Consider the following 72,089-nt stretch of genomic DNA (forward strand, 5'->3'; position numbering starts at 1 on the left):
ATTTGATTATTTTTTTAAGCTCTTTGTCTTCTGTATTATTACACTAGACAGTTAAATAAGTAAAAACAGAGCTAACCAGAGCTAACCGCTAATCAGAGCTAGGTCGTTGCCAACCGAGCCTTCAGTTCTGCGTGCCTGTATCCATTAACTGCATGTATGGACTCAAGCAAAACCGAGATCCCCAGCCCACCAAACTGCACCCCTCGATATCCTGTCCATAAATATTACAAACAGCAAAACCCTTCATTTTATTAAAATGGCTGTAAAAGTTTTAAACTTCAACTCAGAATTGTTTGAATGACAGAGATCAGCTCAAGGTACCGTTGTGTCAAGCGTCGACTATCGGCCGAACCCTCCTTTCCAGCACCTTGGAGTAGACTTTACCAGGGAGGCTAAGTTGATGCTTTCTCTGGTCCCCTTTTTAAAAAGTGCAGACTGATTTGCTCCCAGACTCCACGCAATGTTGAAGAGGCGTGTCATCAAATCGAGACCAAATTTCTGACGGATCTCAGCCTTTGCGATTACTTCCGCCTGGGGAAATCCCCGTTATCCTCCAGCTCTGCCTTTTAACATCCTCAGTGGAGGTCAACAGTGTCCCATATTATCTTGGATGGTTCCCCTTCCCCCTCCTGAAATGCGAACAGTTAAAACACTTTTCAGCCCTAATACTGTCCCAATACAATTTAGTTTTCCTGGTCAAGCCAAGGGTTTGTTTTTATTAATCAGTACTTCAATAAAATTCAGTGACAAATTTAACCCGAAAGGTTCAATTACATTTTTTCAATTACATTTTATTTATAGTATCAAATCATAAAAGAGTTATCTCAAGACACTTTACAGATAGAGTAGGTCTAGACCACACTCTATAATTTCCAAAGCCACAACAATTACAGTAATTCCCTTATGTTAAGATATAATGTATATATATTTTTAAACTGAACTATCTAAATGATATTAAGGCATAAAGCGGCATACTGTTAATATCTACACAGATAAGGTATTTTGGTTAGGAAACCTGCATTATTAGTAAAACCAAGTATCATTTTGATTTTAATTGTGGATAGACCCCCTGTCTCAATACACACTTGCATTAGGAGGCGTGGCATGTCACTCACAAAATGGCCACATCGCTCCAATAAACAGCGTTGGCCAATGCTGCATCTACGCATGTATATCCATGTGTGATAGGTATCCAAAACTATACAATTACATCAGGGCAAGCCTATGTGTAACCATGTGATACCTTAGTCGATCGATCATTTAATAACATACCTGGCAGTCTTGGAAGAGCTCCTCTTGATGTTCCCCAAGGTAATCAATTAGGAAACAGACAACAGCATCTCTCTTTTTCTTAACACATTGGGACTGTAAATAGATGCATTTCAGTGACTAAACGTATTTCTGAAAATTCTTTGCACTTTTTGTGAAACAACAACAACTATACCTCATTTACAGTGTTCAGGAGATGATGCATCCTGGTACCAGCAGCTCCTCTTTTGGCCCGCATCAACTGCAGAAGACGTGGTGTGTCCTCATCAAGCTTCAGCATGAACTTCTGTTCCAGGGAAATTGTTGTTATACGTCGGAACTCCTCTTTGATCTAGGAAAGGAGTAAAGGAACATTCTCATTTCACACAACTTTCTCAATGATAGTCACCCATTCTAAAATACCTAAAACTAAGTGTATGTAGACAAATGACAAGAACTTGTTGAAAAAAAAAACCCCAAAAAATAACAAAACATTCTTACTTGAGCCTCACTGAATAATCCAGGCTGGGCTGAGGGTCACCACCTCCATTCTTCGCATTGAAAAGGTTTTGGACATTTTCTCTCGGACTATATTTGCGTTGTTCTTTTTTTTCGTTTCTTCAACTAACTCAAGTCTCTCTTTCTCCAAAGTGTCCTCATTTTCTCCAACAGGTTGAGGAGGAAGATAATTCACCTCTGCTTTCTTTGGCCTTTTAAAATTTTTGGCTGGAGCTGCATCGCTTATTTGCTTCCTCTTTAATGTTTTTACTTCTATTTCAGGATAGGCATATTTTCGTGACTTCAGCTTGGCACGGTAGTTTTGCATCTTGTACTTGAGGTGTTGCTGCCAACCATACATCCCTGCAAAGGACCCAGGCTCCTTAAGGCATGGAAACTTCTCAACAAGGGCTTCAGCCACTGAGCAAATTTGCTGACTTGAAGGGTAGGCGGAGTAAGAGAATATGGCTTTTGCAAGGTCTCGCATTATTGCCGATTGAACACTGGCATCATGGAAGTGTGTTCCAGTGGCAAGATATGTCGTGTTTGCCTCTGCGAGGATAAGTTCAACATCGCGGGAAAACTTTGGGACTTGAAACGGGACTGGCCATGGAGCAGAGCGGCATGACGCAGGGAGAAGACTGGTGTCTTGTGAGCTGGATGATGCAGAGTCATCCACAGCATTGGTGTCTACTTCACTATTATCTGCAGGGTAGCTGTCTGCTGAACTCAGGGTAGAGGACAGACCTGATTCATCTAGTGGAAACAGGTCAAGGGTGACCAAAGGCTCTTTTCTTAAAATTTTCACAGTGGCCTTGTCGTACATGTCGGCCATTGAGGTGACAGTGAAAAACTGGTTCCCAAAATATTTGTCCTCGTATAATAATCCAAAGTCCCCATGTAATTGGAATGTTTCAACGATTATTGAAACAAGATCTTTCACCGTATTTGGAATGCCGCATGGAAGATTTATTTTTCGTATATCATGTTCTTCAATAATGACTCGCAGGGGTATGCATCTGTCATTTCTGCATGCTGAATGACTTCAATCTTGGCTGTGGGCTCTACTTTGAAGCTTCTCAAGTGCTCATGGTACCATCCACTCAGCAACTTAAGAACGAAGACAGGGCTTTCACGTGCAATGATTATTTGGAGTATTTCTCCAAAGTCAGACAATCCTCCTGTTGATCCAAAAGGCAACAAAATTCCAACACAATAGTCGGTGCTAAATATGGTAACCTTGTTTGTCATGTTAAAGACCAATGCCCTGGGAAACTTCCTTGCAATTGATTCTTTAATGCTGTCTGTTAGAACTTCCACGGACACCTGGGTCATTCTAGAAATCAATAATGTTGGCATTTGAACGTTGGCATCATGAGTGTGGTATGCAATCATTAATTGGTGTTTTCTTGCCATTGTCATTAGAATGTTTCTGAAAGACCCAGTCTGCCTCACAATCCTTTTAAAGAATCTGTGTTTGGCTTCAAAACGCATGGTCCAGAGAGCCACAAGCGGTCCAAAAGCAGTTGCAAGCCATGGATAATGTTCAAGGAAGTGATGTTTTGGTTTTTATTTCTCCTCTGGGAACACATCCAAATACCTGTAACGGTGTTCACTGATCTTGCTTTCCAGGTATCCTAGTGTCTCAACTGTGTGAAGGAGCCATGACAAGCTCAACAACATCTTTCAGGGTCATCAAAACTTGCCATGCTCTGTCATCTTCTGGTACTTTGTCACCAATCATAAAAGGTAACATCCGCAACAAGCACCAGTTTTCATGTGCATTTCCTCCTACACTCTTGCGTGATGCAAAACTCAGGGGAATAGCTTGAGGACAGTTTGTTTTGTCATACCACTTGTATGGAAATTGACGGATGGAACGGTTAAGCTCCTCAAGAGAAAAGTATTTCTTCTTTATAAACACATTGAGACACAGTGCCAATTCCAAAGGCACGATTCCCTCAAGCAAATCATGCAAAGCGTCAGGGGGATAACCTGATGTGACATGAAAGTAACTCAATTTGTCAGAGATGGGACACTGTCTTTTTACTCCAAAATGATGATCCTTAGATGTGTAAGACAATGCTGCTTTGACATGCTCGGTATGGTTGGACTTAGTCCGTAGAGGAAACATTCCTTCTCTAACCTCATTCTCCTGGATGTATGAACTATCTCCAATGCAAAAGCGACAAAAGTGTGAGGAAGAAAAGCTTTCAACAAATCCATCTATAGAATGTGCTCCCAGATTATCTGCAACTACGGAGAACACAGTACCCTTGACCACTTTGCCCAGACTTGGTACAAAAATACCATCATCTTCCAAGCATTTTAAATCTGTCAACAGGGGCTCCAACACTTTGGTGTATCCATATTTGTTGACATAATCTGCCTTACAAAGAATGGCTAGGTAAATGGATGTTAGAGTAGATCGCAAGGTAGCAGGGATGTTTGCAAACACCCAGTATACAGCTGTGACTTTATGCATCTTGCGGGACGTCATAAGAGGGTTACATACTTCAAAGTCATCTATGTAAAGATTGAGTGGGAGTTTAAGCTCATCTCCAGATAAAAAGCTGTTTTCTCTTAGTTAAGATCCATCATGCAATGATTTGTATCCAGAAGAAGCATCAGATTGCTTGCTATTCTGTAATATTGTGTCTTGAATGTGTCTGTTGTTTAGAAGTTGAGACAATAATGGTAGAAATGGTACATACTGAAAGTTTTTTTTCTCACCTACATCAAGTATGTACTCAACTGGCTCAGTCAGTGAGATATGTTCCTTTATAAATTGATCTCTCCTATAGTGTGTGCTTAAGGGCCCATCCACCCCTAAAGCAGCAGTGAAAGGGTTTAGCTCGCAAAGATCTTTTAGTTCTGAAATCACTGAATCTTCAAAAGTACAGCCATGCTTGCTCAAAGTGCTCAGTATAATTTCTTTAATAACTGGGCCAGATGCAGATGATGTAAGGAAGTTAAGTTCCTCTACTAGTTCATCTATGCATGTATTAGACACATTGAAAATGCATTCCAATTTAAGGAGGAGCAAACCCAGTCTGTTGATAATAGTTTTGTTCAAGTCTTTATCCTCCACAAGGATAGAGTCACAGTAGTTTTCACTTTCAACAAATTCACTTTCTTCATGTGTTTGACTTTGATTATGGAAAACAGAGGTCTTAAAGTCTTCCAGTGAATGGGGACTATGTTTCTTGCTCTTATGAATGTTGTATATATATTCGTCTTGTAATCACAACCTTTAAAAATGCAAGACACAGTTTCAAACTTTTTAAGGTGGACACCAAGGTGCTCAAAATAGTGTCTCTCTGTGTGGAAACAGTGTGAATTACACACTAAACATTTGAAGGAAAGGAGCTGGCTGGGCTCAGTTGTGTGTGAGTGATACCATGTCCTGAAGTTGCAAGGGCAATCAGAATGGGCCATGCCCATGTTGTAATCTATAGTGTTTCAATAGGTCCAACCGTTTGGATGTTGTAAAGTGACATATTTTGCACAGCCAGTTCATTTGCAATGAGGCAGCACACCCATAATATTCCTCAGTTTAGGGTCTTTGGTCAGTGTTCAGTTATGTTCAAGTACCTAAAGTTCACGTATCTTTTGTGAAAATTAGCATACCTGAATGCCTCTTAAATGTTCTTCAATGGTTTCCGTTAGGTCCACCTGTGGAAGAAAGAAAAAAATCAGAAACACAAGACATTGTTAATTGTTATTGCAATGCTAAAGCATCAGCTAAAGATTTAGGCAGGGCATGAAATCACAGCATTTTGGCTTGACACATAAGCTACATACAGCTATTTATACATGATACATAATCACAACAACAGCAGTTTACAAGTGGAGAGCAGTAGTTAAAGCTATGTACAGGACATGACAATAAGTTGGGTTACAGTTAACAGTAATAGTACAAAGATATTCTGCTTATTTCTCCTCTGCTCCAAGACAGGGCTCCTGTGCGCATTCACCTTCACTCTCTCTCTCCCTCGACTACACACACTCATAGCTACGCTACTTTTATAACAGTGGATCACAATTAATTGTGTATTTTGTTCGATTATTTTAATTGGAAAGTTAATATGAGAAAAGGTGATATGAGAAAAAGGCTAATGGTAGGTTAATTTCACCCTCTTAGGTCACGTTTTTGTCACCCCTGGAAACCAATGTGCTACTTATAACTGGCTCAAAAAAGTATGCATGACGATGAACAGAGAGGGTCGATCAATCTATGGATGGTCGTGCCGCCACTAGTGTACACCGTCGATGCAAAAATATTAAATTAATAGAAAGGGCGTACTATTTTCAGTCTCTTGCTCCAGTAGTGTCTGGCAAATCATTCCCTAGTGTCCATAATCCACTGAAATACAGCTCCGTGGAAAGTCAGTAGGGGTCTCTTTTGTTATTGCTGATGGCTGTTCAGCTCCGCAAACGTTATAGTCTGAGTGATGGCGTGACTTTACAACGTTATAATAACTACTGCTACGTGACGTGCATCTTGCAAGCAGTATTGAAAACCGATGAAGCCACCGTGTCTTAAGAAGTTTGCTGTTTTACTAGACATTTTTCAACTCACCTTATGTGGTCTTGTCTATATCTTTTTCCTCTCGCGTTTCCCTCACACAGCCGCACTCGTATCGGTCGCTCCCTCAACGCATCTGCTATTGTGGTTCTAACACTAACGTTAAACTCATAACTATCTGAATAAAAGAATGCTTCAAATCGCTGCCTTTAAAAAAATGAATTAACGTTAGAAGATAAATCTAGCGCATTGCAGATTGCCCGGTTGTTTTTGCACTGCCCTAACGGTTGAGTTCCACTTTTTTCACCCACCATTATCTAAATTTGATTGTGTCAGGCTCTGGGCGGGGCAGGACACAAAAGCAGAGCACAGATAGAGTTCAACAATACAACTGTTTATTGGAAAATGAATAATGTGGATGGGGTTCCGTCGTGGAGGGTATAGGAGCGAGTATGAGTAGGTTGGAGCTCAGCTGAAGTACAAACGGCTGGCGAGGACAGTCGGAAACAGGCTGGGGGTCCAGAGGCACGGAGGGCAAGGTAGAGGTCGGCACGAGGAGTCCAAACAGAAGATCCAGTAGGGAAAGAGTCAAAAGCAGTGACCGGTGGTGGAGGGAGAACGGCGTCTAGGAGGCAGAACAGAGACAAGATGAGGGAAAAGAAACAGGCAAAAACTACGGGAATTTAGGACTGGTAGATCGCTAAATAATGCACAGGAACGTATGTGATATTTACGTGGCTGAAACAATTATCTGGCAGGGACTGAAGGCAGACCTCTCCCTAATATAGGGAGAGTGGCAATCAGCCCCAGGTGCGTGGACTGGAACAGGTGTGGTAGATGAGTGGTGATTGCAGCAGCCTTGGTGCCGGGGTGCCTTCACTGGTCGTGGGGATTCAGGGCACTGAGGGACAAAAAGAGACTGACGGACACAAACGACACAGACACAAATGGGGCAGAGGCAAGGGTGACACACAAAAGGGAAGGGGAGACAGCTCAGGGAGGAGTGGCCCTGACAGGACCCCCTCTCCCAGGACCGCCACCGGGCGGTCCACCGGGGTCATCAGGGTGGCTGCGATGGAAATCCCGAATGACGGAGGGGTCCAGGATGTGGCGACGAGGAACCCAACTCCTCTCTTCGGGACCGTAGCCTTCCCAGTCCACCAGGTATTGGATCCCACGCCCCCGCCGCCGGGCATCCATCAGACGGCGGACGGTGTAGACGGGATCACCGTCCAGGAGGCGCGGGGCAGGAGGCCGCGGAGGTGTGGGCAACAGGGGACAGAGACGGACAGGCTTCAAACAAGAGACATGGAACACAGGGTGCACTCTGAGGGTCTGTGGCAGCTTCAGTCTCATGGTGACAGGGTTTATAACATCTTGGATGACAAAAGGGCCCAAGTACCTGGGCTGGAGTTTTCTAGATTCTGTTCTGACAGGGATGTTTTTGGAAGCCAGCCAAACCTTGTCTCCAGGGGCATAACGGGGTGCTTGGGTACGTCGTCTGTTGGCGTGTTGTTGGTACAGAGCGGAGGTCTGTAATAGCGCCCTCCGCGCACGGTGCCAGGTCCTGTGGCATCGGCGAACGTGGGCTTGTACAGATGGCACCGCCAAGTCTTTTTCAAAAGAGGGAAACAGAGGTGGTTGGTAACCAAAAAGACATTGGAACGGGGACATCCCGGAAGCAGCTGTAGGCAGGGTGTTGTGGGCGTAAGCCACCCAAGGCAGTTGCGATGACCAATGCTGTTGGTCAGTGGATATCAAGCAACGCAGGGTGGTTTCGAGTGCCTGATTGGCGCGCTCCGCCTGCCCGTTCGTCTGTGGGTGGAATCCAGAGGAGAGGCTTGCCGTGGCTCCAATGGCAAGACAGAATGACTTCCAGACGGCGGACACGAATTGAGGTCCTCTATCCGATACAACATTACTAGGGAGACCGTAACGCTGGAACACCTCACGGACCAGGATGTCCGCCGTCTCTGTAGCAGTGGGTAGTTTAGGTAGAGGTAGGTATACAGCGAATTTGGAGAAACGATCCACAATGGTAAGGATTACAGTGTTACCGTCTGATGGAGGTAAGCCGGTGATGAAGTCCAGGGCCAGGTGGGACCATGGGTGTCTGGGGATGGGTAGTGGGCGTAGGAGACCAGAACTGGGTTGATTCGGGGTCTTGTTGAGGGCACAAACAGAACAGGCAGAAACGTAAGCAGTGACGTCGTCTTTCATGGATGGCCACCAAAACCTCCTTTTAAGGAAATACAGGGTGCGTTTTATGCCAGGGTGACAGGTAAGGCGTGAGGAGTGGGCCCATTTTAAAACAGAAGATCTGACAGCAGCAGGAACGAACAAGAGGTTGGGTGGTACGTTACCAGGGTTGGGCTCGGTTTTAAGAGCCTCCATGACCTCTTTCTCTATCTCCCATGTAATGGCCCCGATGACGCACTGGCTGGAGATGATGTTGTCAGGGGAGGGGGATTCGTTATCCTCCTTCGCGTACATACGGGACAGGGCGTCTGGCTTCCCGTTCTTGGAACCTGGACGGTATGTTATAGTGAATTGAAAACGTTCAAAAAACAGAGCCCACGTGGCTTGTCTTGGGTTGAGACGTCTTGCGGTGCGCAGGTACTGGAGGTTTTTATGGTCCGTCCATATCACAAAAGGCAGCCCTGCCCCCTCCAGCCGGTGACGCCATTCCTTGAGTGCGGTTAAGACCGCTAGCAGTTCCTTGTTGCCCACATCATAGTTTCTTTCGGCCGGTAGGAGGCGCCTGGAGAGAAAAGCACATGGATGGACCTTACCATCGGTGGCGGAGCGCTGGGAGAGGACAGCTCCAAGTCCCGTATCGGATGCATCCACCTCGACGATGAATTGACGCGTGGGGTCAGGTAACGTCAACACTGGGGCTGTGGTGAAACGTTGTTTGAGGTTCTGAAAGGTCCGGTTGGCTGCAGGGGTCCAGAGGAAAGGCTGAGCAGAGGAGGTGAGCGCTGTGAGGGGAGAGGCAAGCTGACTGTAATCCCTTATAAAACGTCTGTAGAAATTAGCGAACCCCAGAAAACTCTGTAATTGTTTTCGCTTGCTAGGTGTGGGCCAGTCAAGGACGGACTGTACCTTGGCGGGATCCATGCTTACTACCCCCTTGGAAACGGTGAACCCCAGGAACGAAGTGGTGGATGTGTGGAAAGCACATTTCTCCGCCTTGACATACAGTCTGTTCTCCAAGAGACGGTCGAGGACCTGACGGACATGCTGAACGTGGGTGGAGTAGTCTGGTGAGAAAATCAATATATCATCCAGATACACGAACACGCTTCTCCCAATAAAATCCCTCAGGACGTCATTTATGAAATGTTGAAAAACTGCAGGAGCATTGGTTAATCCGAAAGGCATGACTGTATATTCAAAGTGGCCGAGGGGGGTGTTGAAACCTGTGAGCCATTCATGACCTTCCTTCATTCTGATGAGATGGTATGCATTTCGTAAGTCTAGTTTGGTAAAAATGCTCGCCCCCTATAGGGAATCAAAAGCCGTGTTCATAAGTGGTAGTGGGTACTTATTTTTGACTGTAATATCGTTAAGGCCCCGAAAATCAATACAGGGACGCAAACCCCCGTCCTTTTTTCCCCACAAAGAAAAACCCCGCCCCCAGGGGTGATGAAGATGGGCGGATTTGACCCGCTGTGAGTGCTGTCTGGATATACTCCTCTAATGCCTCCCTCTCTGGCTTAGAGATGCTATATAGTTTAGTCTTGGGAAAAGTGGCGTTGGGGATCAGGTCAATGGCACAGTCATATGGACGGTGTGGCGGCAAGGTAAGCGCCTGGTCTTTACTGAACACTTTACTGATGAAATGGTACTCTTTGGGAATAGTAGCGAGGTCTACCGGGGGTTCAGGTGTGTCTATGCGGACCTGGACATTGGGAGAGGCTGACCGTAAACACAGATTGTGACAAGGTGTACTCCATCCCGTTATCTTTCCTGAGACCCAGTCGATTTGTGGGTTGTGCCGCACTAACCAGGTATGGCCGAGGATAACTGGTGTCTGAGGGGACTGAATAACAAGGAAACTGGTATTCTCATAGTGGTTGCCTGACAACTGGAGCTTGAGGGGTTCTGTCCTAGGGGTGATATTAGACAGTAGGCGTCCATCTACCGCCCTGGCCTCTATTCTCCTCTGGAGAGGTACTGTGTTCAGCCCCATTTGCCTGGTCAAATCATAATCAATGAAACTGTCATCCGCCCCCGAATCGATTAAGGCAAGACAAGGATAGGACTGACCTTTATGGCTGATGACAGCCCGGAGAGTGGTTCGGGTCCGTGATCCGGTGGTGGCGGTGGTCTGGCTCGCAAGGGTGACCCTCATTCCCTGCAAGTCCTTCCATTTCCCGGACGTGTTGGGCAGGTGGAGATGTAATGCCCGATCTCCCCACAATAGAGGCAACGTCTCTCGTCCATCCTTCTCTTTCTTTCCTTCTCGGTCAGGCGAGATCGCCCGAGTTGCATGGGTTCGGAAACCGGCTCCGGCTCCGGTGTAATGGGGGTCCGAACAGGGATCGTGGGATGAGTGTCGCCCCCTCGGGATCGTGGCGGTGGTGGTGACTGACTCCTCCTGCTCCGTCTTTCTCTCCGTCTCTCTCTCATCCTGGTGTCGATACGCATAGACAAAGTTATTAAATCATCAAGAGTACTGGGCTCAGGGTAGGAAACCAACTCGTCTTTAATGCCTTCGTTCAAACCATTGCTGAATGCCACCAATAGTGCCTCTTGGTTCGCACCGCTCTCCGCCGCCAGTGTACGGAAAGATATGGCATATTCCGCTACACTGCGACAAGCTTGCTTTATGGAAAATAATCTTTTTGACGCATCCTGACCGTGTAAGGGGTGGTCGAACACTTTACGCATCTCTACCGTGAAGGCGGTGTAGGACTCCGTACAAGGTACCAGGGTCTCCCAAACTGCTCCTGCCCACTGTAGTGCCTCACCATCCAACAAGCTAATGACATAGGCTATTCTAGACCTCTCAGAGGCGTATGTGGCGGGTTGCTGGTCAAACACCAGTCCACACTGCAGCAAAAAGGATCGGCAGACCCCCAAATCCCCAGCATACCTGGAGGGTGCCGATACCCAGGGTTCCCGGTGTCCGTTGGATTCAGGGACTGCTGCGGCAGCAGCGGGGGGAGGGACAGGAGGGGCTGTAGGTGCAGGTGGATCGGGGTGGATTCCCAGAGCCGCTACACTGTGTGAGAGTTCCCGGAGTGTAGCCATGATCTCCTGGAGAGCGGTGTTATGGTGTCCGATCAGAACTCCCTGGTGGGTCACGGCTTCACGAAGGTCGCCTGTGCCTGCTGTGTCCATACTGGCCAGATAATTCTGTCAGGCTCTGGGCGGGGCAGGACACAAAAGCAGAGCACAGATAGAGTTCAACAATACAACTGTTTATTGGAAAATGAATAATGTGGATGGGGTTCCGTCGTGGAGGGTATAGGAGCGAGTATGAGTAGGTTGGAGCTCAGCTGAAGTACAAACGGCTGGCGAGGACAGTCGGAAACAGGCTGGGGGTCCAGAGGCACGGAGGGCAAGGTAGAGGTCGGCACGAGGAGTCCAAACAGAAGATCCAGTAGGGAAAGAGACAAAAGCAGTGACCGGCGGTGGAGGGAGAACGGCGTCTTGGAGGCAGAACAGAGACAAGATGAGGGAAAAGAAACAGGCAAAAACTACGGGAATTTAGGATTAGGACTAGACTGGTAGATCGCTAAATAATGCACAGGAACGTATGTGATATTTACGTGGCTGAAACAATTATCTGGCAGGGACTGAAGGCAGACCTCTCCCTAATATAGGGAGAGTGGCAATCAGCCCCAGGTGCGTGGACTGGAACAGGTGTGGTAGATGAGCGGTGATTGCAGCAGCCTTGGTGCCGGGGTGCCTTCACTGGTCGTGGGGATTCAGGGCACTGAGGGACAAAAAGAGACTGACGGACACAAACGACACAGACACAAAAGGGGCAGAGGCAAGGGTGACACACAAAAGGGAAGGGGAGACAGCTCAGGGAGGAGTGGCCCTGACAGATTGTAAAAATAACGTTATCTTATCTCATTAAATTAAAAACGGAGTTGGTAAGATAAAAGCTGTATTGATAACCTTTATGAAACGTTGGCCTAAAATATATTTTCCCAAGAGCAGGTCGTTGGAGTTTATCAATACTTCAAACGTTAGCTAACTAGCTAGCTAGCTACTTTATCAATTTAGGCAAAGTGACCATCTGACTAACGCCTAATTTAGCTAACATTGACGTTAGGTTGCTAACATTACCTGTGACGTTAGCTAGCTAGCAGTTAGCTTGAATTTGAGGCATAACAGGTTGTACAGCCATGACAGCAATACATGTGACACAGTTAAATACCACGACAGGTAACGTTAGTTAGTTTAAAGTAATGTAACCAACATATCTTTCATCAACTCCACAGAAACCTGTAGGTCCGCTGCAACTCTCAGTTCTTTTAACCCTTGTGTTGTCCATCGGGTCAATGTGACCCCATGCGTTATTCGCTGGTATTTCTCTCCACTGCAGCGGCTCTGGCCTTCGGGGTCAATGTGACCCCAGCCAGTATTCCATGGTATTTCTCTCCACTGCAGCGGCCCTGGCCTTCGGGGTCAATGTGACCCCATGCGTTATTCGCTGGTATTTGTCTCCACTGCAGCGGCTCTGGCCATCGGGGTCAATGTGACCCCGGCCAGTATTCCATGGTATTTCTCTCCACTGCAGCGGCCCTGGCCTTCGGGGTCAATGTGACCCCATGCGTTATTTGCTGGTATTTGTCTCCACTGCAGCGGCTCTGGGCCATCTTCGGGTCAATGTGGGGTCCAATTTGTGACCCCGGCCGGGGTCATCCGCCAGTATTTGGTATTTCTCCACTGCAGCGGCCCTGGCCTTGGGGTCAATGTGACCCCGGCCAGTATTCCATGGTATTTGTCTCCACTGCAGCGGCCCTGGCCTTCGGGGTCAATGTGACCCCGGCCAGTATTCCATGGTATTTCTCTCCACTGCAGCGGCCCTGGCCTTCGGGGTCAATGTGACCCCATGCGTTATTCGCTGGTATTCCACTGCAGCGGCCCTGGCCTCGGGGTCATGTGACCCCTGCCCTATTTGTTATTGGCCTTCGGGGTCAATGTGACCCCGTCCGTTATTCCATGGTATTTGTCTCCACTGCAGCGGCCCTGGCCTTCGGGGTCAATGTGACCCTGGCCAGTATTCCTATATTTCTCTCCACTGCAGCGGCCCTGGCCTTCTGGGGTCAATGTGACCCCAGTATTCCATGGTATTTCTCTCCACTGCAGCGGCCCTGGCCTTCGGGGTCAATGGGGTCTGGTAATGTGACCCAATGTGACCCCAGTATTCCATGGTATTTCTCCACCACTCGGGGCATGTGACCCCTGGCCCATGGGGTCAATGTGACCCTGGGCCGGGGTCACATTGACCCCGGCCAGTATTCCATGGTATTTCTCTCCACTGCAGCGGCCCTGGCCTTCGGGGTCAATGTGACCCCCGCCATTATTCCAGCGGCCCTGGTATTTTCTCCACTCCACTGCGGCCCTGGCCTTCGGGGTCAATGTGACCCCATGCGTTATTCCATGGTATTTCTCTCCACTGCAGCGGCCCTGGCCTTCGGGGTCAATGTGACCCCATGCGTTATTCCATGGTATTTCTCTCCACTGCAGCGGCCCTGGCCTTCGGGGTCAATGTGACCCCATGCGTTATTCCATGGTATTTCTCTCCACTGCAGCGGCCCTGGCCTTCGGGGTCAATGTGACCCCTGGCGGTATTCGCTGGTATTTCTCTCCACTGCAGCGGCCCTGGCCTTCGGGGTCAATGTGACCCCGGCCAGTATTCCATGGTATTTCTCTCCACTGCAGCGGCCCTGGCCTTCGGGGTCAATGTGACCCCGGCCAGTATTCCATGGTATTTCTCTCCACTGCAGCGGCCCTGGCCATCGGGGTCAATGTGACCCCACAACCCGGACCCCAGTATTCCATGGTATTTCTCTCCACTGCAGCGGCCCTGGCCTTGGGGTCAATGTGACCCCATCGTTGCCAGTATTCCATGGTATTTGTCTCCACTGCAGCGGCCCTGGCCTTCGGGGTCAATGTGACCCCGGCCAGTATTCCATGGTATTTCTCTCCACTGCAGCGGCCCTGGCCGGCCTTGGCCTCGGGGGTCAATGTGACCCCCTCGGGGTCAATGTGACCCCGTGTATTCCATGGTATTTCTCTCCACTGCAGCGGCCCTGGCCTTGGGGTCAATGTGACCCCATGCGTTATTCCATGGTATTTCTCTCCACTGAGCCCCTGGCCTTGGGGTCAATGTGACCCCCATGTATTCCATGGTATTTCTCTCCACTGCAGCGGCCCTGGCCTTCGGGGTCAATGTGACCCCATGCGTTATTCCATGGTATTTCTCTCCACTGCAGCGGCCCTGGCCTTCGGGGTCAATGTGACCCCATGCGTTATTCGCTGGTATTTCTCTCCACTGCAGCGGCCCTGGCCTTCGGGGTCAATGGGCCGTTATTCCATGGTATTTCTCTCCACTGCAGCGGCCCTGGCCTCGGGGTCAATGTGACCCCGGCCGTTATTCCATGGTATTTCTCTCCACTGCAGCGGCCCTGGCCTTCGGGGTCAATGTGACCCCGGCCAGTATTCCATGGTATTTCTCTCCACTGCAGCGGCCCTGGCCTTCGGGGTCAATGTGACCCCGGCCAGTATTCCATGGTATTTCTCTCCACTGCAGCGGCCCTGGCCGGGGTCAATGTGACCCCATGCGTTATTCCATGGTATTTGGCCGGCCCTGGCCTTGGGTCAATGTGACCCCGGGGCCGTTATTCCATGGTATTTCTCTCCACTGCAGCGGCCCTGGCCTTGGGGTCAATGTGACCCCATGCATGGTATTCCATGGTATTTCTCTCCACTGCATGTTATTCCATGGCCCTGGCCTTCGGGGTCAATGTGACCCCGGCCAGTATTCCATGGTATTTCTCTCCACTGCAGCGGCCCTGGCCTTCGGGGTCAATGTGACCCCATGCGTTATTCGCTGGTATTTCTCTCCACTGCAGCGGCCCTGGCCTTCGGGGTCAATGTGACCCCATGCGTTATTCCATGGTATTTCTCTCCACTGCAGCGGCCCTGGCCTTCGGGGTCAATGTGACCCCATGCGCCAGTATTCCATGGTATTCCATGGTATTTCTCTGACCCCTGTTATTCGCTGGCCACTGCAGCCCCTGGCCTTCGGGGTCAATGTGACCCCAGCCAGTATTCGCTGGTATTTCTCTCCACTGCAGCGGCCCTGGCCTTCGGGGTCAATGTGACCCCATGCCAGTATTCCATGGTATTTCTCTCCACTGCAGCGGCCCTGGCCTTCGGGGTCAATGTGACCCCATGCGTTATTCCATGGTATTTCTCTCCACTGCAGCGGCCCTGGCCTTCGGGGTCAATGTGACCCCATGCGTTATTCCATGGTATTTCTCTCCACTGCAGCGGCCCTGGCCTTCGGGGTCAATGTGACCCCATGCGTTATTCGCTGGTATTTCTCTCCACTGCAGCGGCCCTGGCCTTGGGGTCAATGTGACCCCGGCCAGTATTCCATGGTATTTCTCTCCACTGCAGCGGCCCTGGCCTTGGGTCAATGTGGGTCAATGTGACCCCATCGGGGTCAATTATTCCATGGTATTTCTCTCCACTGCAGCGGCCCTGGCCTTCGGGGTCAATGTGACCCCATGCGTTATTCGCTGGTATTTCTCTCCACTGCAGCGGCCCTGGCCTTCGGGGTCAATGTGACCCCAGCCAGTATTCCATGGTATTTCTCTCCACTGCAGCGGCCCTGGCCTTCGGGGTCAATGTGACCCCATGCGTTATTCGCTGGTATTTCTCTCCACTGCAGCGGCCCTGGCCTTCGGGGTCAATGTGACCCCGGCCAGTATTCCATGGTATTTCTCCACTCCACTGGCCTTCGGGGTCAATGCGTTATTCCATGGTATTTCTCCCTGGCCTGGCCTTCGGGGTCAATGTGACCCCATGGTATTTCTCTCCACTGCAGCAGCCCTGGCCTTCGGGGTCAATGTGACCCCGCCGTTATTCCATGGTATTCCATGGTATTTCTCTCCACTGCAGCGGCCCTGGCCTTCGGGGTCAATGTGACCCCGGCCAGTATTCCATGGTATTTCTCTCCACTGCAGCGGCCCTGGCCTTCGGGGTCAATGTGACCCCATGCGTTATTCCATGGTATTTCTCTCCACTGCAGCGGCCCTGGCCTTCGGGGTCAATGTGACCCCATGCGTTATTCATGGTATTTCTCTCCACTGCAGCGGCCCTGGCCTTCGGGTCAATGTGACCCCATGTTATTCCATGGTATTTCTCTCCACTGCAGCGGCCCTGGCCTTCGGGGTCAATGTGACCCCATGCGTTATTCCATGGTATTTCTCTCCACTGCAGCGGCCCTGGCCTTCGGGGTCAATGTGACCCCATGCAGTATTCCATGGTATTTCTCTCCACTGCAGCGGCCCTGGCCTTCGGGGTCAATGTGACCCCGGCCGGTATTCCATGGTATTTCTCTCCACTGCAGCGGCCCTGGCCTGGCCTTCGGGGTCAATGTGACCCCATGCGTTATTCCATGGTATTTCTCTCCACTGCAGCGGCCCTGGCCTTCGGGGTCAATGTGACCCCATGCGTTATTCCATGGTATTTCTCTCCACTGCAGCGGCCCTGGCCTTCGGGGTCAATGTGACCCCCTGGCCTCGGGGTTATTCCGCTGGTATTTCTCTCCACTGCAGCGGCCCTGGCCTTCGGGGTCAATGTGACCCCGGCCAGTATTCCATGGTATTTCTCTCCACTGCAGCGGCCCTGGCCTTCGGGGTCAATGTGACCCCATGCGTTATTCGCTGGTATTTCTCTCCACTGCAGCGGCCCTGGCCTTCAGGGTCAATGTGACCCCATGCGTTATTCCATGGTATTTCTCTCCACTGCAGCGGCCCTGGCCTTCGGGGTCAATGTGACCCCATGCGTTATTCGCTGGTATTTCTCTCCACTGCAGCGGCCCTGGCCTTGGGGTCAATGTGACCCCGGCCAGTATTCCATGGTATTTCTCTCCACTGCAGCGGCCCTGGCCTTGGGGTCAATGTGACCCCATGCGTTATTCTGGCTGGTATTTCTCTCCACTGCAGCCCTGACCCCCGTTATTCCATGGTATTTCAATGTGACCCCATCGTATTCGCTGGTATTTTCTCCACCACTGGCCTTCGGGTCAATGTGCCCTGGCCTTCCATGGGTCTCCACTGACCCCCTTCGGGGTCAATGTGACCCCGCCGTTATTCCATGGTATTTCTCTCCACTGCAGCGGCCCTGGCCTTCGGGGTCAATGTGACCCCATGCAGCGGCCCGTTATTCCAGTATTCCATGGTATTTCTCTCCACTGCAGCGGCCCTGGCCTTGGTATTTTCTCCACTGCAGCGTCCTCTGGGGGTCAATGTGACCCCATGCGTTATTCGCTGGTATTTCTCTCCACTGCAGCGGCCCTGGCCTTCGGGGTCAATGTGACCCCAGCCAGTATTCCATGGTATTTCTCTCCACTGCAGCGGCCCTGGCCTTCGGGGTCAATGTGACCCCATGTTATTCCATGGTATTTCTCTCCACTGCAGCGGCCCCCGGGTCAATGTGACCCCATGTATTCCATGGTATTTCTTCCACTGCAGCGTTATTCCATGGGTCCACTGTGCCCCCCATGACCCCGTTATTCGCTGGTATTTCTATCCACTGCAGCGGCCCTGGCCTTCGGGGTCAATGTGACCCCGGCCAGTATTCCATGGTATTTCTCTCCACTGCAGCGGCCCTGGCCTTCGGGGTCAATGTGACCCCGGCCAGTATTCCATGGTATTTCTCTCCACTGCAGCGGCCCTGGCCTTCGGGGTCAATGTGACCCCATGCGTTATTCGCTGGTATTTCTCTCCACTGCAGCGGCCCTGGCCTTCGGGGTCAATGTGGACCCCATGCAGCTATTCGGGGTCAATGTGACCCCCAGTATTCCAGTATTTCTCTCCACTGCAGCGGCCCTTTTCTCCACTATTCCATGGTATTTCTCTCCACTGCAGCGGCCCTGGCCTTCGGGGTCAATGTGACCCCATGCGTTATTCGCTGGTATTTCTCTCCACTGCAGCGGCCCTGGCCTTCGGGGTCAATGTGACCCCATGCGTTATTCGCTGGTATTTCTATCCACTGCAGCGGCCCTGGCCTTCGGGGTCAATGTGACCCCGGCCAGTATTCCATGGTATTTCTCTCCACTGCAGCGGCCCTGGCCTTCGGGGTCAATGTGACCCCGGCCAGTATTCCATGGTATTTCTCTCCACTGCAGCGGCCCTGGCCTTCGGGGTCAATGTGACCCCTCTCCTTATTCCATGGTATTTCTCTCCACTGCAGCGGCCCTGGCCTTTGGGGTCAATGTGACCCCATGCGTTATTCGCTGGTATTTCTCTCCACTGCAGCGGCCCTGGCCTTCGGGGTCAATGTGACCCCATCGTTATTCGCTGGTATTTCTCTCCACTGCAGCGGCCCTGGCCTTGACCCAATGTGACCCCGTTATTCGCTGGGGTCAATGTCCATGGTATTTTGTCTCCACCCCCTGGCCTTATTTGCTGGTATTTTCCATGGTATCCACTGCAGCGGCCCTGGCCTTCGGGGTCAATGTGACCCCGGCCAGTATTCCATGGTATTTCTATCCACTGCAGCGGCTCTGGCCTTCGGGGTCAATGTGACCCCATGCGTTATTCGCTGGTATTTGTCTCCACTGCAGCGGCTCTGGCCATCAGGGTCAATGTGACCCCATGCGTTATTAGCTGGTATTTCTATCCACTGCAGCGGAGCACGCTGCACACGGGGGACGCGCGGGTCAGCGCCGCCAGGCACGCCAAGCCCGACATCATCCTGCACTACAACAGCACCAAGGGCGGCGTGGACAACCTGGACAAGCTTGTCGGCACGTACAGCTGCCGCAGGAAGACGGCGCGCTGGCCCCTCGCCGTGTTCCACAACATCCTCGACGTGTCCGCCTACAACGCCTTTGTGCTCTGCCGAGAGCTCAGGCCCGAGTGGCTGCGCGGAAAGCTCGACAGGCGCAGGGCTTTCCTTGAGTGGCTGGGCCGGGCGCTCGTGACTCCGCTCATCGAGAGACGGCGGCGTCTGCCTCGCACGGAAGTTTCCGCGGCGCTCGTCAAAGCCACCACGAGCAGGGCGGCGGCCACCGAAGACAACGACGAAGACAACGACGAAGACAACGACGAAGACAACGACGAAGACAACGACGAAGACAATGACAAAGACAACGACTCGGAACCGACCGCGCCCCGTGTGTTCCGGCAACAGGAAGAGGTGTGGGCTTGGGCTGTGTGCAAACGGAAAAATGACGTGAACGCAGTGTGTGTGTGTGTGTGTGTGTGTGTGTGTGTGTGTGTGTGTGTGTGTGTGTGTGTGTTGAGATGTGAAAACTTATGAATAAAAACCCTTTGACTTGTATCTGCTGTGTGAGATGTGAGATGATGTCACACACACACACACGCTGGGGTCCCGTTGACCCGAAGGACGAGGCGACCGAGGTTGACGTGAAACGATACACGAAAGTGCAACGCCTGGGTAGTAGCACAGTATCTCTTGTGAGTCCCCGTGACACGAAAGACAACACAAGGGTTAAGAATGATTTCAGTGCCGTTCGTTGTTCTTTTCTCAAAGAAAAGCTTAACTCGAAGTCTTCCAGAAGACCGCTGTTCCCAGCAGCAGCAACCATAAGCCTGCCCACCGACTCTATACACGATATGATTGGCCTCACCAAAATTTGCAAGCCAACAGAGAGTGCCTAGACTGACCCTGCCTGCAAAATAAATTTGCTGCCACTAGGGTGCATCCAGATTTCTAGGCTACATTGAACCACCAACTAAAAACATTTAGCCAAAAGCAAACTCATGTTCCCTCTACACCAGGGGTGTCAAACTCAAGTTACAGAGAGTGCCAAAATTAAGAACTGATACTGAGGGCCAAACAGTCTCATAGTGCTGTCTTATTATTATTATGGGCACGCCAGCTCCACTATCGAGGCAAACTGGATATAATTGTACCACGGGCCGGATGTAGCCCACAGAGTTTGAGTTTGACATGCCTGCTCTACACCATATGTGATCATTTTAAATATATTTGTTTTAACTTAAGAGACTCATAGTGAATTTGGGTTTTACAGTTTTTTACAATTGCTTACACACTAAAATTAAAACTTTCCCACAATTAGCAAAACCATACACTCAAGGAGCAAAACACTGGCCTAGATTTGCACAACTGGAAGCACATTGTCAGCTTCACACTTTTTGCAAAACATTACACACAGTGATTTGCAAAACACTAAACACACTTGTATGCATTTGACACAGAAATTTATCATGATGTCATTTCCTTGCAATTTCAAAGCAAAGGGTTTCAAATGAACACACCCATGAACCAACTGGTTAAACATCAGGTATGCAAACATATGATTGCTTAATTGTTGACACACCAATCAGGTTTAAGCACTATATAAAATGCAGCAGGTAAGTTCACCTGCCTTCAACCAAAATGGAAGAAGACAGAGTAAGAGAGAATCAGAGGAGGAGAAGGAGGTAGAGGAAGAGGCCCAGCCAGAGGTAGAGGTCGAGGTGGAGGAAGAGGGAGAGGGAGAGGGAGAGTAAGACCTGAAGCCGGAGAATATGGTCAAAGAAGAAGAGGACCAAATTTATCAAATGAAAGTCACACTAGTGGACCATGTTGTGAACCACTGATTGACACTGAGGGTGTAATAGATATACAGTGACATCTGTCATGAGGACATTTCGACAAGGAAACAGGTAAAAGAAAATCTGTCTACAGTTACAGTAATCAGCTGCTTATTGTATGCACCATATCAGCACTTTTGATACCCCTCCCTGTGACATTTGAGGATTGAGGGTTGAGAACGACAAGGAGGAAGGGGCCCCCCACGCGAGGGTTTACAATCTCCGGCCCCAGGCTCAGGTACCTCTCATTGAGGCCATGGAGGACCCCTGTGACCAAGACAACGCTGCAGCTGTGCAAGGATGGATTCGACATTCAAGACGGTTGTCTTGCCAATGAGGCTATTGCCTGTGATGTTGATGAAATTCTCTGGTCAGATTCCGCTAGGCGAAGAGATAATGTCTAGTATTTTCTGTATTGTAAAAACGCTCTCAAAAGTTAGCTAGCGTTGGCTGCAGCATTGCTCCGCTACCACCAGCCTCTGTCACATCCGTGTGGAGCTTGTGAGCGCGCAGCTGAGAGTGTCGCTGTCAAACCTGTCCCTGGGAAAAGTAACGTTGTGCCAAATTGAAAAGGAACTACGTTTCGTTACCAAATTTTTAGTACGCGTTACTTTACTTTTTTCTGAAAAAAAGGAGTTACGTTACTGGTTGTGATTCTCCATGTCGACATGTTGACTGATTTGTGTATCTTTTGGGCTCTGACCCCTGGGGGTTTAAAATTTACTCTAAAAATAATTATGCTTTTTTTTGTATTACGGTCTTTGACCTCTCTATGGAAAAATACATTATTTGCAAATACCATGAGCCACAAATTCTGCACTATTTACAAATATGATTTACTATCCACAAATACAAAATTCTATGATTTGTACAAATAGATGTATTTCTGTAAATGTTTGTAATTTATAAAAAGGATACTTTATATTGTGTGCACATTTATCATGAAATGTTAGTTTTACATCTGCAATTCTGCTTGTGAAGTGTTGAATCGGCTTTTCTGAATTGCCTGATGCACGTCTTCATTCGTCCATTCAATTACGTACATTTTACTTCAAGCGGAACAATACTGCCTCCTTCAAGGTGTCAGTGGTATAAGCTTGAGAAACACTTGAGCTATTTGTGTAAATTGTGGCTCGCTAAACAGTGAAATGATTTTCTCAAAATGATGTCCTTAAAGGGAATGAGTGTGTATCAGGCAATTGACAAATGCAGATTCAATACTAGAAGCTGAAGTGCAGATTTACAACTGACATTTCATGAAAATTGCGGAAATCAAATCAATTAATTAAAAGCATGGTAGTGATATTATATATACCCTAAAACGTGGGGACAAAATCATATGACTATAATAATGTTACAGTATATTTAAATCATACCTGCAAACTCAGAAGGGCTGAAAAAGGTGACACGTAGGCTACATCTCTTCTGTGTTTTTCAGACAACAGCAGCTACAGTCTGGTGTCAGACTCCTCTCCAGTGAAATATAGAGACACTTTTACACCGTTTAGCTCTCAGCATTTTATCATGTTTACTCCATCTTCTAGCTAACGCTAGGCTAACCTGCTTCCAACTGTAGTGTTGACTAGCGTCCCGTGCGGCGATGTTCAGTTCCCTCTAACTTCCGTTTTCGGAGCATCGCGCAGGCACCTAAGGCACCGAAATCCGTGTTGCTATTCGGTCCGGTAGATAACGGTCGTTAAGGCACCGTGGCGTATTAGCACCGGGTCTGTACAGGTGTTATGGATCGTGTACAAACCAATAGGGTGTCGGAATAGCTATGTTTATACTTCTCATCCAACCACAATCAAATTCACTCTCTGGATGGAGCGATTTGGATAGGTTTTTTTTGTGTGTGTGTTTTTTTGAACGATGACTGATGAGCTGGAATGAAAACAAGCCGAAATGAATTATGAGTAACGAGGCTATTTTTAAAATGTAGGGAGTAGAAAGTACAGATAATTGCGTGAAAATGTAAGGAGTAGAAGTAAAAAGTATACTGTAAAATAATTACGAGTAAGGTAAGGTAAGGTAAGTAAGGTAAGTAAGGTAACGAAGTATTTGTACTTCGTTACTTGACACCTCTGCTATATATATATATATATATATATATATAAGCTCTTACATGTACAAAATATTACCACTCTCTAGATAAAATATAAAATTAAAATTAAAAAAAATTAATAAATAAAAGAAAATTAAAAAAAATGGAATGGAATATTGTTTGTCTGTTTCCACACAACTATGCATTAAGATTAATGCAACAGTTACTTATCATTTTGAGCAGTTGTATGGATTGATAGTTAGATGATTGTAATGAAATGAATAGACAATCATCTGAAATTTAATTTGTGAATTGCCTTTTGAAATAGTAGTACTTTCATGTTAAGTTGTGTCATATTGAACAGGTGATCTTTGTTAAATGAACAAATGATCTCAGGTTTATGTGTATTGTATCCAAGCATTTGAACAAGTATTAGAGTTTTGAAAAAATGTGTATTTGATCATTGGTTGAGAGTTTTGTGTCTAGAGTTTTGAAAAATGACGTCTGACGTTCTGAAAGGAGTGCCAAAGTGATTGTAAAAAACTGTAAATGAACAGTTGTACATAAAGTGGTAACATGCTATGAAATGTTATGTAGACTAAAGGGGAGACACCAACCTTTATAATTTGAATTGCTTATTTCCATCTGTTGTCCCTGGGCGTATACAGTGTACTACAATAATATAGAAATGGTAATTCCACATAACACTAATAGGGACACCTAGGACACGCCAATGCATAGGCCTACTTCTTTTTATAATTTAAACTGACTTAAACTTATACACTAATGGTGCTTTTCCATTACATGGTACCTACTCGCCTCGCCTCCACTCTACTCGCCTTTTTTGGTACTAAAATCTGCAATGGAAAAGGGACGCACAGTGCGCCCAGTCGAGGCGAGTCGAGCCGGTACCATGTAATTGAAAAACGCCATAATAGTAGGAATTGCGTTCCACCCTTTTGAATAAGTAAAGGGTGTTTGAGCTAAACCATAAACAATCAAATTAAATCTCAATAAGTTTTATTTTTCAATGTTATTGCAATAGTTGTAACATTGTGAGGATTTCTTGTCCGGAAATTGTTTAAATGCAAAGTGGTTATATTGTTGTGGTTTTTATTTCTAGCTGTTATTTTGGAGCCCTGCAGGTAGACTCTGGGTTGGGGGTGTCACTCAAATCCAGCAAGAACACATCGTCTCAAACTGTCAACAGCGTTTTCTGTGCTTGTGAATTTGCGAGTTCATTCTTCCAAGAACAACCAGCAAGAACGTTCTCCCCAAGAACACAAGTCTGTTCTTTGCATTCTTGAGATTGAGAAACAGCCAAAGGGTTTCTGGGCTGCAGAGCGAGAGACGGCCTGCAGGGGGAGCAAGAGACAAGAGAGAGAGAATCAAATGGAGATGGAGGGATAAATGGAGAAGAGATCTTATAACATGGAAAGGAAAGAGGTGGACAAGGAAGAAAGAGAGAGAAAAGAGGAAGGAGGATATGGGATGGAAAAGAAGAAGAAAGAAAAAAGTACAATTATTTTTTTCATGTGATACAATATATTTACACTCCCACAGCTGCATTAGGGTTTTTACGGTATGTAAGGGACAATGAAGAGCGAGGCAGTTATTATAGCCAATACAACCCCCACAGGGTGATCAGGACCCCGACGCGAAGCGTAGAGATCATAGACCGTATATAAAGATGTAGCGATCATAGACCGTATATAAAGATGTAGCGATCATAGACCGTATATAAAGATGTAGCGATCATAGACCGTATATAAGGATGTAGCGATCATAGACTGTATATAAAGATGTAGAGATAGACGCTCACCAGATCTGCCATCATTGGTTGAATTGGAGGACAGAAGTTGCTCCACGTTTCCCCACTTTTTGCCATAGGTGATAAATTATCCGGACTTTTTAGTGGATTGATAGCTGTCGTCCAGAGTGAACAGAACTGCGTCCAAGGCAACGCTCTGCTATGCATGCTAGGTGTGTTATACTCATAGATATTGTTCTATATCTATGGTTATACTTAACAACAGTCTGTTATCAAAAAATAACAGACCGCATTCTACAGAATTCTTAGAATTCAACCAAGCCATGTAATAATAAACATTAAATCATGAAAGTCTAAATCATTTACACAACCACCCTTTATTGCCATGCTTTTATTTAATTGAAAATGTAAATCATCTTTGACTGTCTTACTGCACAGTTACATTTTCCATCATTTTTGTAGGGTTTTTTAGTTGTTTTTAAAAAATGGGTTGCTTTTTTTGGGATACTTGACGTTCTTTTCGACACATTGAGACAGTAAAAACCAGCTGTGTGTGTGTTCTGGTAATCATAATGTTGTGGGGACGTCTTAAAGTGTGGGGACAAAAAATGAGGTCCACATAAGGGAAACCCTTTTAAATAAATGCTGAAGTTATTCTGAAGGAGCCTGCATGTGTGTGTGTGTGTGTCTGCGCGTGTGTGTGTGTCTGTCTTACTGCATGTCACATTTTTCGTCATTTTTGTCGCTTCACTTTTAATTTGTCACTTTTTTAAAAACTTTTCTTAAAATGTTATTTTCTGGCGAGAAAAAAAATTATTTAGGGGGGTTTAAAAGTAGAAACAAGTGAAGCATCAGAGTCCAACCTGATTATACTTTTAGTTAACAATGTGTCCCTCACAAACACAACAGGAAGTCTTTCAAAAAAAAGATTACGAAAACAATTTTCATGTATGTGGTAAAAGAACACGTACAAAATAAGAGCTCGCTTTATTTCTTTTTTTAACACAAAAAAAAATTACAAAGACATAGACTGTGAATTTACATTCATATATTGGGGATAAAAAACATGAAAAATAAAACTCCTCAGATCTCTGCAGGGTAAATCCAGACAGCTAGCTAGACTATCCAATCTTAGTTTTCTGTTGCACGACTAAAACTACTTTTGAACGTAAACATGTTCCACCTAAACAAGTTCCTTCCTGAGACTATTTAGCAGAGGCACTGTGGCTCCGTCCGTCACTTAGCTCTGCCCAAGATGATTGTGATTGGTTTAAAGAAATACCAATAAACCTGAGCACATTTTACTCCCATCCCAGAATGCTGTGTGGACTAGACAGACCCTCCTCCTCAGTGCTGTGGAGGAATGTCTGGCTTAATTTTGTAGGCTATCATCCAAATTGTTGTGCATAAGTTTTCCTATGATATTTAACAAACTCCTTCATGAGAATGCGTTTAACTAAACAGCTTCACGAGTGGTCGTGCTTAACCCTCAACGCTCCGGCGCGTCCAATTGATGTATAAATCAAACTCAAACGCAAAAAGTGATATTACAACATTTAATTTGATGGTGAATGTACATGTGTTGGCACGCCATTCAGAGCCATGATAGGTTATTGATGAGTCACTCTCCATAGATACAAGTTTCAAAAAGTTGTTAATTCTAATTTGAACGTGACCAACCTTCTGTATTCTGTTGTATGTGATGTCTCCACAGCCCTGGAGGGGACATGAACACTCTACTAAAGCATGTTTAGGTATGTTAGGTATGTTTAGGTAACCTGTTCAATAAAACAAACAGATGTGAGTTGGCAAAGTAAAGGTCAAAGTTCATTTGAAGGGGTCCAACACTACACATAAAATCACTGAACCCACTCAGCCACCAATCACAGCGCACCACATAGAGCATCGTCGTCAAACCATCACTCCACTGAGAGGAAAATCATTAAACTTACTTCACTCAGTGTTGACTCAGCACATGTGAGCTTTATACAGACTTTAAACTTATAGGCTCTCAGATACCACACCAGATAATTAATTTGTTATAAGTTAGCAGAAGGATACATGTGAGACTACAGACTTTTTCATACAGAACACATTCTGTTTATGGAAATAAGATTAATTGGATTATAGAGAAGAAGAATAAAACATGTTCTAATGAAGAAAATATCTTAATCAGTCCCTCCAGGATTTCGTGGCCTTTTGTTGAAATTGTTGTGGCCCAAAATGCCTGATTTTGCAGGAACTTTTGTAAAAAAGGTCGATGTCTTTTGTATTTTTGTTGCAATGAAGTTGCGAGAGACAGTGAAAGTTGCAAAAGAAAGTTGTGATTTTTTTTTATAGTTCTTAAATTTTATTGGGGGGAGAATAATATTACTCTGGGCTGACATTTCCTATTAACCTTAACAACAAGGCTCAGGATGCTGCAAATGTTGGTATAATATGAAAACAACTGGTGGATTTAAGACAAAAAATAATAATTTATTGAATGAATCAAATGTGAACATATGTGTCAGTGGCTTGTTCATCTTTACATTGTTAGTTATTTTCCTAACCTGGCCTGGGACACATTCACACGGTTTGAAATAGTACTTATTGGACTTTAACTTATCATTGCACTTACAATAATGAGCATAGCTTTCCTCAATTTAGGTCATCGGGTCGTCTCATCTCAGGTTTTTCCAGCATCCCCCGTGTGTGTGTGTTTGTGTGTGTGTGTGCGCGCGCGTCAGTCATGGGGGGAACTGAGCAGCAGCCCCTTCCGCTGCAGAGAGCCGGACAGGATTGAAACAGCAGCAGCTTTCAGCGACTTTAGAGTGAAAAAAACATTAGTGTACACTGATGTTAAAATGTATACAGGTATTTTGTTGTTTTGTTGGTAATTGTGACATATTAACACACGTCTCATCTTCATATCAGAAACAAAGAAATTAATTTGGCAATGTACGTGTGTTACGTCAACACGTTCTCACTCCCGCTTGGTCAGTGGTTCTCAGAGTGCGCCTCAGAGGAACATACTGACACAAAGAGTGGCACTTGGGACTGCGGCGATTGGTTCAAGTCACGGGAAATGCCGGTTATTGGTCAAATTTGTGATTAAGGTAAGGTCATTGGTCAAAATTGTGAGTCGCACAAAGTTCACGGTGATTGGTTTAATTCGTGTTAATTGTTGCGATCGCGACATTGTGAAATCCTGGACTGATAGATTGTGAAGGAAACATCTTTATTCTTCAATTTGATTTGATACTTTTGATTTTCAAACAGAATCAGATATACATTTGTTAAAACATGTTCAACTCATCAAGTCTTTTTTAATCTTTAAACCTTTATGTAAACCAATAAAACATGATTAAAGTGAAAATCAAAGTCAACACAGTTTATACACCCTGAGGAGATCATTTCAACATTACTAAAGAAGAAGAAGAACATTTCTTACATTAAAGTCACAATCAGTGAGACTAATATGAACCAAAGTGAAGCAGGACACAGGACAGGAAGCTGTCTCCTCCTACAGAGGACACAGAGAAACTGAGGAACCAGCTGACCAGACCCTTAACCCAGGATAAAGAGGTTCAGTGAATGTGGTGTTGAAGGTGTGGAGGTGGATCAGTGAGTCAGAGGAGACTGTGTAGAAGGACAGAGTGCCACAGTCCAAATACACTGCTACTCTGTTAGAGACAGGGGAGGAATGAGGACAGTTTTTATCTTATTGCGCCTGACACAGTAACCATCATCATCAGAGCAGATCAGACTCCAGGACTGATCATTCCATCCAAACACACAGTCTTCACTGTATCCTTTTCTCCTGATTCTCTGTAACTCACTGATATATAAACATCTCCTCTCCCCTCGACCTCCCAGTAACAGCGACCAGTCAGACCATTTCTACACATCAGCTGATACCAGGATTCAAATCTGTCTGGATGATCAGGATGTGGGCTGATCCTCTCCCACCCATGTCACCTTCTTGTTGTTATCAGACAGTTTGAGTTTTTCGTTTACTGTGTTTGTGTCCACTTCCAGTTCACAGGAATCTGACGGAGAGAACAAGACACAACATAGCTGCAGTTAATAATTACCTCATTAGTTAAACTTTAGTTAATAATAATTATACCGTTAATGAAATGATATTTAATAATTTAATAATTAATAACTGGTTTATAAAGCATTCAATAACAATGTTTATAGATTATAAAATATTTTCAATTTATAGCTTTAAAAACTCTTCATTAATCAATAACAAGTTATTATAATCAGATACAACTTTATAATAACCATCCAAATAATGTTTATTGACCTCAGCTGGGTCGCCTGAAGGAGGGTGTTTGATGTTTCGAAAGACCCAAAACCCCCAATGAGATCAGGAACATCACTGATGATGTGCACTAGCTTAGCATCAGTAGATGTATCATTACAACTGTCAGTCTGAAGAAATCAGTGACAAGCAGGAACAGGCTGACTGACAATCAAGAAGAAGTTGGTGACTTCTGGAGATACAGATGGCAGCTCGGGAAGATGGTGACTAACGCGGTATGGTCTAGCACCCCTAGCCGCAGCCTCTGTGAAGAGGAACCCAAAGCTAGCTATGGATCAATTCAAAGAACAGTACCCCCAGGGAGCCCAAGAGGGGGGGGGAGAATGAGAACCCCAATCGGACGAACTTAAGGTTATCGACCAACAGCAACAGAAAAATTACTATGAGTGCGGTATGTCTGTGTGGAAAGATTTGCAGAAATGTGAGAGGCCTGAAGATCCATCAGTCACAGATGAAATGTCTGGAGCAACGGCAAGCACCACAATGCACAGCCCCAGTGCCTGATGTGTCAGAGGAGGAGCAGGACCTGGAAGCACCCCATAGAGCCCAGAGCCTCCAAGTTGTGCAAACTGTCCCTCCAGTCATGCAGCCCGAGAAGAGGAAGATCAGGTGGCCTCAAGCGTGTAAAACAGCTGAGTGGCAGATGTTTGATAAGGATGTGGATAAGGTTCTGGAAGCAATGGACAAAGGTAATGCGGAGAGGAGGCTGCAAACTATGACAGCAATCATATGGCGCTTTTCCATTACATGGTACCTGCTTGACTCTCCTCGACTCTACTCGCCTTTTTTGGTTTTCCATTACGAAAAAAAGTCCCTGGTACCTGCTAACAGGTACTTTTTTTAGTACCACCTCAGTCGAGGTTCCAAGCGAGCTGAGGCGAGCCTAAAAGGTGACGTGAAACCCTTCAGGCTACATATTGGTCGGAAAGGATTGTCACTGATCACTGCATTGCTAGCGACAGACAGCATTTTTAAATAGTTTAGTCAGCGTTGTTTTTTTACTGCCGGAGGCTCCACGCAGAGCTTTCTCCGTAGCATACAAGCGGCCTGATGTTTATAATTGTGCGCTGGTGTGTGTGTCGAGTCGCCGTGTGTGTGTGGGGAGCTGGTGAGCGAAGGATCAGAGAGAGTGACGGCGATTAGCTCCGGAGCGAGTAGTGACTCTAGAGTCCTAGGGAGAGAATCAAAGTGTCTCCCCTGTTCTTTCTGACCACGGTGGGAAATCTGGAGCAGGAAAAGTTAACTATCTCATTGATTTCATGTTGTTTACAGAGAAGGAGAACCAGGAAATGAGTCGGGGGAAATGCAACGCTACCAAGCCACGCCCACGGCAGTCGCTATGACGACCAGCCACGCTGAGGCGGTAGTAAAATCTGCAATGGAAAGCGGAAGCACAGTGCATCAAGTCGAGTCGAGGCGAGTCGAGCAAGTACCATGTAATGGAAAAACGCCATTAGTGAGCATGGCGGTTGAAAGGTTTGGTGTAGAGGAGGGGAGAGGAATAAAGAAGCCGTACACCAAAAATCAGAGGGCAGTCAAACCCCATAACATCAGAATAGAGTTGAAAACCCTAAAGAAGCAGTTCAAGGCAGCTGGTGAAGACGAGCGCGGGCCACTGGCAGAGCTGCGCTGCATCTTAAGGAAGAAGCTTCTTACCCTGTGCAGAGCCGAGCTACACTGGAGGTGATGAAGTGAGAGTGCTACGAGGAGAGCAGCCTTCATTAGAAACCTATTCCCGTTCACTAAGCAGCTCCTCGGGCAGAAGAATGGTGGACACCTAGTCTCTTCCAAGGGGGAAAATCGACCAACACCTTTCAGATACCTTTAGCGACCCCTCCAGAGAACAAGAACTGGGGCAGTGTGATGCCTTGATAACACCACCAGAGCCTGTAGAGGCATTTGACCTTAGGGAGCAACTCCCAAAAGAAGTAAAGAAAGTGGTAAGTTAAGGCAAGGTCTAGGTTTGCACCAGGACCAAGCGGAACATCCTACAAGATGTACAAGTACTGCCCCAAGCTGCTACATCGGCTGTGGAGGATCTTAAAAGTCATCTGGAGGAAAGGAAAAACTTTAAAACAGTGGGGGTTTGCAGAGGGAGCGTAGATCGAAAAAGAAGACTCCAAGACAATCAGCCAGTTCTGAATCACCTCACTTCTAAGTGTTGAAGGAAAGATCTTCTTCAGCATAGTTGCAAAGCGGTTGGCAGAGTTCTTCCTCAAAAATGGATACATAGACACCTCTATGCAGAAAGGCATCTTACCAGGTGTCCCAGTCTGCCTAGAGCACACAGATGTGGTTACACAGCTCCTCAGACAAGTAAAGGAGAACAGCTGTGATCTGGTGGTGCTGTGGCTGGCCAATGCCTATGGCTCTGTGCCCCACAAACAGTAACAGGAGGCTCGGGAGAGGCACCATGTTCCTGCCATAGTGAGAGACCTTATCCAGGATTACTACAGTGATTTTAAGCTGAGAGTCTCATCTGGGTCAACAACATCAGAGTGGCACAGGCTTGAGGTGGGAATCATCACAGGCTCCACCATCTCAGTGATCCTGTTTGATCTGGCAATGAACATGTTGGTGAAATCTGCTGAACCGGAGGGCAGAGGGCCCAAAGTCCGTGCCTTTATGGATGACCTCACAGTGACAACGGAGTCAGTGCCTGGAGCCAGATGGATCCTGAAGTGTCTGGAAAGGCTGTTTGAATGAGCCAGGATGTCATTCAAGCCAGCCAAATCCAGATCTTTATTGCTGAAGAAGCGCAGGATGGTGGAGAAGTTTCATTTTACCATCTCAGGAACTCACAGTGAAAAGCCTAGGAAAAATCTTCGACAGCAGCCTCAGGGATGCAGCATCCATCAAAAACACCTGCAAAACTGGGCTCCCTGGAAAATGTAAGGCTTGTACCAACATGGGATTCTGCCAAGGATACTGTGGCCTCTGCTCCTGTATATGTTTCTGATTTCCACCATATCAGAACTGGAAAGGAGAGTCAGCTGCTACCTAAGGAGATGGCCAAGGCTCACGAGGAGCTTAAGCAGCATCGCCCTTTATGGAAACACCTGCAAGCTGCAGCTCCCGCTAAAATCCATCTAAGAGGAGTTGAAGGTCTTGCGCGCAAGAGAGGTGCTGCAGTTCCGTGAGTCTAGGGACCCCAAAGTCTCCGGGTCAGGGGTAGAGGTCAAGACTGGCAGGAAATGGAGGGCAGAGGCAGCAGTACACCAGGCAGAGTCACGGCTGCGCAATGGTGTCCTGGTGGGAGCAGTGGCCAGAGAAAGGGCTGGGCTAGGAACCTTTCAAGGGCCCCGGTTCGACAAGGCTTGGGGGAAGGAGCAGAGGCAGCTAGTTCAAGACGAGGTGAGGGTGGCAGTGGAGGAGGAGAGGTCCAGCAAAGCAGTGGGAATGGCACGTCAGGGTGGTTGGACTAGATGGGAACAAGCTGTGGAGAGGAAGATCATGTGGGCTGACCCCTGGTGGGCAGAGCAACACCGCATCAAGTTCCTGGTTCAGGCAGTCTATGATGTCCTCCCCAGCCCGTCCAACCTGCACACCTGGGGTCTGGTCGATACATCAGGATGTACCCTGTGCCGGAGAAAGGGAACCCTTGAGCACAACTTGAGCTGCTGCCCAAGAGCTTTGAGGGAAGGCCAGTATCGCTGGCGGCATGACCAGGGGTCTCATTTATAAAACTGTGCATAGGATCCTTACTATAAGTGTACGTACACCCAGAAGACCAAAATGGCGTATGCCAAAAAAAGGTCAGATTTATAAAACCGTGTGTACGCACACTTGTAAGCAATGTTTCCTTTATAAATCAGAGAATAACTACAAGTGTGCGTACATGGATCAGCGTCATATCCTGCCCTGTACACGCCCATTTTTAACCATAAATAGTCAATGCAAAGCACCTCATGAATGCTAATCAGTATATGAATGACATTCGCAGTTGTTACACCGTATCATGATGACTGGTGGAGAAAAAGCTAAAAACTTCTCAGACATTTAGGATTTGCTGCAAATTGAATTAGAATGTTGGCGTATTCTTGCACAGTGTAGGGAAACCTGATCTATAACTACATGTATTAATAATACGTTCAAAACGGCAGACATTATGGCACTCTGGGACAGCTTCGATATACCAGACGTGAGGCTTCCGGTATGGCACTGTGGGGGTGAGGCACGCAGTACGGAGTTCCCAGTTAACTTTTGAAATTATACTGTTTTAACATCGCCCTGGGCTTCAATTTGTGTTTTGAGGAATCATACATTTGCGAGATAACTATACTACACTTTGTGTCACGGCAAACCGAAATCCTCGCAGCAAACACTGTCAACACGACAGGCTAGTCTTGCTAGCAAACTTTCAGCTATGGCGGAGGACAGGGCTGGCGGCAAGATGGAAGATGTTGTCTCCATGCCTCAACTGGTATCTGAACTAGCTAAGCAGAGATCTGTTCTAACGGAAGATATATCCACGTTGATTCAAGGGTCGCTAAAACCACTCCAGACCGCTGTGGAGGCTATACGAGATACCGTCAACTCGTTCCAAACCAGACTAGCATCAACGGAGGCTATAGCTGGTGAGAACTTTGAGCGCTTGAATACTGCTGAAGTAACGATAAACACGCTGAAACTGGCAAATCAAGAATTGTTAGACCGGGTGGATGATCTCGAGAACAGATCACGCAGGTCGAATCTGCGAATTGTGAATATTCCGGAGGGCAGTGAGAACGGCAAAGATCCAGTCAAATTAATGGAAAAGCTACTTATGGACTGTCTGGGGTCGAGTGTCTTCGCGGAGCCACCTGAATTGGAGAGAGCACATAGATCCTTGGCTTCTAGACCAGCGCACGGGAAGCCTGCTAGAGCATTTGTGGTGTGCTTTCGGAGTTTTCAACAAAAAGAAGCAGCGCTGCGCTGGGCAAGGAGCCATGAGATTAAGTTCCATGATGCGAGCCTTCGGTTCTATCCTGACCTGAGTGCTACCCTGGCGAAAAAACGAAGGGCTTTCAACGGAATTAAACGAGCGTTGTATGAGAAGGGAGTGAAATTCCGCCTGGTGTATCCAGCCCGCCTGAACGTGATTTTGGGGGAAGAGACGCTCACCTTTGATTCACCGGACAAAGCACAGGAATTCTACGACAAGCGCATTCGGTCCTCTGAGTGAAGGGAGGTGATGGACTTAATACAAGCTTTGTGGAATTGATCTAGTCTGCTTGATAACTAGGTACTCCGCTCTTAATTGATAAAAGCACACTCGCCTTATTTAGCTTGTAAAATGTATGGCACTTTCATAATGATGTACATTGACATATGTTGGGACTCTTGTAGATAACATAGTGTTTAAAGGTTGTTCACTGGTAAGGCATCTTTAGCGAGCCTGCAGTTTATCCCAATTTGGGATCTAGACATAGGCAGTTCACGCGCTATGGGTTTTAGTTTATTATGTATTTGTTGGGTGGGGTGTGGGGGGTTTCTGGAGAGGGGAATATGCATCATGTGTTTTCACTGTGAGTCAGTTTTGTTAAGTATTTGTGGTCTACTAGTCTTGAGTTTTTTTGTTTTTTTTTCTTTCTTCTTATGAATAAGGGTAAGCTTAATCAAGACTTGGGTGAAGCTGTCAGGTTTATAAGCTGGAATGTCAAGGGGATGAATGGTCCTGTGAAACGAGCAAGAATATTTGCACATTTAAAATTTTTAAAATGTGAAATTGCTTTTTTGCAAGAAACTCATTTATTAGTCAAAGATCAGTTCAGATTAAAGAAAACGTGGGTGGGTAAATTATTTCATTCTGGATTTACTCATAGGTCTAGGGGGGTGGCTATCCTGATACATAAGAAAGTGCCATTTAACCCAACTAAGGTAATAGAGGATTCACAAGGTCGATATGTCATTGTATTAGGATGTTTATATTTTAAGCCTGTCATACTGGTGAACGTATATGCCACTAATTGGGACGATGAGGGGTTTATTGAAAGGGTGTTAGCATCCATTCCAAGTCTCAATACCCATTCTCTAATTTTTGGGGGAGATCTAAATTGTACAATTACTCCGTCTCTGGATCGTTCTAAATCAAAATCTAACTCTCCCTCCAAAATGGCAAAGAGGTTGTCATTGTTCATGGATCAGGTAGGCTGTGTTGATCCATGGCGTTTCTGTTTCCCATTGAGCAAAACGTATTCATATTTCTCCCACGTACACCATACGTATAGTAGAATTGATTATTTCTTCATTGATAGAGCACTGTTGTCTTTGGTTAAAAAAATTGAATACTCATCTATAGTTGAATCTGATCATGCCCCGGTACTTTTAGACCTTTCTTTATCACACAAAAGTGCGGAGTATACTTCATGGAGATTGGATACTTCTTTATTGAAAGAGAAGGGATTTTGTCAAATGATCTCATCAGCCATTGATGAGTTTCTTGATTTTAATAGAGGTGATGGTGTATCTCCAACTATTTTATGGGAGACACTCAAGGTTGTTATTAGGGGGAATATTATTTCATATAAATCCATGCTAAATAAAAGCAGAAGTTTAGAGCAGGAAAGATTGATCAAAGCTGTACAGGTGATAGATAGCCAATATTCAGCTTCCCCATGCCCGGAACTTTATAAAGAAAAAGTAGAACATCGGGCTAAGTATGAGCTGTTTTGCGTCAGAAAAAACTGCAAGGATGTTGTTGAAATCACGGGCATTATGTATGAACATGGGGAAAAGTCGGTTCGTCTATTAGCCCACCAGTTAAAAAGTAGAGCATCTGAGCATCATATCTCGTGTATTATGAGAGAAAATAGGGAACTTACGGTTGATCCTGTAGAAATTAATGATACATTTCAGGCATTTTATTCTAATTTGTATTCATCTGAAGCTCCTAAAGACAATACAGTTATGGATAATTTTTTCAGAAATTTAAATATGCCCACCATTAGTGCAATCAGTAGAGCAGAATTAGAGCTCCCTCTTTCGCACACTGAAATTGCGGATACGATTAGGAACATGCAAAATGGGAAGGCACCCGGCCCGGATGGGTACCCAGTTGAATTCTTTAAGAAATTTGCAGGGCAATTGATTCCACTTTTACTTGATATGTTTAATGACTCGAAAGCTAAAGGTACTCTGCCCAGGACTTTGACTGAAGCTTCCATAACTTTACTGTTAAAACCAGGGAAAGATGGAAAGGAATGTGGGTCATATCGCCCTATTTCCCTCCTTAATTGTGATATCAAAATATTGGCGAAAGCACTTGCACGCCGTTTGGAAAAAGTTATGCCAGAGGTGATCTCCCCGGACCAAACGGGCTTTATGACGGGACGGCACTCTTTTTCGAATGTGCGCCGCCTTTTAAACGTCTTATACTCACCAGCGTCCAATGTGGTGGAAGAAGTGGTCATTTCATTGGACGCTGAAAAGGCGTTTGATAGGGTAGAGTGGAGTTATCTGTTTGAGTAGATTTGGTTTTGGCCCTAATTTTAGATCTTGGATTGAGCTTTTATACTTTAGTCCAAAGGCCTCGGTAGTTACCAATGGGTATCATTCCAAATTCTTTTCCCTGACGAGGGGTATGCGTCAGGGATCACCGATAAGTCCACTTCTGTTTGCTTTAGTTATTGAACCTCTCTCTATTGTGTTAAAGTCAGAGCCCGAAATATGTGGAATTCATAGATGGGGATTGACCCATAAGTTATCTTTGTATGCGGATGATTTATTGTTGTACCTGTCAGACCCTATACATTGTATTCCCCATGTTTTGAATATATTGCAAACATTCAGTGTTGTCTCTGGTTATAAACTTAACCTAACTAAAAGTGAGTGTTTTCCTATAAACGCCTTGGCCCGTTCTCTTCAGGACTCAGATTTACCTTTTTGTATGTCCAGAGATGGGTTTAAGTATTTAGGTATTAATCTGACTCCAACCTTTCCTGAGCTATACCATAAAAACATTACTCCATTAGTAGACAAATTAAAGTCCGATTTTCAGAGGTGGAGTGCCATTAATTTATCATTGGTTGGTAGGATTAACTGTATTAAAATGAATGTTCTCCCTAGATTCCTTTATCTTTTTCAGTGCCTCCCAATTTATCTGCCTAAATTATTCTTTCAATCTCTTGATAGGTGTATAACATCATTTATTTGGGCAGGTAAAGCTCCTAGGCTTCAAAAGAGACGGTCAGCAATACATTACGTATTTGGCTACAATTTAGAAAACATTTGGGTCTTCCTGATTTTTCCATTCAAGCCCCAATTTGCCATAATCATTTATTTTTACCAGCTAGAATAGATGCAACCTTTTTGGAGTGGAAAAGGCAAGGCCTTGTCAGATTTAAAGATTTTTATAAGGATGGTGTATTTGCAAGTTTCAAAGACATATGTGAAAAATTTGATCTCCCCTGCTCAAACCATTTTAGATATTTACAGATTCGTCACTTTATTCGTAGTAATTCGACGGCTTTTCCAAATCTACCAGAGCCATCCGGTTTGGATGATATCTTGGAAGTGTCTTCTAAATTAAAGGGACTTATTTCCAGAATTTATAATATCATCACTTCCCATAGTGACAATACTCTGGATAAGATTAAAGCAAAGTGGGATGATGAACTAGGAGAGCCGATATCGGATAGTACATGGGAGGAAGCTGTGCGTAGGGTAAATGGGACAACATCCTGTGCTCGTTTGAGCTTAATCCAGTTTAAAGCTTTACATAGGACACATTTTTCTAGAGCTAAACTGGCAAGAATATTTTTAGGCATGAATGAAAATTGTAGCAGGTGTAATAGTGCTCCAGCAACCTTGACCCACATGTTCTGGTCATGCCCACGTTTGGATCACTTTTGGTCAGGGGTCTATAAAACGTTATCTGAAGTTATAGAAATAGAATGTGAGCCTAATGTATATACTTCAATCTTTGGAACAGTGCAGAGTGACCATGTAGGGCTTGCTAGATATAAGGATGTACTAGCCAAGAACTTTGATTGCCAGGCGGCAAATTCTTTTACATTGGAAATCCCCATATCCACCAAAAGTATCTGTATGGCTGACTGATCTTATGATGTATCTGAAATTGGAGAAGATAAAGTATGCACTTAGGGGGTCTGACGCCCTTTTTTATGATATATGGAACCCTTTAATAACGTATTTTGACAAACTTAAGTCTCTTCCTGAGATTCCCTAATGACATGTAAAGCACTTTGACAGTTTGATGGCAGAGGCCTAATGAAGTCTGCATTATTATCTTACGTAATATTGGGATGGCTTTTTTATTTATTTATTTTTTATTTTTTTGTATCACTGGATTTTGTGTAAATGTACAGTTGACTCACTATTATCTTTTGTTTGATTGGTGACATACTGAGACGCACAGAGGTTCTGATGAGGGTGGGTTTGAGGGAGGGAGACCACAGGGGTCTTGGTTTTGAAATGAAAAAAGGAAAACGAATATATTTCATGTGAGACTGTAACTTGATTGTTCTGTACGAATAAAAAGAGAGTTAAAAAAAAAAAAAAAAAAAAAAAAAAAAAAAAGATATACCAGACGTTTATAATAAGATTTAACAAAACTATATATTATATCTAAACAAGCCTTAGTGATAAAGTTGAAGATTATATTATATATTATATATATATATATATATATATATATATATATATATATATATATATAAACACACAACAGCTGTCTGACATTTCCCTCTGGAAACAGCCAGTTGCCCCCAGAGTGGCGAGGACCTGTAGCCTATTTGGACCGGGATAGTACGGTTCTGGCACGATGCCCTCTCTTGGGCCCAATTCAGTACATAGATCCAAGAGCTCAGCTTTAGGGAATCTAAATCTGTATATTAGCCGGTCATCATCATGGTCCCCAAAGTCTCTTTCTCTCCTGATTCTTCCATTGGCGTAGTGCCATCATTCAACATTACGCACAGGGGTCACCGCAGTATTTATATGTTTACAACAATTTATGATTGTTAACACCTTGCCAACACAGCATCAACTAGTTTTTGTTTAAGATTTGAGTTGGAGGTGTTTATGGAACTAGTATCACTCAGTACAAGCGCAAATAACACTGCTGGATTTAATCTTCATGGTAAAGTGGATGATATGGAGTGAAAAAATGTGCGTGAGGCATCAATACTTGAAAATATTGAGAGTAATCATTATTCCCACATTTACTTTCCGCAGTCTGACTTCAGTTCACCACCTCACCATCTGTGTCGCCAATTCCTTGTCTCCAAAATGTGCGTACGCATGGGTCAGAGTTTGCGTGGAGGACCGCACATTCTCCCGTCAAGTTTTTTTTTTATAAATCACAACCTTTGCGTGGGAAGTGGCGTACGCACATTTTCAGCCCCGTTTTTTGCGTACGCCAAGTTTATGAATGAGACCCCAGGTGCTCAAAGCAATTGCAGAGAGCATCCAGGTTACCGTCAGTTACTGCCGGAGGTCAAAGCCCTCCAAGCAAACCATCAGCTTCATCAGGGCCGGAGAGAAGCCAGAAACATCTTCCAGAGTAACATCAGGGCTTCTGAACACCACACAGGATTGGCAGCTGAAAGTGGACTTGGACAGACAGTTTATGTTCTCCCAGCATGTCGTCAAGACCACCCTGAGACCTGACATTGTCTTGGTATTTGAGGCAACAAAGAACCTGGTCATGTTGGAGCTCACTGTGCCATGGGAAGACCGACTGGAGGAAGCTTTTGAGAGGAAGAAGGAGAAATATGATGGCCTCGTCAGCGACTGCCACAACCAAGGCTGGAAGGCAAGGTGCTTACCTGTAGAGGGTGGAGAGGCTTTGGAGGGAAGTCCCTCTACGGAGCCTACACTGCACTCAGCATCACAGGGTGACAGAAGGACAAGGGCTATTTGCAACAGCACAGAGGCTGCAAAGAAGGCTTTGAGGTGGCTCTGGATCAAAAGAGTGGATCTGTGGATAAATGCTGCTAAGGCACAAGATGAGGCCTGATCAACCCCAGCTGGGTCGCCTGAAGGAGGGTGTCTGACATTTCGAAAGACCCAAAACGCCCAATGAGATCAGGAACATCACTGATGATGTGCCCTAGCTTAGCATCAGAAGATGTATCATTGATTTATTAATCATTTACAAATACTTAAATATATAAAATATTATGATGTGAGCAACAATTAACTGTTAAAATAATATAAATTATAGCATAACTAATAATTAGTAAACATTATCATGTTGTTAGTAGTTGTAGTTGTTGTTTGTTGTTGTTGTTGATGTAATAGTAAAATTAACTTAAGTTAAATTAACTATTAATTTATAATTTATTAGTGATGGTTATTATAAAATGTTACCCAAAATCATCAGACACATCTGAAGGTTTTATTCTGTGCTGTAGTTCATTTATATAAAGTTTAAAATTAATGCATGTAGTCAGTAATGTTCTAATGAATGAAAACTATCAGCTGTGTATTTAAAGAAACTAACACACATTTTGTCAGATCATGCTTCTGCACCTTGGAGGAAGAAACACAGAATGATTTTCAATCCAACATGAGTCGTAACTGCTGTTAGACTTAGTTTGTCAGAGCGACAGAGAGACTCATCTCACTTAAAGGCACACTATGCAAGATTTGTACCTTAATACAACAGCTTCGAAGTAATTTTGATGATAAGCGAACTCGTAGTAGGGCAAATCATCCCTATAGCAAAGCAGGGAGGACACCGCTGGCAAAACCAGCAATGCAAGTTTGTGAGGTGGTGCCCCGCAAAATCTCGCGAGAATTACGACTTGCTTTACGGCATGATGTCACATCAACAACATATAAGAAGCAGCCTCTATGGAAGACACTAGCATGCATTTCAGCTGTGAATCATGGCAGAGTCGACTGGCAGACATGGCAGAGGCTTTCACTTGTTGGCAAGAACTAAAAAGCAGCAAAGGATGCAGCAGCGATGCTGACCTGGCGTTCTTGTTGATGGACAAGTAAGTAAATCTCTTATTTGCAAACTTGTTTGCATTCTATGTTGTTGCGCTTGCTTCTTGTATGTCATTTTTTACAAAGTTGTTCATTCATCCATTGTTAATAATAAGACCAGTCCACTAATTTCCACATATGTCTAGCTAGCTATCGATTAGCAGAGCTGTTAGCAGACTTCCTAGCAAACACTTGTCTACCTTACGTGTTTGTCCATATATTCGCTTCTATACACAGTACTGTTCATGTCAACACAAACGATCTTGCTGAAATAAGCTTAGATGAAGCTGTGCTTGATGTAGCCACACCCAATCCTCCTGACCTGAAATCACACTACATTCCTGAACATTGCATTATGTTTTATTGGCTAGCTAGCCACACAAGCAAGTTTGCCAGCTGAACTCAGGTGTTGTGAGGTGTATTTATCACGTAGTCCTTTGTCTGGTTCCGATTTCGTATGCCGTGTGTAGTGTGCTTATGCAAACTTTAGCTGTACCCGGCTCACAGTCACCTATTCTCGGATAACTGAACCACAAACTACCTCTAACCTGAAGGAGCACCATGCGGGGCACCAGAAGCGGTGTTGAGGAACTCTATTGCAGCTCAACACATCTACTGAATGCCGCTGACCCTGTGATCTTGTCATTTCGTGTCATCTGCATACTGATTTTAAGAAAGGGGGAAAAAATCAGAGTTTTTGAACTCTTCCAGACGGGTATACTTGGACTTAGTCGGCTGATTGTTAACAGTTAATTAGCAGTTAACACAGGCGGGTTATTGGTCAGCAAAAGAAATCTAAATAAACATCCCAATTAGGATAAATAGATGTAATTTTTTATTCAAACATAAAGTCCTGTGGGATGGATTGACCATGAAGCCCAAGTAGTTGCATGTCAAAAAGCAAAAGGCTATCAATCTGAACAAATTTAGTTATTGCCCAACTCCAGCTGACCATCCCAATAATAAACCAGAATACAGGAAATCACATCTACCAAATTCAGAATTTTCTACCCCCAGACCCCCCCCCTCCCCGTTTGCACCCACTTTTGCACAAATAGGGTAGGGGGGGAGGGTCCTTATGCATCTGTGGGGGACAGTAGTTCATAATCTGTCACTGTATTAATACATAAACTCACTGTATTCATTTATAATGTAACATTATAGCGTGACATTTGTGTCAATAATTGTCAAGCCCAGGTGACTCCGCGTGGTGGGAGGGGGGCCCCCAAATCAAATTCTGCTTAGGGCCCCCAAAAGGCTCGGGCCAGCGCTGATGAAACACAATGTGAAATATGCATGGAGATGTTTCAGCTCATCACATTGTTTGTTGCAGTACTTTGAAACATCACGGGGGCATACAAACAAATTCATCTGTGAATAAGTAAGTAGTAGAGAAGAAGTCGAGAGAGGAGGTAAAGAAAAGCAGGCTGCCTGGCAACAGCAGTAAACATATTCATAAACATGACGTACCGGCAAACATTACATTTCGACATCTACTCTAATTATTAACGTGACTGTGGTTTATCTATAAGGATAATACCTAATCATTTCAAGAAAAGGTGTTTTATGGGGAAAATACTGCTACAATGGCTGGCTAAGAGCGCCGTGCACAGAGAGAGAGACAGTTGCTTGTTGTTTTTAAGGGCCCATGGCATGAACATTTCACTTTATGAGGTTTTTAAACATTAATATGCGTTCCCCCAGCCTGCCTATGGTCCCTCAATGGGTTGAAATGGCGATAGGTGTAAACCGAGCCCTCTGCCTTTGAGAAAATGAAAGCGCAGGTGGGCCGATCTGGAATCTTCTCCTTATGGAGGTCATAAGGGGAAAGGTTACCTCCCCTTTCTCTGCTTTGCCCGCCCAGAGAATTTGGTCCACCCATGAGAGAGAGAGAGACATCATGGCTTTCAAACGAGCAAAGTGACAGTTGGTCAAGGCCATACCCCCACCCTCCACCTTGCCCCCCTCTCCTCCTCAATAGCTACAGACACAGAAATGGCACATCCTAAGGAAAGCTCATTGTGGGACTGACTCTAGTGGCTGTAATTCTGCAACAAGGCTAAATTTCGAGAAAGAGACTTCAGATACAGTATTAGGGGACCACTAAGGTCTATATAAAAGAGACTTCAGATACAGTATTAGGGGACCACTAAGGTCTATATAAAAGAGACTTCAGATACAGTATTAGGGGACCAATAAGGTCTATATAAAAGAGACTTCAGATACAGTATTAGGGGACCACTAAGGTCTATATAAAAGAGACTTCAGATACAGTATTAGGGGACCACTAAGGCCTATATAAAAGAGACTTCAGATACAGTATTAGGGGACCACTAAGGTCTATATAAAAGAGACTTCAGATACAGTATTAGGGGACCACTAAGGTCTATATAAAAGCATCCAAAGAACACCATGTCATGGGACCTTTACGCCGTTACAGACTCCGTCATAGCTTGGCCGTATCAGCGGCAGTTAGTAGATGTTTAGCTGCTACAGAGCTCTGTGACGCCGGCTACAGTGCTCCGCATGGTGCTCCGTCAGGTCAGCAGTAGTTGGTGGTTAATTTACCCGAGAATAGGTGAGTGAGAGCCAGGTACAGAGCACCGCCAGCTGTCGGTCGTTTCGGCGGATATTACGGTAAAGTTTAGGCAACAAAATGTGAGCGTTATGGGTCTAAATAGTTCTTCTAGTGCAACAGAGATTGCGTTCGACTCAAAACTCTACTTAAAAACCAAAACGTAGCGATGTAGATGTAGCCTAAGTAGTTTAAACTACCTGCTCCCGCTCTCTTTGTCAGTTAAAATCAGACGTTACTTCACTTCCTGAAGTTTACGATTGTGAAGCAGAACGAGAAGTAGCTCCGTTTGTTCCCTAAACAACTCTCTGTTTCCTTTTCTTTTTCAAATGGGAATCAACACTTTGCTTCTCTCACCTGCTGCCACTGCCATCTCCATACAGCAGCCTCCTGTACTCGGCGATCTCCATCTCCAGTCTGGTCTTGATGTCCAGCAGCATCTGGTACTCCTGTCCCTGTCTCTCCAGGTCGGTCTGCAGCGACACCAGCTGCTGCTCCAGACCCCTCACCTGCCTCTGGTAGCCGTTGAGCTGCATGGCGTAGCGGCTCTGTGTCTCGGCCAGAATCGACCCCAACAACCCTTTCTGCAGGAGAGAGGATTCATGGCCGCGCAAAGAGACACTTTAACAGCGCTGGAAGAAGTATTCTGATCCTTTACTGCAGTAAAAGTACTACACCATACTGTTGAAATACTCTGTTACAGTAAAAGTCCTGCAGTGAAAATGTTACTTCAGTAAAAGTCTGTAAGTATCATCAGGAGAATGTGTTTAAAGTATTACAAGTAAAGGAAAAGAAAGACTAAACTACATGTGTTTTGTGTGCGGAAATCTTAAAGGTATAGTGTAGGATTTTCTTTTTCCGGGTGGATCATCAAGACTATTCGTCCTCATAGTTGTCAATAATTCTGGTGATATGTTTACGTAAGGCCGTCGTACGTGCACGTCCCGAGCTTTCAGGTGTATATGTGTGGTGAGCTTGAGCTACGGTTTCAGCCATTCATTGAAGCATTGAAGCTTTTGGGAGAATATTTCACACGCTGGCGTGCGCTAAAAGCAAAGGTTGAGCTTCCCACTGATGCCTCAGTCGTGAAGTTTCTACTCCACAGGTAAAGTTTGGCTATTTGGAGAAATCCATTTAAAATCAATGCTAGTAAAAGTTGATGTAAGCTATAATTAGCGATGCTAGCCCTGGCACAAGTCACGCACCGCGCACACACGGTAAACATCTCAATTTGTGAAAAAGTGCAAATCTTCTTTTGGAAAGAAGGCTTGTATGAGCCATGCCGACAGCAACTTGTAAACAGTGCACTCTCGTGCACACGTTTAATAGGCGTTCCCTCTCGGCAGCAGGCAAAGTGTTGCGCATGTGCATTTTTTCAAAAAGTACAGAGGGCGGTTCTTTTATAAAATTCGGGAAAATCCTCCACTATACCCTTAATGTGTAAAGTAACTAGTAACTAAAGCTGTAACAGATGAATGTAGCGGAGTAACTAAAGTAACTAGTAACTAAAGCTGTAACAGATGAATGTAGTGGAGTAACTACAGTAACTAGTAACTAAAGCTGTAACAGATGAATGTAGTGGAGTAACTAAAGTAACTAGTAACTAAAGCTGTAACAGATGAATGTAGTGGAGTAACTAAAGTAACTAGTAACTAAAGCTGGAACAGATGAATGTAGTGGAGTAAAAAGTCCAATATTTCTCTCTAAAATGTAGCGGAGTAGAAGTAGAAAGTGGCATGATAAGAAAAGACTACAAGTAAAGTACAAGTAGCTTGTACTATTTTTGGACTGAAGGACAGTACTGGAGTAAATGATACTTAGTTACTTTCTCACCATGCTGCGCTGCGACTGTAGCTCGATCTCCAGGCCCTGCAGCGTTCTCTTGAGCTTCGTGATCTCTGATTTGGACGAGTGGAGAGTTTTTGTGCTGACGGCAACTTCTTTGTTCAGCGATTTTGACTGTAGAGAAAAACAGCAGGCGCCGTTCACACTGGAATTAAATGGATTCTAAAGACGTTTTTCTTTAAATATTCCATCTTTTTTTTCTTCCTTTTCCTTACATATTCAACTTTTTATTCTAAAAATATTCTACTTTTATTTCTAAAAATATTCAGACTCCCCTTTTCCTAAAATATTTAGACGGGAGTTTTCAAACCAAAAGTGGAGCAGCTATACCTATGCCACTTACCTTGGAATGGAACCAGGTCTCCAGTTCTTTGCGGCCCTTGTTGGTGACGGTTTCGTAGTGCTCCCTGACCTCTTCGATGACCTTCTGGAGGTCCACGGCCGGAGCGGCGTCCACCTCCACCTGGCTGCTCATCTGCGTTCGCATCGCCAGCAGCTCCTGCACACAAACACATGGAGACGCATGAAACCAGAAGAGACGCATGAAACCAGAGGAGACGCATGAAACCAGAGGAGACGCATGAAACCAGAGGAGACCATGAAACCAGAGGAGACCCATGAAACCAGAGGAGACCATGAAACCAGAGGAGACCCATGAAACCAGAGGAGACCCATCAAACCAGAGGAGATGCATGAAACCAGAGGAGACGCATGAAACCAGAGGAGACCCATGAAACCAGAGGAGACCCATGAAACCAGAGGAGACCAGGGCCCCCAGAGGAGACCCATGAAACCAGAGGAGACCCATGAAACCAGAGGAGACCAGGGCCCCCAATCCGGGCCGGCCCGTGGCATAGGCAATATAGGCAGATGCTCGGGGGAGCCAGCGGTCCAGATGAGTAAAGAAAAGTTCAGTATAATAAGAGAATAAAAAACAATTAAAACATTGAAGAAAACATTGAGAAAAAGCCCCCCAAAAATGTCAGAAAACCCCGCCAATAACATTGGGAAAAGCGTCAAAAACATTGAGAAATGCAACAAATACAGCTGTGATCTGGCCTAGCTCTGAAATAGCCAATGGGCTCACAGAGATCGTTCAGCGCTCTCAAACCTCGTGGTTCTTCTTGAGGAAGATGACTTCCTCCTTCAGACCCTCGATCTGCATCTCCAGGTTGGTCCGGCTCAGAGTCAGCTCATCCAGGACTCTCCTCAGCCCGGCGATGTCGGCCTCCACCGACTGACGCATAGCCAACTCGTTCTCAAACCTGCAGGGAAAACAAAGCATTTGTTTCCAAATCTGTTTCCTCCCAAAATATAGCTCACTGAAGCAGGCCAAGGACGCAAACAAAGAGGGAGAAGAGTATTGTTTCTATTGTGTGTCTATAGAGACAGAGCACATTTAACCCTTCTGTTTTCTTCCCGTCCACCATGAATGTTTGGTCTTTCTGGGTCAAAATTGAAAATGAAATGTTTTTGGCAGTTTTTTCCAATGTTTTTGGCACTTTTCTCAATGCTTTTTTAAATTCATGGTCATTAAACCTAATTTAAATGACATTATACCTAATTTTTCTCTCCGCTCTCCAATGACTTGTATTGCATTAAGGTTTCATCCTCTTTATTCCGTCTGCTAGCAAACAACAGAAACATGTCTAAAAGTTGCTGTGTACTGATACAACCCGGTCTCACGCCAGTTCGTGAAATAGTCACGTTATTTAGGTGAGTGTATACGTCACGATTTTTGAACGTGCTCTAGGGGACGCAACAAAGGGGAAATGAGGTGCCACACGCAGCCAACAAAAGGACGGACCGCCACATGTGGGACGCGATCCCCAGGCGCATCCCCAGGCACAGGGGCACACAACAACAAGGAAACGCAACGCCACACGCTGGCCACAACAACGGGACGAGCCGCCACTCGCGGGACGCGATCCTAGGGCGAAGGGGTACACAACAACGGGGAAATGAAATGGGACGGTTGTGTTTAGGAAAAGAATAACGAGGAAAGGAACCGTCACACGCAGGAGAAAACGACAACAGCGGGACGGTTGTGGTTAGGAAGAGAATAACGAGGAAAGGAACTGCAACAAGCGGGATGCTATCACCAGTCTCCTGGGTGAAAGTCCCGTGTTGTTTGACCCATCCACCACCCCTACCAACCTTCCTGCACAGACTTTCGCCTTATCAATACTACTTGCTACCGTTATCGTTCTGTGATCACGAAATATGCTTCCCATTGAAATACATTGCTTTAAAATTTGTAATCATCACACGAAAAGAACGACATTATCGTGTCCTGTCCACGAATCAATACATTCAATAACGTGACGATTTAACAAACTGCCCAGAGACCGGGCTGGATATTCACTACCAACAATGTAAAGAACCCAGAACGAAGGAATCAGCAGGAAGAATGGGAAGATGCTAAGGTAACGTCATGTCTGATGTTACGTGTGTTAGCTTAACTGTTAACAGTTAACAGACATATAGTGAGCCTAAAACTGCCATTTGGATGTTTAACTTGGTAACTAAATGTTTGCTGCAAACATCAGACATAACGTTAGCTTAGTGTCTCTCCATTCTCTCTGCTGATTCCTCACATCTGTTTTCACTTTTGTCTTCATAAAAGCCTAGTTTTTTGTTGCGGGGTGAGGGATGGTGAGGACCCAAATGCAGAGAGAGGCAGGCAAGCAGGAGATGGTGGAACTCAGGGATTTAATGATAACAAAAAGCGGCAGCACAAAGACTGGAAAACTCACAAACATAAACTGACGGGCAAAACACAGGCAGGAGTAAGTGACGCAGAAACAGACACAAGGCACAAGACGGAAATACAAGGGCATGGGCACAAACTAAACAGGTATTGACACAAAACGATCTGACACAAGACAAGGGGAACACAGAGGCTAAATACATGAGGTGATGAGTAAATGAGAAACAGGTGAGACAACAGGTGAAGCACATCAGGGGAAACAAAGCAAAGCTAGACATGACAAGACAGAAGACCAGACTATCAAAATAAAACAGGAAGCAGGACAAACCGACAAAACATAACGTAACCTAAATACAGACAACACTAAACACCAGGAATGACAGAGACGACAGGAACACAATGCAGAATAACAAAAACGGGAAACAAACACATAAAACACAACACGGTCAAAACAGGGCAAACAGAAAAACATACAAAACAGGAACAGAAATGTCCAAAACCACAACAGTTTTTCAGCTCAGCAGCTTATAAAAATGTTAGTTCTCAGTTCTTTACATTGTTGGTAGTTCATATAAGATCACAGCAGCTTTTAGACATGTTTCTAAAAATATTCAACTTTTTTTCAAATTTCTTTTTTTTTAATTTCTTCTTTCAGTAAAAAATTCAAAAAACTTTCTAAAAAAATCTACTTTTTTTCTAATGTTAGATTGTTGTTAGTTCATAGCAGCACACATCTAGCCTGACGTGGTCATACCAAAGAATTTCTAATATAGGAAGAAGTTCCCTCGTTACTTCCGGCTTCTGAACTGATTGCAGTTCCACCAGAGTTCCATATAGGGGGCGCTCACAGGCAAGGCAAGGCAGCTTTATTTATATAGCACATTTCAGCAGCAGGGCAATTCAAAGTGCTTTACATAAAAAATTAAAGAGCAGTTAGAAAACAATTAAAAAAAACAATAATAAACAAATTAAAAACATTAAAAGACAGGAATAAAATTGATAGTGCAGTATAAGAATAAAAGTTACAGTGCAGTATAAGAAATTAAAGTTAATAAAATAGATTATTTAAAGAAAAGCAACATCAAAAAGATAGGTCTTTAGCTTAGATTTAAAAGAACTGAGAGTTGCAGCGGACCTACAGGTTTCTGGGAGTTTGTTCCAGATATGTGGAGCATAAAAACTGAACGCTGCTTCCCCCTGTTTAGTTCTGACTCTGGGGACAACAAGTAGACCTGTCCCAGACCACCTGAGAGGTCTGGGTGGGTCATAGTGTAGTAGCAGATCAGAAATGTATTTTGGCCCTAAACCGTTTAGTGATTTATAAACCAGTAAATGTATTTTGAAATCAATTCTTTGAGGCACTGGAAGCCAGTGTAGAGACTTCAGTACTGGAGTGATGTGATCCACTTTCTTGGTTTTAGTGAGGACTCGAGCAGCAGCGTTCTGAATCAGCTGCAGCTGTCTGATAGATTTTTTAGGGAGACCTGTAAAGACACCGTTACAGTAGTCAAGTCTACTGAAGATAAAAGCATGGACAAGTTTTTCCAGATCCTGCTGAGACATAAGGCCTTTAACCCTTGATATATTTTTAAGGTGATAATAGGCTGATTTTTTAATTATGTTAATGTGGCTTTTAAAATTTAGGTCTGAGTCCATGACTACACCAAGATTTCTTGCTTTGTCTGTTGTTTTTAACATTGTCGTTTGAAGCTGAGCGCTGACTTTCAATCGTTCCTCTTTAGCTCCAAAAACAACCACCTCCGTTTTTTCTTCATTTAATTTAAGAAAGTTCTGGCACATCCAATCATTAATCTGTTCAATGCACATATTTAATTGTTGTATTGGGCTATAGTTCCCTGGCGATAAGGTTATGTAAATTTGTGTGTCATCCGCATAACTATGGTAACTTATTTTGTTGTTTTCCATAATCTGAGCCACACACACACACACAGGCCAGTGCAGAATGAATGGGACTCTATGGAGCTATACCCCTCAAAACCCACTTTTCTCAGGATATAATTTTTTGTCAAGTGATTTGAATGTTGCATCGAAAGGGGAAGCTAAGAAAATACACACTGCTGGGTGTGGCTTTTTTTTTCTAAAAAGCCTTTTAAAATGTCAATGACGTCATACATACATGTGCGGCTGGAGATACTGCTTTACGGCAAGCTCTGAGTCGCTTCCTTTTTTCTCTCGAGGCATCGACAACACAGCTGACAGGTTAGGCTCTCCCTGTCAATACACGTGCTAGAAAGAGGTTTGCTAATGTTTTAAAAATGTTTTTTTTTTGCTATGGCCGTGTGGTTAAATGCCACACTTCTCCCTCTCCGTTTGCGTCCTTTGGTTTCCGTTGCTTTTCCATTAATGATCCAGACCTGCTGGGATGTACAACTCTCTGCAGCTAAATTAAGATACAATTCTAACCATACGGCTATAGCAAAGACATTCTTTAATGTCGTTGACTGTCATTTTGTGCTCTTGTTTTCTTTTTAAATCAGTTCAGGCACCGGTAACAGAAAAAAACACAACCTATACCTAACCCTGCATATATAGTTCTAGCAGTGGTACCTCTAACACAGATTCAAGGACCATAAATTAACGCTAAGTGTGACGACTCATGAATGAATGAATCGACTTACTTCATCCTGAAGTCGTCGGCAGCCAGCTTGGCGTTGTCAATGGAGAGGTAGAGGCCACCGTTGATCCTGGTAGCGTCCTGGATCTGGGAGAGGACAATAAATACTGTCAGCTTTTCATGTTCATCCAGACTTACTAAGATAGATAAGATATACTTTATTGTCCCCGAAGGGAATTTTGTTTTGGACTCTGTTCCGCAATTTTACAAAAAAAAAAACACAAAATACAGAAAATAAGCATCTCTCAACACATACTCTCATGCAACACAAAACATGCCCTCATATACATTAGACAGCTACATATATAGTAAGCACATTAACTCCTCCTTTCAGTGGCAGTTTTTAATTGAACAACCCTGTACGTATTGCACAAAATGACACAATGCACAACCCAAATAGCCTACATATTGCACAACTGACACATTTCCACATAACCTATGCAGTACACAATTACATATTGAACAATCCAACAGCCCATGTATTGCACCACTAACATATTGCATAACCCCAATAACCTACTAATATTTTAAAGTTCCACCAATCAATCTATACATTTATCCCTTTTGGTTTCTGGTTTGTTTGTTTTTTACGGATTGTTCATATTTTATACAGAGTGAGCAGCAGCTTCTTGTGGAAGTATGATAACGTGAAACACATTATTTGTAAAAAAGAAACACTGGCTCTTTAATGAAACGGCGAGAGAAAGCTTCACAGACGATCGCAGACCGCCTGAATACGTAAATATACTAAACATATACATTTACTGGCCACTGCTCTGAATTGAAACTTTCATAATTATACCATTCAAGGATTAGGCTACTAATCATTTGCAGAAATTAACAATTGTACTATTTGCCTTAAAAGTGAGCAGAAGATAAAGTTACTCAGGAAATGTAACATGAAGATCAAATTTCTACAATGCATATGATGCGTAAATATCTCTTTCACTCGGTTTCTCCCTCTCTGTCTCATGGGCTATTATATAAATTAAGACATAAGTCATATTAACTTCCACTGATCACTTTTAATGCAAAGTGAACAACTGTTTTTGCAAATGACAGTGACTCATTGATTTGTTTCAGTTAAGAGCAGTAGTTCATAAATGTATATTTTTAGACATATCATTTAGTCGGTCCGCTATTATCTACCACACTTTTTCTCACGTGTTTTTTTTTTATTTTATAGAGGAATAGTTTCCTTCTTTACGTATTATATGCTTTGCTCCCTTGTATATGGACATAGAAAATAAAGACACTGAAGAAATTGGACTCTAAAATCTAGAAGCTATAAAGATAATTAAGTGATAAATTTCATGCACACTGTAAACATGAATGTAACAGACTATATTCATCAGTTATTTCCCACCAGCAAAATGTAAGGTCAAAAACCATTGGGTTGTCCTCTCCCTGTTGTTACATGAATGTACAGTAGTCTACGCTATATAGTTATGTATTGGTTCAGTGAACTAAGCAGGGACGTCGTTAGGCCTATTTTTGGGGGGCTGACGCTACCCCAAAATGTTCCTAAGCCCCCCTAAATAATAATAAGAACAACAATAACAATTTGATTTATCAATAACCGTATCCTCATTCATATTTAGACGCAACAATTATATATATCCAGCTAAAAAAAAATAGCCGAAAAGTCAGAAGTTAGACAGAAGTACAAAGAGTTGTGCTATCAAGATGATGCACCGCATCGTCTCGTAGCATTGGTGTGAACTGGCAGCTTTCAGAGCGTTGCAGACCAGAGCGTTGCAAGTAACTGGGGGATTCATCTCGTCTTGTCGCTACTCTTTGGTCTGAACTCGCAATGCATCCCCTCACCCCACAATCACACACACCGATACACATGCTAATGTTGAAAGGAAGATTGATTACACATAGTGTGATACAGAGTGAAATTGTAAGTTGTTTTTAATTACCTGCTTACCTTTAGCTACGTTTTCTTGAGGTAAAGGAAAGGGGATATTTTGGAAAACTATAGTCTAGCTAGAGTGAATGAGCAAAATACAAGAAATGGTTAACTTAGGAAGCTAATCACAACTCTTTATTCATTGCTAATAATATAGCCTATCTCTATAGTAGGCATATTCTAAAACAATATCAATCCCCATAGAATGTTGTCACTGAAAACTAAATGTCATTGAGCAGATGAGATGGATATTGGAAGATGTTTCAGCAGAGAGAAAGAGAAGCAGGAGATTGGCAGAGCAGTTGATTCTGATTGAGGTCAGTAGTGGTCTATAGGTCTAAGGATTGTTTAGTTTTCTTCTAACAATAAGTATTTGTTGGCTGGTCTAGGTAATATGCATAGCCCAAACTAAATTATTTCATTATGTTTATTATATATGCTAGCTATATTCTAACCAATTTAACTTTCTTCATTCATTGGCTGTGATAAATTAAATAAATATGTACAGTGGGGCAAAAAAGTATTTAGTCAGCCACCAATTGTGCAAGTTCTCCCACTTAAAAAGATGAGAGAGGCCTGTAATTTTCATCATAGGTACACTTCAACTATGAGAGACAAAATAAGAAAAAAAAATCCAGAAAATCACATTGTAGGATTTTTAATGAATTAATTGGTATATTCCTCGGTAAAATAAGTATTTGGTCACCTACAAACAAGCAAGATTTCTGGCTCTCACAGACCTGTAACTTCTTCTTTAAGAGGCTCCTCTGTCCTCCACTCGTTACCTGTATTAACAGCACCTGTTTGAACTTGTTATCAGTATAAAAGACACCTGTCCACAATCTCAAACAGTCACACTCCAAACTCCACTATGGCCAAGACCAAAGAGCTGTCAAAGGACACCAGAAACAAAATTGTAGAACTGCACCAGGCTGGGAAGACTGAATCTGCAATAGGTAAGCAGCTTGGTGTGAAGAAATCAACTGTGGGAGCAATTTTTAGAAAATGGAAGACATACAAGACCACTGATAATCTTCCTTGATCTGGGGCTCCACGCAAGATCTCACCCCATGGGGTCAAAATGATCACAAGAACGGTGAGCAAAAATCCCAGAACCACACAGGGGGACCTAGTGAATGACCTGCAGAGAGCTGGGACCAAAGTAACAAAGGCTACCATCAGTAACACACTACGCCGCCAGGGACTCAAATCCTGCAGTGCCAGACGTGTCCCTCTGCTTAAGCCAGTACATGTCCAGGCCCGTCTGAAGTTTGCTAGAGAGCATTTGGATGATCCAGAAGAGGATTGGGAGAATGTCATGGTCAGATGAAACCAAAATAGAACTTTTTGGTAAAAACTCAACTCGTCATGTTTGGAGGAGAAAGAATGCTGAGTTGCATCCAAAGAACACCATACCTACTGTGAAGCATGGGGGTGGAAACATCATGCTTTGGGGCTGTTTTTTCTGCAAAGGGACCAGGAGGACTGATGCATGTAAAGGAAAGAATGAATGGGGCCATGTATCGCGAGATTTTGAGTGAAAACCTCATTCCATCAGCAAGGGCATTGAAGATGAAACGTGGCTGGGTCTTTCAGCATGACGATGATCCCAAACACACCACCCGGGCAACGAAGGAGTGGCTTCGTAAGAAGCATTTCAAGGTCCTGGAGTGGCCTAGCCAGTCTCCAGATCTCAACCCCATAGAACATCTTTGGAGGGAGTTGAAAGTTTGTGTTGCCCAGCAACAGCCCCAAAACATCACTGCTCTAGAGGAGATCTGCATGGAGGAATGGGCCAAAATACCAGCAACTGTGTGAAAACCTTGTGAAAACTTACAGAAAACGTTTGACCTCTGTCATTGCCAACAAAGGGCATATAACAAAGTATTGAGATGAACTTTTGTTATTGACCAAATACTTATTTTCCATCATAATTTGCAAATAAATTCATTAAAAATACTACAATGTGATTTTTCTGGATTTTCTTTTCTCATTGCCCCACTGTAGATGTTGCCTTAATGTAGGCTAGGCTAAAGATGAGCACATGCATACATGACATAAAATGAAAGCAATCCTACATACAGTAAACATTACTCCAAATCTTTTATTCCTTCCATCATCAGGTTATTGTATTTAGACAGTAGCCACTTTAAATAGGATCCTTATCAATAATATAGAATTCTTTTTCCCGGTACTGCTATTATACATATTTTTAACTTACCTACTTATTAGTTGTCTGGCCTCTGTCAGTTTTTGGACATTTTGGATGTTGTTTCATGTGACCACTTTGCATTTCGAAGTCATGAAATTAGGATCAGGATTGTTTTTATCTTACAGGATAGTAGAAATGGAAGAAAAGGATAGGTCTGTCACTTTTTACTTATTAACATCTTGGTTTCTTGACTGGTGGTTGACATAAGTGTAGCTCTAATACAGTAACAAAAGATGTGAGTGCAAAGATTTTGCAAACGCAAGTTACAAATACCCTGGGGGCTAAGTCTTTCAATCCTAGTGACGTCCCTGGAACTAAGACTGTAATTTGGGAGATTTGTACAATTAGGATATATTCTTAAAATTGTACAATCCTCCCAAATTATAATCATTAAAGAATACAAACAAATTAATCAACTAAAATAATTCAAGGTACATTGGTCCACTATAGAAACACACATGTACAACACTTTATATATTGCCCTTAGTAACAGACTTCATTTAAAACACATTTGGCAACTTTATCAGCCTTTTCTAATTATCTCAACAACTGCAGTAATATATTATTCAATCTTCTAACAACGATATGAACAGCAATCTTCATACAGTAATATAACAGTAACAATTACTTTTTTTTAAGTCTAAATGAACAGCAACATGCACCTGTTGTATTTTAATCCAGGGTGATAACAATAAGGGAAACCCACTGCTGAGTGAACAGAAAAGGCTCCAGGATTAAATAAATCCTAAATAAATCCTGGCTTTTACCCTGATTGGGACCAGGCCAGCTGCACAGAATAAATCTCCATGGTAACTTATTTGTTTGTGAAACTGAGTCAAGGCTAAATTGAGCCAGAATAACTGACACAGATATTCATCTGATCAAATAAAACAAGTTTTTCTTTGGCGACATAATTTGATGTTGGAAACAAGGTAATATGTTGCAATATATCGCAGAATATCACAATAATTATGTAGGCTATTGGGGTTGGGCAATATGTTAGTTGTGCAATATCTTATTGTACAAGGGCTGTGCTACACTTTTTGCGGAGAACGCAGCCGACAGGGTTGTTCAATTAAAAACTGAAAAGAGTAGTTTATGTGCTTACCATATATGTACCTAGCTAATGTACAGTATATAAAAGCATTTTTGTGTTGCATGAGAGTATGTGTTGAGAGATTCTTATTTTCTGTATTTTGTGTTGTCTTTGTAAAGACAGCTGTAACAGACAGAGTCCAAAACAAATTTCCCTTCGGGGGCAATAAAGTATATCTTATCTTATCTTATCTATAATTTCATTTTGTTGGGCCTCTGGCGATTCCCATCCCTAAGGATTATTCAACACTTTCCTGTTGTTGCATGCAGACAGTTTTGGGGGTGTCCCCGGTGAGCCTACCTTCCCCTGCAGCTCTGCGATGGTGACGTAAAAGGCGCTGTAGTCTCTGGCCGACGGGCCGACCTTGCTCTCCAGGAACTGTCTGATCTTCAGCTCCAGGGCGCCGTTGGCCGTCTCCAGCTTGTGCACTTTCTCCAGATAGGTCGCCAGGTGGTCGTTTAGGTTCTGCATGGTGGCCTTCTCGTTGGCGGAAATGTCCACGCCGCTGCCAAAGTCAAAGCCACTTCCTGCTCCGCCACCGGAGCTGAAGCCATAGCCAGCTCCACCACCGCCGCCACCACCAGACATGGACATGGTGGAGCCACCGGAGGAGATTCTGACTCCAGAAACTCCAGATCCTCCGTACATGGATCGGCTGCTGCTGCGCATGTAGCCACCGCCCCCGCCACCGCTGATGGACTGGGAGTAGGAAGACATTCTGGTCTTTCTGTTTGGCGTTGAAGAGTGAAAGCTGTCTATCTGCTTCAGATGCTCGGGAGGGAGTGGAGAAACTCTGATAGAGCGGCTGATGTTTTATACTGTTGTGTGAGTTTTGTGAAGAGGCGGAGGGAAAGGATGGCGAGCGCTTGCCAATATGGGAGGAGACACCTGTACTTGTTTAACTTGTTTAACTTATTTAACTTGTTTAACTTGTTTAACTTGTTTAACGGTTAACGGGCCATGGGGGTGTCTGAGAAATGTGGAATCCACTTATACAATCTCCTGTATGTGCTGAGAGGCTTTGTCACGCCATCTCTCATTTCCTGATAAGAGCGAGGACATTAAATCTGCACGAGTTCGGACACAGGTGACATTTAGATTTACAGTTCACGCCTAGCCCAGCATTGAAAAAGCAATCAATTATTCCGCAGCTGTAAAAGGAAAAGCCTTCCTCAGAATAACCTCAATCTGTTATTAGAGTTTTTATAAATTGGGTAACTGATGGCAGCCCTAATAAATAAGCTCTATTTTTACATTGGTGTGTATGGGATGGAATGCTCAGACTCAGAGGGCAGGGCCCAACTGACAGACTGACAGCATTCACAAAGAATTCAACGTTTTTTAAGCCAAGGACCCCCCAAACTGAAAGAGAGATGGAACAGGGACCCCCTGCTACATAGAACAAATAAGTTGCACATTAAACTGGGCCTACAATAACATGTAGGTCGGCCTAAAGCCTTCATACCTTTGTTTTTGCTATTAAAATAGTCTAATAAATGCTGGCAGGATTTTATAAATCATGTTTTAATGTAAAATATACATGTGGCACAGTGAATCCTTAAAATGAACTGTATCTGTGCCTTAGTGACTACCTTGCCTATAGGCCAGTATGCCTATTATCAGTGGGGATTTATATTTGCTAATAATATGTTGGATTCATGTTAAGACTTTTTCATTTTTGAAAAAACTTAAATTTAATTCTAACTTAATTTGGAGCCGCCCCTGCAAGACCCCTGGCTTAATGGTTCTCAAGTTTTTTTCAATAATGTTCCCCCTTTGAGCAGTGTTTTTAAGCCATGTACCCCCTAACCAACTCAAATAATTTTTTGTAGAAAAAAACGTTTAAAGAAATACTCGACAAAACCTTGGAAAAAGACGGTAGTAAGAAGGAAATAAGGCAAGAATAGGTCGGACATAGTATCAAAAACTTTGAAAAAAGAGAAAGTGGAAAGACACTAGGGCGACAAAACAAAAGAAAATGAGACAAAAACTTAGAAGAAAAAAAACAGTAGAAAAAAGAAAGGAAGAAAGGTCAAATAGGTCAAAACAAACGACAAAATCAACTTCAAAAACAGTGACAAAAATTCTGAAAAAAGCGAAAAACTTACATCCCTCACATACCCCCTGCAGTCCTCCAAAGTACCACAAGGGGTACATGTACCCCCTGCAGTCCTCCAAAGTACCCCTAGGGGACACGTACCCCATGCAGTCCTCCAAAGTACCCCTAGGGGACATGTACCTCCTGCAGTTCCTCAGAGGACCCCTAGGGGACATGTACCTCCTGCAGTTCCTCAGAGGACCCCTAGGGGACACGTACCCCCTGCAGTCCTCCAAAGTACCACAAGGGGTACACGTATCCCCTGCAGTCCTCCAAAGTACCCCTAGGGGACACATACCCCATGCAGTCCTCCAAAGTACCCCTAGGGGACATGTACCTCCTGCAGTTCCTCAGAGGACCCCTAGGGGACACGTACCCCCTGCAGTCCTCCAAAGTACCACAAGGGGTACACGTACCCCCTGCAGTCCTCCAAAGTACCCCTAGGGGACACGTAACCCATGCAGTCCTCCAAAGTACCCCTAGGGGACACGTACCCCCTGCAGTCCACCAAAGTACCCCTAGGGGGACACGTACTCCATGTAGTCCTCTACAATTCCGCTAGGGGTACACGTCCCCCTGCAGTCCTCCAAAGTACCCCCATTTGAGAAACACTGCTCTAGGCAATTCTTTTTGTCTAACACAATGACAAATAACTTATTTTGAGGTCGGGGAGCTTGTTGTAACCACGGAGTTATGGTCATTTGAATGGATCATGTTGCTGTTGTAAAAATAATACATTAAATGTTAATAAAATCGTTCGTTTGCATACCATAAAAGTTGTTAGGCTGAGTAAAGGTCTTTATATTAAATGCATCAATGCCTGCCTGATTTTGTTATGTTTGTCTGTTATATCATTTGTGGAAGACATGTTTCAGAAGCTACCAAGTAAAACTGGAATCTATTCAAATATTTGTTCTGCATAAATGGTGTGATCATTGGAGCATCTATATCCTATAGCTTATATTTCCCATTACATGTAGGTGTATCTAAATATCTATGGAAAGATACTTCTAACCTATTTAAACAGTACCCACTGCACCTTGGATTTCATTAGGATGGATATGTTTTTAGTGTTTACTCTGTACCATTTGTATTTTATTGTATGTATGTATGTTATCAACGTGTAACTTTGCTGCTTTCTTGGCCAGGACACCATTGATTTATAAAGGTCACCTATAAAATAAAGTAGCTGTAATTGTAGGTTTACATGAGGAAGACTACTTCAATTATTATTATTAAACAGCCTGTGTCACAGCCCGTTCTGTGACCTCTGGGGCCTGCTTCACAAAACCAAGGTAAGGGATTAAGCTGGGATTTCCCAGTTATCCTGAATGAATTGATTCGGTTTCACGAAAGCAGAGGCACATAAATCACCATGTAGATGCATTCTGTGCAGCTAGCCTGCTCCTGACCAGACTAACAGCCAGGATTTATTTAATCCTGGAGACTTTTCTGTTCACTCAGCAGAGGTTTTACCATATTGTTATCAGCATGGATTAAAATAAAACAGGTGCATATTGCTGTTCATTTAAGTACTGTTATTATTTAAAGTTACTAAGGGCAATATATACAATGCTGTACATTTCTATAGTTGACCAATGCACCTTGAATTATTTTAGTTTTTTATTTTTTTATTCTTTAACAATAAGGATCATGTTTGTTCTGCTTCCATGTGCATTGTATTTGGCATTCTTAGCACACAATTTGTGTTGTCAAGTAAACTGGGACTATAATTTGGGAGGATTGTACAATTTTAAGAACATATCCTAATTGTACAATCCTCCCAAATTATAGACTTAGTTCACTGGACCAGTAACTATCTAGTGATGTAGGCTACTGTACATTCAGGTAACAACAGGGAGAGGACACCCCAATGGTTTATGGCCTTATATTTTGCTGGGGGGAAATAACTGATGAATATCACTCTGTTCCATTCATGTTTACAGTGTGCATGGGATTTATCACTTAATTATCTTTATAGTTTCTAGATTTTAATTTCTTCAGTGTCTTAATTTTCTATGTCCATATACTGTATATGAGGAAGCAAGGCATATAATATGTAGAGAAGGAAACTCGTCCTCTATAAAAAAATAAATAAAAACAAAACGCGAGAAAAAGGGTGGCAGATAATAGCGGACAGACAGAATGATAGGCTATATCTAAAAATATACATTTATGAACTACTGCTCTTAACTGAAACCATTCAATGAGTCACTGTCATTTGCAAAAACGAACAGTTGTACACGTTGCATTAAAAGCGAGTAGTGGAAGTTAATATGACTTAGGAAATTTATATTTTAACCCATGAGAGAGAGGGAGGAACAGAGTGAAAGAGATATTTGCTCATCATATTCTAGCATTGTAGCAAATTAATCTTAATGGTAAATTTCCTGAGTAACATTATCTTCTGCTTACTTTTAAGGCAAAGAGTACAACTGTCAATTATTGCAAATGATTAGTAGCCTAATCCTTGAATGGTATGATTATGACAGTTTCCATTCAGAGCCGTGGCCAGTAAATGTATATGTTTAGGTTACTTACGCATTCAGTCGGTCCGTGATCGTCTGCTACGCTTTCTCTCTCTGTTTCATTACAGCGGCCGTGTTTCTTTTCTTTTTATTCAAATAATGTGTTTCACGTCATCCTACTTCCACAAGAAGCTGCTGCTCTCTCTGTATAATGTGTGTACAATGTGGTCGCGGTCTTTTGAGGAACGCCGTGGACGCGCATCTATCTGAATGACTTCAGCCTGACTCGACCTAGTCTCTCCTCCTCAGCTCCTAGTCTCTCCTCCTCAGCCTGACCTAGTCTCTCCTCCTCAGCTCCTAGTCTCTCCTCCTCAGTCTGACCTAGTCTCTCCTCAGCCTGACTCGACCTAGTCGCTCCTCCTCAGCCTGACCTAGTCTCTCCTCCTCAGCTCCTAGTCTCTCCTCCTCAGCCTGACCTAGTCTCTCCTCCTCAGCTCCTAGTCTCTCCTCCTCAGTCTGACCTAGTCTCTCCTCCTCAGCTCCTAGTCTCTCCTCCTCAGTCTGACCTAGTCTCTCCTCCTCAGCTCCTAGTCTCTCCTCCTCAGTCTGACCTAGTCTCTCCTCAGCCTGACTCGACCTAGTCGCTCCTCCTCAGCCTGTCCTAGTCTCTCCTCCTCATCCTGGCTCGACCTAGTCTCTCCTCCTCAGCCTGACCTAGTCTCTCCTCCTCATCATGACCTAGTCTCTCCTCCTCATCCTGGCTCGACCTAGTCTCTCCTCCTCAGCCTGACCTAGTCTCTCCTCCTCAGCCTGGCTCGACCTAGTCGCTCCTCCTCAGCCTGGCTCGGCCTTCGTGAAACGCACCAAGCCAGGATGCACAGATTAGACTAGGTCAAGCCTCGCCTAATCAGTTATCCTGGATTTATATATTCTGCCTTTACAACTCTTGATTGGTGAATGAGTGCGTGAAGACTAATATCCGTGCCTGTGAAATATAATTAGATTGTATGTTTTATCATGCTTGCGACATAAGACATAGTCCTGACGCCATATCCAAGTCTCAATATCCAGTTGTATGCTCTGTGCTTCCTAAACCAATGCCATTTTCAGCACTTCTCACACAGGAGTAGTGCACCTATGCAAGCTTCTCATAGCCAAAGTGTTGTAAATATCATACAATATTTTTTTTTGCTATAAAATTGAATAAAACACCCAAATTCAATGAAAGTAGTGGATTGATAATTTATTTTACTTGTGAAGAGCTTTGTATGGAACCATCCACGTTACTTTTTATTTTTATTTTAGAAACCTTTTGGAAAATCGTTCAACTTTGACCCTAAGTTTTCCTACGGTATCTAACAAACTCCTTCATGAGAATGCGTTTAATGCCAAACAGCTTCATGAGTGGCTGTGCTTAACCCTCAACACTCCGGCGCATCCAAACGATGTTTAAACAAACTCAGACTTAAAAAGAGATATTACAACATTTCATTTAAGGATGAAGGGTCATGTGTGGGCACTCCATTCAGAGCCATGATAGGTTATTGATAAGTCACTCTCTGTAGATAAAAGTTTAAAAAGGTTTGCCCACAGAATGTGTCTAAGAACATGATAGGCATTACTTTAACAATGAATTTAAATAACGTTAGATACACAAGACAAATAGCTTCATGTTAGTTTACCCGTTGGAGCCAGATTGGTTACACCGGACTGATCACTGAACTGCAAATATCAATGGAGAAAAATAACAAAAGCATTTAACGCTAGTACTATGGCTGATTAATGCTGGCTAATGTTGAATGTTGTAACGTTAGGCAAACACTGTACCCTCACTGTACAAAACGTTAAGGGCTTTTCACATGGGGGGCGATTGTCACACCTCGTTATTCATTTTGAATGAGAGGATAGCGGGCAGATAGTGAGGCGTGGGCAGTTTCACAGGCGACGCAATAAGCGGGCGCAATCCCGTTGCAAGAGTTGAACTGTGTTGAACTTTTCCCTACGGTAGCGACGCGCAAATCAATGAACAAGAGACTGGTTCTTCTGTTTGTGAGTTCACTAAAATATTAACAGGACATAGACAGTGGGGTTTCTGCGTGTCAGAGCATCAGCACAAGACTGAATTTATCAGGTAAAGTCAGTAATTATGACCATGCTAATGTCTGTAGTTGGGAAAGAGGATTACCACCATTTGTTATAAATTGACCTGTAATCAGGGAGATATGAAACCACAGTCAGCTAATCTCATTCAGTTGTATGGCTGGGATACAGTAGACCCCACGGATCCACGCAACTGCACAAGCAAAGTGTTGCCCCCCGTGTGAAAAGCCCTTTAGTTTACAAACATTAGCTAATGTTCTTAATCTGTAACATTAGCTAACGTTAAAATATATATATTGAAAGTTTGGACACAACTTCTCATTCAATGCGTTTTCTTCATTTTCATGACTATTTACATTGTAGATTCTCACTGAAGGCATCAAAACTATGAATGAACACATATGGAATTATGTACTTAACAAAAAGTGTGAAATAACTGAAAACATGTCTTATATTTTAGATTCCTCAAAGTAGCCACCCTTTGCTTGTTTGATAGCGCTGCAAACCCTTGGTGTTTTCTCAATGAGCTTCATGAGGTAGTCACCTGAAATGGTTTTCACTTCACAGGTGTGCCTTGTCAGGGTTAATTAGTGGAATTTTTTCCCTTTATTAATGGAGTTGGGACCATCAGTTGTGTTGTGCAGAAGTCAGGTTGATACATAGCCGACAGCCCTATTGGACAACTGTTAGAATTCATATTATGGCAAGAACCAATCAGCTAAGTAAAGAGAAATGAGTGGCCATCATTACTTTAACAAATGAAGGTCAGTCAGTCCGGAAAATTGCGAAAACTTTGAATGTGTCCCCAAGTGCAGTCGCAAAAACCATCAAGCGCTACAACGAAACTGGCTCACATGAGGACCGCCCCAGGAAAGGAAGACCAAGAGTCACCTCTGCTGATGATGATAAGTTCATCCGAGTCACCAGCCTCAGAAATCGCAAGTTAACAGCAGCTCAGATTAAAGACCAGATGAATGCCACACAGAGTTCTAGCAGCAGACACATCTCTAGAACAACTGTTAAGAGGAGACTGCGCAAATCAGGCCTTCATGGTCAAGTAGCTGCTAGGAAACCACTGCTAAGGAGAGGCAACAAGCAGAAGAGATTTGTTTGGGCCAGGAAACACAAGGAATGGACATTAGACCAGTGGAAATCTGTGCTTTTGTCTGATGAGTCCAAATTTGAGATCTTTGGTTCCAACCGCTGTGTCTTTGTGCAGCGCAGAAAAGCTGAACGGATGGATTCTGCATGCCTGGCTACCACCGTGAAGCATGGAGGAGGAGGTGTGATGGTGTGGGGGTACTTTGCTGGTGACACTGTTGGGGATTTATTCAAAATTGAAGGCATACTGAACCAGCATGGCTACCACAGCATCCTGCAGCAACATGCCATCCCATCTGGTTTGCGTTTAGTTGGACCATCATTAATTTTTCAACAGGACAGTGACCCCAAATACACCTCCAGGCTGTGTAAGGGCTATTTGACCAAGGAGGAGAGTGATGGAGTGCTGCGCCAGATGACCTGGCCTCCACCGTCACCGGACCTGAACCCAATTGAGATGGTGTGGGGTGAGCTGGACCGCAGAGTGAAGGCAAAAGGGCCGAAAAGTGCTAAACATCTCTGGGAACTCCTTCAAGACTGGAAACCATTTCAGGTGACTACCTCTTGAAGCTCATGAAGAGAATGCCAAGAGTGTGCAAAGCAGTAATCAGAGCAAAGGGTGGCTACTTTGAAGAAACTAAAATATAAGACATGTTTTCAGTTCTTTCACACTTTTTTGTTAAGTACATAATTCCACGTGTTCATTCATAGTTTTGAAGCCTTCAGTGAGAATCTACAATGTAAATAGTCATGAAAATAAAGGAAACCCATTGAATGAGAACGCGTGTCCAAACTTTTGGCCTTTACTGTATATATATATATATATAATATATATATATATATGCGTATATGTTAGCTGGCAATCCCAATCTGTGGCAGAGATAGAGGCAGTGATGTTTCCTGTTTCCTGTACGGGACTCCTGTCCATTAAATCAACTAATCGTCTACACAATTAGTTTCTCTATTGGTCCTGCCCCTCTCTGTGTTTTTCTGTTGGCCCCGCCTCTCTCTGTGCCTCCTCTGTGTTCTCCCCCTCCCCTCCGGTTTACTGCAGCGCACCTGTTTGCCATCCCATCATCACCTCCCCTGCCGCACACACCTGCCAGCCATTTACAATTAAGCTCAGCATATAACCCCCGGACAAACTCACCATCTTCACTTGATAGTTGTCTCAGCCACACTGTCATCTTCCACCTTCCCGCTGTCTCCAGTCAGCTGGCTCCACCGTCCACTCCCCTCCTCATGGCTCCCTGCTCCATTCCAGCTCTAACTTGGCTTCCAGCCTCTCCCCACTCCAGCTCCTCGGCTCCCTGGATTCCAGTGCCTCCCCCTCAGCTTCCTCGGCCCCGGTTTCCCTGCGCTCTCCTGTGTTCCTTTGCCATCCTACCCTGATTATCAATCCCTTGCCATCCCTCGCCATCCTAATCCGAGGATCAGTCCTTCGCCATCCCTCGCCATTCTACCATGAATATCAGTCCCTCGCCATCCTACCTCAGACCTCCTGCCCTTGCTACTATTTCTGGCGTCCGCCTCCCCACTTTCTCCTCTTCGAACATTGTTTGAATAAAACTTTGTTTTGTGAGCTTTGCGTTTGGGTCCGTTCTGTCTCAGTCATAACAGAACGATCAAGCCAACATGGACCCAGCAGGCTCCCCCCTTTCCAACCCCTCCACTCCCCCGCCTCAAGATCTATCATTTGCTGTGGCCTCCCAGGGAGCGTTGCTCGGCGAGCATGCCTCAGCCATTCAGAACATGGCCAAGGTCAGGCATATTGGTTCGCAGCCTCGTCGCCCCGACCCTCTAGATCCCTCCAGTAATGTTCTCAGACTTCTGCTACTAATTCAGCTCCGCTAGCTGTTGCCTCTTCTTCCCTCGAGTCCCCTGTTTCACACCACGATAAATTCTCTGGCATGCTGGGAACCTGCGACCGGTTTCTTGTGCAGTGTGCCGTGGTGTTTAGGAGGCAGACAGCAACCTTCCACTCCGATGAGGCCAGAGCGTGCTTCCTCGCCAGGTTACTCCGCGAACGAGTCACAGCGTGTACAAAAAACAACGTAACATGAGACACAGCCGTCTTCTAACTGTAAACAAACAAGGAACTATAGTCTCAGGCGGAAGATTATAGTACTTGAGTGGAGTGATATGCTCGCAGCAAGCCTGTCTGAGAATATAGTTCCCGGTTTGTTTACAGTTAGAAGACAGCTGTGTCTCATGTTACGTTGTTTTTTGTACACGCTGTGACTCTACAAATCACAACATGTAAATAGGAACATGTTGGCGTTATTTTGTCACTTTTGTCACAATTGGGAGCAGTAGGCTAGTTGGAACCAGTTATCTGCAGGATCTGTGCTGGGCTAAGCTAATGCTGGAACCGTCAGACAGCGTTACAGCACGCACGGAGATGAGAAGGGTATGTATCGACTTGTCTTACTCTGGGGGTTACGGTGAATAAGCTAAATTGCCAGTAAGTCGGCGTGTTCCTTTAAAGCTAAAAGTGTAAACACTCACTCAAATAAATGTCAGAATAAGATATCTCAACACATTTAGTAGTTGTTGAGATATTTCAGACTGGAACAAAGCATAGGACTGACGTAACTATCCCTAGAGCCATGCTGCTAACAGGACTAAAATGAGAATGATAATTAATTTTTCCATTCGAAACTTCTCTATGTGTTTCCTAACTCAAGCCTACTCTCTCCTCTGAACAGAAATAAGAAGTTATTCAGCTGAAGGACAAGAAATTAGAGGCACCTGCAGAGTTTGAGCTCCTCTTGTTATATGTTTATACCTGAGAGGGTCCACTCTCTGTTGTGGACCAGCAAGTAGATTCAATCCTCCCAGGGACTGTTGGATCCCCTCTAGTAGAAGATGAAGAAGTCATATTTTATTAATCCAAGAAGGATAAATTAAATTTTTCACTGTTATTTTAAACATTACACACACTGGCCGAGTCCACACACATAGTAGTTTCCTCACCAAGGGCTCTGGGCCTTCGTTCAACTTCATTGTCCCAGCATCTCTTCATCAGTCCTGTCAACTCTGTCAACCCCTCAGCATTGCCCTTGATATCATCCAGCTGTGGGTGCGGTCTCCCAGCGGGATGCGAAACATCACTAAATCGCGCGTTGCATCTACATTGGAGGTAGCGATGCACCGAATCCAGATTTTTGGGGTTCAGCCGAATACAGAATCCACTGGTTAAGATTCTGCCGAAACCGAAACCAAATACCGAATCCTACTCCCATCCTCAGTCCATGAACACAGTAAACACATTAATGAAGTAAACAACGTCCACAGCCTATAAAATAGTTAAATGTAACAACTTAATGTTGAATTCACATCATAGGAAAGCACATCGCTATCGCCAGATGAGTGACAAATTTGTTTGGCAAATTTTCGCTAACCAGGGTATGATGAAGGCATGTTGGGTGGGTGAAATTAGAAAGCTAACGTTAGCTAACAAGCAGCAGACAAATAGCCAAACTACACTTTTTCTGCTGAGTTCCATTTTCACTTTCTCACAGCCTACTGCATTGAACGCTCCACCTACGTAAACACCTTCCCGTAATCAATGGCGCCGTCATTACGTCAACCAGCATAGCGTGCGTAGTGCAAGCGTAGGGTTCGGTGGAAAAAAGTTAGGGCAGAAACTGAACCCCGTCAAAAAGCGCAATATTTGGCTGAATCCAAACCCAAATCCAAAAATGTTTGTACATATACGAAAAGTAAAACACTGTAATCTTTTTATTTCACATATTACTGGCAGCACCACAGTGATGTTTGCTGTCAGGCAGCGACAGCTACGCTCGTTAATGTAAATGATAGGTTAAAGTCCAATAAGTACTTTATCAAATTGTATGAATGTGTGTCCCAGGTCAGGTTAAGAAAATAACTAACAATGTAAAGATCAACCAGCCACTGACACATATGTATATATATATATATATATATATATCACATTTGATTAATTCTAAAAATTTGTATTTTTTGTCTTAAATCCACCAGCCATTTTCATACATAGCTTTGTTATCCGCCTGCCTGGACGTGGATCATACTCAATCGTTCCGGATCTCATCTCTCACGGCGGCCCTCCAGGATACTGCGCCATGGGAGCGTTCCACATGCTCACGCCCATCTTCTTGTTCGACACCGGTCACCAAGCCTGAGGTGGTTTGCGGCCAAAAGAGAGCCTTGAGTAGGGCTCCAACACCTCCTGCCCTCAGCCTCTCCAACCGTTTTACTGCCCTGTCGTAGTCAGAAATGTTAGCGGCCGAGGTGGTTCGCGGGCCCGCCCCGCTTCAAAAACGACTGACCAGCCGGCGTCACAGAAGAGGACTTCTGCCTCGCGGTGTAAGCTTGTGAGGGATGCGGTAACCAGACGGTCCGGTGGCCTACACTGCCCGGATCGCCCAAATGACAACGTTCCTCCAAAAACGTCAATCACCGTCGTCTGTGACAACAGGGCTGAGTGATACACCTGCTGAGAAACTCAGGTTATTGGGAGCTCTATACTGCGATATGTGAAGCAGGCGGCCCCAGCAGCTACGGTCATTTGCATCCCCGGGGCTAGAGCGGGTGATATAGAATCCCATCTAAAGCTGCTGGCTAAAAAGAACCGTAAGTACAGTAAGATCATACTTCACGTAGGTGGTAATGATAACCGATTACGTAAATCGGAGATCACTAAAATTAATGTTGAGTCACTTGTGCATATGCAAAGACAATGTCAGACTCAGTAGTTTTCTCTGGACCCCTGCCAAACCTGATCAGTGATGAAATGTACAGCCGCATGTCATCCCTCCACCGCTGGTTGTCGGGGTGGTGCCCAGCTAATGATGTGGGCTATGTGAATAACTGGAGGGCGTTCTGGGGAAAGCTTGGTCTGATGGAGAAAGACGGCATTCATCCCACCTGGGATGGAGCCGCTCTCATATCAAAAAATCTGACCGAGTCAATTATCGGTCATAAACAATGACAACCCAAGTTTGACATTAGCAATCAGAGTCGCCCACTCATAGTCTAATAACTACGGTGTCTTTCCCCCGACTCAGATCGGTTAAAGCAAAGATAAACAAAAGAGGGGCTATTCTTAACAACCTAATTGGAATTAAAACAACCTCTGCATCGACAGAACAAAATAGGAAAATTAGATGTGGACTATTAAATATTAGATCTCTGTCTTCTCAAGCAGTACTGGTAAACGATTTGATATCAGATAATCAAATTGATCTATTCTGTCTTACTGAAACCTGGCTGAGCCATGAAGAATATGTTAGTCTAAATGAAGCCACTCTTCCCAGTCATATTAATACTCAAATTCCTAGAGGCTCAGGCCGAAGAAGGGGAGTTGCAGCCATATTTGATTCAAGCCTGTTAATTAATCCTAAACCTAAACTAAATTATAACTCGTTTGAAAGTCTTGTTCTTAATCTTCAACATCCAAAATGGAAAACATTACAGCCAATTATATACGTTGTTATCTACTGAGCTCCAGGTCTGTATTCTGAATTTTTATGAGAATTCTCAGAGTTTTTATCATGTGTAGTACTAAAATCAGACAAAGTACATATTGTAGGTGATTTTAATATCCATGTGGACGTTGACAACGATAGCCTTAGTACTGCTTTCAACTCATTACTGGATTCAATCGGTTTCAGTCAGAATGTGCATAAGGCGACGCACTGTTTTAACCACACCCTCGACCTTGTGCTGGCATATGGTATTGAAATTGAGGATTTAATAATATTTCCGCAAAATCCGGTATTATCAGACCATTCTTTAATTACTTTCAAATTCTTACTACCTGACTACACTAAATTAGACAAAAGCTTCTACACTAGATGCCTGTCTGACAGTACTACAGCTAAATTTAAGGAAGACATTCCAACAGCATTTAACTCAATATCGTGCCTTAATATAACAGAGGACCTTTATGTTAACTTTAGTCCCTCCCAAATTGATATATTTGTAGACGGTGCTACGACCTGCCTACGGACGACTTTAGACTCTGTTGCTCCCCTCAAAAAGAAGATGATGAAGAAAGGGAAACTAGCACCTTGGTATAACTCCCAAACTCGCAAATTGAAACTAATCTCGTGAAACCTTGAAAATAAATGGCGTTCCACCAAACTGGAAGAATCTTGTTTGGATTGGCAAGACCTAGAGGAATACCCTCAGAAATGCCAGATCAGACTACTACTCACCATTAATAGAAGAAAATAAGAACAACCCAAGGTTTCTTTTCAGCACTGTGGCCAGGCTGACAGAGAGTCACAGCTCTAGTGAGCCCTCTCTTCGTCGAGTAGTGACGACTTCATGAGCTTCTTTTATGATAAAATTATAACAATTAGAGATAAAATCCATCACCTTTTGCCCTCAATTTCCAACGGTTCACCTTTAAACGCAGGACCACTAGAAAGAATGATAAGACCTGACATATGCTTGGACTGCTTTTATCCTATAGACCTTCAACAATTAATGTTAAAGATATCCTCAGCTAAGCCTTCTACCTGTCTCTTAGACCCCATCCCAACGAGGCTACTCCAAGAAGCGTTACCCGTAATTAACACTTCATTACTAGATATGATCACTATGTCTTTAATAACAGGTCATGTACCGCAGTCATTTAAAGTAGCTGTGATAAAACCCCTCCTGAAAAAAACCACCCTCGATCCTGACGTCTTAGCAAACTATAGACCTATATCTAACCTTCCCTTTCTCTCCAAGATCCTTGAGAAAGTAGTTGCTAATCAATTATGTGATTTTCTACCTAGCAATAGTTTATTTGAGGACTTTCAATCAGGATTTAGAAAGCATCATAGCACAGAGACGGCACTGGTGAAAGTTACTAACAACCTTCTAACTGCTGCAGATAAAGGACTTGTCTCCGTACTTGTTTTACTAGATCTTAGTGCTGCAGTTGACACTATTGACCATACAATCCTGTTACAGAGATTGGAATGCTTAGTTGGCATTCAAGGAATCGCACTAAGCTGGTTTAAGTCCTATTTCTTTGATTGCTCTCAATTTGTTAATGTTAATGATAAATCCTCCAAGTAAGCTAAAGTTAGCCATGGCGTTCCACAAGGCTCAGTGCTTGGACCAATTCTATTCTCCTTATATATGCATCCTCTTGGTAATATTATTAGGAAACACCCAATTAACGTTCACTGTTATGCGGATGACACCCAATTATACTTGTCAATCAAACCTGACGAAACCAGTCAGTTAACTGAACTTCAAGCATGCATAAAAGATATAAAATCCTGGATGACCTACAATTTTCTGATGTTAATCTCTAAGAAAACTAAAGTTATTGTGCTGGGCTCTAAACACCTCCGAACCTCATTATCTAAAGATATAGCTACTCTGGATGGTATTGCCTTGGCCTCCAGCACTACTATCAGAAATTTAGGAGTTATTTTTGATCAGGATATATCCTTTAACGCCCATCTAAAACAAACCTCAAAAACTGCCTTTTTTCATCTTCGTAACATTGCCAAAATTGGGAATGTCCTGTCTCAAAAAGATGCTGAAAAACTAGTCCATGCATTTCTTACTTCCAGGCTGGACTATTGTAATTCCCTACTGTAAGGTTGCTCAAATAAGTCCCTTAAGACTCTCCAGCTGATTCAGAATGCTGCAGTTGCGTGTTCTGACAAGAACTAAGAAAATAGATCATATTTATCCTGTATTAGCCTCTTTGCATTGGCTTCCTGTAAAATCCAGGATTGAATTTAAAATCCTCCTCCTGACCTAAAAAGCTCTAAATGGTCAAGCACCATCATATCTAAAAAAACTCCTAGTACCTTATTGCCGTTACCACATTTAAGAATAAATTGAAAATCATCCTCTTTGATAAAGCTTATAGTTAGGGAGGAGGAGTTGCAGTGTCCGCCTAACCAGGCCCACCTGGTTCTCTTCATAGTCGTCAGATTAATAATATAACAAAAGTAGAGGGAGGCAGGCCAGTACAGCCCGATCCAGCAGGGGAGAGTTCCAAGCCCGAACAGGCTCCTCTCCTTAAACTGCCTGTCTCTCTTAGTTATGCTCTTAGTTATGCTGTTATAGTTTTAGACTGCCGGGGGACTTGCGTCCTTCCTTCCTTCCTTTGACTGCTTTCTCCTCTTCTCTCTTTCCTTTGACTGCTCTCTCCTCTCACTGTTACTAACCTG

At 44.1% G+C, this 72,089-nt stretch overlaps 1 protein-coding gene across 1 annotated transcript; it reads right to left on the bottom strand.

The window, feature by feature from the left end:
• Positions 1-28,300: 28,300 nt before the first annotated feature.
• LOC114569676 (keratin, type I cytoskeletal 13) lies at positions 28,301-56,987 on the bottom strand. Its single transcript, XM_028599683.1, has 7 exons — positions 56,449-56,987; positions 50,930-51,012; positions 46,692-46,845; positions 45,924-46,079; positions 45,569-45,694; positions 44,093-44,319; positions 28,301-28,942 (listed from the first exon to the last, which is right to left on the bottom strand). The coding sequence occupies exons 1-7, from the start codon at positions 56,863-56,865 to the stop codon at positions 28,933-28,935; spliced, it is 1,173 nt and encodes a 390-aa protein (XP_028455484.1). The 5' UTR covers positions 56,866-56,987; the 3' UTR covers positions 28,301-28,932.
• Between the last annotated feature and the right edge of the window lie 15,102 nt (positions 56,988-72,089).

Source organism: Perca flavescens, chromosome 15, assembly GCF_004354835.1.
Source record: "Perca flavescens isolate YP-PL-M2 chromosome 15, PFLA_1.0, whole genome shotgun sequence".
Taxonomy (NCBI): Eukaryota; Metazoa; Chordata; class Actinopteri; order Perciformes; family Percidae; genus Perca; species Perca flavescens.

What these genes read in the sequence shown, in the direction of transcription:
- LOC114569676 (XM_028599683.1), bottom strand. Translation starts at nt 56,865, where the DNA reads ATGTCTTCCTACTCCCAGTCCATCAGCGGTGGCGGGGGCGGTGGCTAC. An exon ending in TCGCAGAGCTGCAGGGGAAG is followed by an intron (nt 51,013 to 56,448) that starts GTAGGCTCACCG and finishes GTCCTCTCCCAG; the next exon opens with ATCCAGGACGCTACCAGGAT. An exon ending in TACAGTCGCAGCGCAGCATG is followed by an intron (nt 44,320 to 45,568) that starts GTGAGAAAGTAA and finishes TCTCTCCTGCAG; the next exon opens with AAAGGGTTGTTGGGGTCGAT.